At 46.2% G+C, this 72,089-nt stretch overlaps 1 protein-coding gene and 1 long non-coding RNA gene across 3 annotated transcripts; one reads left to right on the top strand and one right to left on the bottom strand.

Annotated features, from left to right (window-relative positions):
* Window positions 1–22,251: 22,251 nt before the first annotated feature.
* On the bottom strand, window positions 22,252–70,899 carry LOC139053365 (uncharacterized). 2 transcript variants are annotated; one of them, XR_011510437.1, is made up of 6 exons: window positions 70,051–70,899; window positions 67,751–67,868; window positions 64,838–64,950; window positions 57,643–58,038; window positions 31,106–31,140; window positions 22,252–22,466 (listed from the first exon to the last, which is right to left on the bottom strand). It is a non-coding gene; the product is annotated as an uncharacterized lncRNA (long non-coding RNA). The 2 variants fall into 2 exon arrangements; XR_011510436.1 differs by lacking the exon at window positions 22,252–22,466 and adding an exon at window positions 27,983–29,014.
* On the top strand, window positions 61,654–63,435 carry LOC139053367 (uncharacterized). Its single transcript, XM_070530379.1, has one exon. The coding sequence runs from the start codon at window positions 61,780–61,782 to the stop codon at window positions 63,352–63,354; it is 1,575 nt and encodes a 524-aa protein (XP_070386480.1). The 5' UTR covers window positions 61,654–61,779; the 3' UTR covers window positions 63,355–63,435.
* Window positions 70,900–72,089: the final 1,190 nt, after the last annotated feature.

Here is a 72,089-nt window from a genome sequence, read left to right as displayed (position 1 = left end):
AGAAAGTATGTTGTGCGCAGGGATGCGATTTCGACAACCGCACGGCTGGCCTTTTCCTGCATCGCTTTCCACGCTGAAAGCTCGAAACGCCCATCAAGTCGAATGGCGGGGCATTTGAATATGTAGCTCCAAAGGAAGAACAACAAAACAAATTTCGCGCCTTCGAAAACAAAATGACGTCACTTCAGCTTTTAACGGACATGGCGTCACGTTATTTTTTCTTCCGCCGGAAGTGTTCCCACCACATACAGATGGCGCTAAGCCCCATGAACCGGCGATGGACCGCCATGTTTTGAACGTATGGGCTCCTATGGAAGCTTCGCTACCAGGTATATTTACCTTGACAAGCCTTTCTTACTGTCAAAGTGGGCTCAAGCGATCTCCGTGATTCCATGAGTGGCGGTACTAATTTTCACTAGCGCAACGTGTCGACACGCTGACAAGCTACAGACTTGTCTGCGCCGGTCAACCGGCGTTGCCGCCGCAAGCCGTGCTGACGCTGCCACACGATGCGCCATTTCGCCAAAGTTGTTCTTTGTCAAGTACGACACCCGCCTCTCTGCTTTATTGAATAAGACATTCCCTTTTACCTTAAATGCTGCCATTTCATTCTCTCTTCTCAGCATAAACTTAATTGATTCATTTTAGGCTACATAAACGACATCATTCATAAACTCGATTAACATCAAAATGAGGGTTAGCTACATCTACATCACTGTTACTTTTGTCTTGAGATTCTGTAGTCATCAGCAGTAAGACTGATGGAAACGTGTTAATTCATGATGGGCAAGCCATTCATTAAAATGAGATTGAGCGGCGGGCTTATTACGGAGCCCTGGATCGGCTGACAAAAATGGAAGAGTCAATGGTTATCTGATGCAAATTGGTAACAATTCCTGAGAAAAGCTCGCAACTAAGAACTTCGCCATCCAGATCCAGACATTGAGTTTTTCCGCGACATTAGAATACGTAGTTGATAACGTCAGTGGGACAATTGCTTAATAAACTTTTCGCAAAAGTTGTACTTAACCCACGCGCATATAAATTTAAGCAGATATTTTCCATAGATGCGCGGCCATCGTTGCCAAGTCTAATTTTGGTTGCATTTGTAGTTGTGTCACGGTTGAATGCGGAATATCGCATCGCTGGTAAACATCAATCACATATAGTCTGAAGTGCTCCATTACATATTTTAAGGACATTATTCAGTTTAGCCTGCAAATGACTGATGACGTCAGCCTGATTTTTTACCAAGATGTGAAGTTCGTGTATCCTGCAGCTCGAGACGCTCAGCAACATAGCGCAAACATTCGCATGTTTAAGAATTGCCTTCTTTCTATACAAAAATTTAACTTCGCCATTGACATTTACCTTTTCACACTAATTTGCCATAGGTTTCCCTACATCTTTCATAAACTGGACCTTATCGGAGTCTACTTCGGTCAAGGCAGCGGGCTAAATTATGCACGTTTCGTAAAACAAAGAGTGCTTTGGAGCTCTTGCGTTTGTAATTTAATGCAAAGGCTACATATAACCCAGGCACTTTACAATTCGCATGCGCATCATTTCAATCTCGCCAAATAAATGACGTACCTTTTCATTTCGCCCAGAACACCGGCAAAACATTGTATGACACCTGGAAAATATGACAAAAAGCGTGTTCGCGAATTACTTGTAAAGCTTCTATTGAAGACAGAAACGGTATATTTTCGCGAAGCATGGAAGTAGAGATGCCCACCATTTGTGTAATGCTATGTTCACACTACGGTCGTAACGCGCGTAACAGCTCTTTTGGCGTATCGAACGTAACGGCTGTAAAAAACGTTACGGCAGTTAAGCCGGCACCTTTGTTCACATTTACTGCTGCTTAAATTACGGCTTTTACAGCAGGCCAATCAAATTTGGAGCTGCAGAATGGACGTCACCAGCGGTCCAATATGGCTCCTGCCAACATGCGAGCGCTGGCCGAGATCGAAGAAATTCACGCTCAAAACAAACTTATAGTCATGTATTCAATCGCCCAAAGACGACGAAGGCGACGCAGAAGGGTTTGGGTGCAGCAAGTATTTCTCGACAGGGCCACGGACGGCGATTTTCACAACCTTTTCGCCAAGCTCCGAGTTGGTGACGCTGCGATGTTTCATATCATGCGCATGTCGCCCCAGCAGTTCCGCTTCCTTGAAAACCTAATGAGACCACTCATCGAAGTTCGGAGCACGCATTTGCGGCCATCGATTTCCTCGGCGGATAAACCAGATGAACTGAAAACAGTCTCACAAGGCGCACTGCAAAAATTTTCACAAACACAGCCAATCGTGCGCACGGAATGGCGGAATGGCACTTCCCGCGCCCGGAGCTGTCTGCAGACGGGAGGACGGAAGTGTCGTCACCGGTTGTTGAAAGCCGAAAGCTTATCGGTCATTGGCTGTGTCGCAACGGTCGTAACATAACAGTCGTAAATGTTGCCGACCCTTCAACACTCTCACCCACGATTTTTGCGAGAATTGCGCACGTTGGTACCTTTACGTTCGCAGTCTGAACTAGACGCATACGCTTGTTGCACTTCCGCTTACGTATGTTACGAAAAATCGGCACCTTACGAACGTAGTCTGAACACAGCATAAAGCGGAGTTCCATCGCGACGTAGTAGCCGACGACGGCAATGCGTCACTTGCGAATACTTACGTTAACTTCTCCTTGGGGTAGTTTATTGATATTTCACAATGCGCACACACAAGGTCGCACAGCTGCACACCCCGAACACTACTTCAAGTATTCATTTTTTTGCAAAATATCCATGTGATGCACGCACTCAACTTCGCACAAATATTTGGAATACTGATCTCCCCAATTTACCGAAGTTCTTTGTTATTGATGATGTATGGTGTTTTTTTTTTGTCCCAACGGTCAGGGATGGCCAAAGAGTGCCAGAGGTGTGTAGAAGTCAATGATGCCATGAGTGATAAGTGTCAGATGTAACGAGGCTAGATAAAGGCCGAAAATATTCCCTGTAAGGTACGTAAACTATGAAAGTGTTTAAATGGTGTCAAGGACGTGTAATATGACAGATGACCACCACATATACAGCGAAACACGGACATATCAAACCCACATATATCCAATTATTGTCTGTATCGAACTCGTAAATTATCCCCTTGAAAATTCTGTGTTAAAGTATGGAAATTCGTGCGTTTATATCGAACAATATCTTTACCCGCCATTGGATATAAGAACACCGCGCGATCTCTGCACTCGCTGCACCCGCGAGCTCCGCAACTCCCCCGGAAGGCTCGGAAAATGTGAGAGCGAGAGGGAGGGAGGCTCGGACTGTACTCCCGCTGCGCACGCTCTCCGACTTGCGGAACCGTTTTTTTTTTCTCTCTCTCTCTCTCTGCCAATGTCTCCTCCTTCCCCCGCGTAACCATAGTGATCGGCTCGGAAGTGAGTGAGTGTCAACTTTATTATTAGAAGGGGTAAGGGATAAGGGAGGCTAAGCTACGTAGGCTTCCAGGTTGTGCTTCACGATGGAGTCTTCAGCTCGTGCCAGGACCCGTGTTTGGATGTCTCGGTCGGTGCTGGAGAGAAGAGCCTCCCATCGTTCGTCGGTGGGGGGTGACGAGACGAGGTCGGCGGGCGGGGGATCTTCCGGGCAGCCCCAGAGGATGTGGTTCAAGGAGGCAACGTCGCCGCACAGGCAGCAGCGTGGATCAATGACACCAGGGTGGATGTGCGAATACACTAGGGGGCACGGAAAGGTGCGGGTCTGGAGGAGACGCCAGGCGATCTCGGACCGCTTGGGAAGACTGCCATGTGGAGGTGGGTAGGCGTACCGTTCCAGGCGATAGTGCTGGGTAATGTCGTGGTAGGTGACCAGGGGCTCCGGCACCGAGGCGTCCAAGGCGGAGGGGCCCACCGCTCGGTCGACGAATCCTCGAGCGTGTTGGTGAGCCGACTCGTTGCCGGGGTGACCCGAGTGGGCGGGGACCCAGACCAGTTCAATGTGACACGGCACGTCCTCCAGTAGAAGTGGGCGAAGGAGCCGTAAGGTGGAAGGCGAGACGAGACCTCGGGCGAAATTGGAGATGGCGTGCTTGGAGTCGGAGAGTATGAAGCTGGCGTTGGTCGAGGTGGCGGCTAAAGCGATGGCTGCCTCCTCAGCCTCGACGACGTAGGGCGTTCGAACGGTGGCGGCCGTGATTGTCGGCCCCGAGGGTGCCGAGGGTACCGAGGAGGGCGAGACGGAGACGACTGCGAAGGCGTCCCCGGGCGAGGCGTATCTGGCCGCATCCACGTAGGCGATGGCCGGGTGGTTGGCGTACTTGGCGTGAAGCATGGCCGCACGGGCTTGGCGACGGGCGTCGTGGTGTCCCGGGAGCATATTCTTGGGTAGCGGCTTGATAGAAAAGGCTGCCCGAAGAGCATGCGGTAGTGAGACCAGGTCTGGTGGGTGAGAAGAGGTGTCATGACCGATGGAAGAGAGGATGTAGCGACCGGTCGGCGAACGATGAAGGCGTTGCACCTGAGCGGTGCGGTGAGCTTCGATCAGTTCGTCGAGCGTGTTGTGTACTCCCAGGCGGAGGAGACGTGCCGTGGACGCGTTGGGGGGAAGGCCGAGAGCAGTCTTGTATGCACGGCGGATGAGGACGTCGACCTTGTCGCGTTCCGATTTGAGAAGACGAGTATAAGGAAGGCCGTACGTGAGACGGGAAACGACGAAAGTGTCCACTAGGCGGAGGAGATCGTGTTCGCGCATGCCCATGCGCCGCGCTCTGACACGAGCAAGCATGCGCGCGGTTTGCTGAACCGAAAGCGAGAGCTGGTCGATGGTGTGAGCATTATGGCGGTTTGACTGTACTATCAGCCCGAGCACCCGGAGATGCGAGACGACGGGAACGGGAGTGGAATTGGCGTGAATCGTGATGGTGGGGTGAGGCGTCTTGTGGCGACGCCGGTCGGGGGGCCACATGAGGAGGAGGGCCAATTTGGCCGCCGAGCAAGCGAGACCGGCCGCGTGCACGTGACTTGTGACGACGTCAGTTGCGCGTTGCAACGTCTGCTCAATGTGCCCGTCGGAGCCAGACGTGACCCAAAGAGTTACGTCGTCCGCGTACAGGGTGTGTTTGAGATCGGGGATACGGTCGAGCTTGGCGGGAAGTGAGCGAAGGGCGAGATTAAAAAGGAAAGGCGACAAGACAGCGCCCTGAGGGGTACCACGAGATCCAAGCGCATACGTGGGAGACGAGAGATCTCCCACGATGATTTCGGCCGTGCGGGCCGTGAGGAAGGAGCGATTGTAGTGGTAGGTGCGAGAGCCGGGGTTGATGGTGGCGAGTTCGGTAAGAATAGCCGAATGGGAGACGTTGTCGAACGCCTTGTGAAGGTCGAGGCTAAGGAGAGCCTTAGTGTCCGAGAAGGTGGGCGGATCGAGAAGGTCGTGGTGGAGTTGCAAGAGGACGTCTTGTGTGGAGAGGTGGGGGCGGAAACCAATCATGGTGTGGGGAAGGAGGTGGTGAGCGTCGGTGTACGTTTGCAAGCGAGCTAGGACGACGTGCTCCATGAGCTTGCCGACGCACAATGTGAGTGAGATGGGCCGGAGGTTCTCGATTGTGAGTTTCTTGCCCGGCTTCGGGATGAAAGCCACGCGAGCGTGTTTCCACGACTGAGGGAGGTTGCAGGAGCGCCAGCACTCATTCAGGAACGAAGTGAGGGCAAGGACCGAAGGGGCATCAAGATTTCGGAGTAGTTTGTTGGGAATGCGATCTGGACCGGGGGCAGAGGTGGTGCGGAGCTTGTGTAGCGCCGCGTAGACTTCAGCTTCCGTGATATCGGCATCTAGTTCGGGGTTGGGGGCCCCGGAGTAGGACGGGAGAGGGGGAGAAGAGGTGCCAGGGGGTGTCAGCTGGAGGTATTTGGCGGCCAGGTCTGCTATCAGCGACGGTGTGTCGCCGGGGTAGGCCCGGACAATGCGTTGTAATTGTTGCCGAGCGACTGACTTGGCGGAAGCAGGGTCGAGGAGGTGGCGGAGGAGATGCCACGATTGCTTGCAGCCCAACTGACCGGAGATCCCTGAGCAAAGCTGCTCCCACTGTTGGCGGGCGAGTACAGTTGTGTGATGCTCGATCTCGCGATCGAGGTATGCGATGCGGCGGCGCAGGCGACGGTTGTGACGTTGCTTATGCCAACGGTTGGTGAGGCTCGTGCGAGCGGCTAAGAGGTGGGCGAGGCGGGAGTCATCGGCTCGGAAAAGATAGCCAGGAACGAAGGCGCCGGCGGCCTCCTCCTGCCTTTTTTTTTTTCTTGTTGCTTTTTCACGAGTTTTGCTCAGCCAACCACAGCTCGTGCCTTTCGTACGTCGCTGTCGCCCTTGGAGGGGGCCTTCGCGAGCGCTTTGTTGGCACAGGCTGCGCACGTGAATTCTTGTTTTGTTCGCGTTCTTGTGTTTCGTGTTCATTATTGTTTTGCATGCGTCTCACGACACGCGTGACTGAATCGTGGTGGGCTGACGCGGAAGCAATGGCTGCAGCAAGCACAAGCAGCGTCAAGAAGCGCAAGAACCTGGACTTTGCGATAAAGCTCAAAGCCATGTTGAGGCGGGCGAGAAAAGTGTGACGGTGGCAGACGACTTCGGGATTCCTCTGAGCAATCCAAGCACCTTGTTAAAAAACAAGGTGGACATTGTCGAAATCGGCGGAGCAACGAACGTCCGGAGCTTGTCGTGTGCGCGCTCTTGCCCACGCGGAAGTTGAAAAGGCCCTCTATGCGTGGTTTTTAGAGGTGCGGGCTAAGAACATTCCGGTGCATGGCCCAATGCTAATGGCTAAATGGTTTGCCGCTGCACTCGGTGACGACAACTTCGCCGACAACACAGGGTGGCTGGAGAGGTTTAAGAACCGCCACAAGATAGTTGGCAAAACCATTTCTGGGGAAAGCGGAGCCGTCATCAGCCAGGATATCCAGCAGTGGATTTCGAAGAAATGGCTGGAAATTTGCGCGATGTTTTCACCCGCGGAAATCTTCAACGCCGACGAGACCGGGTTGTTTTGGCAGATGCTGCCCATCAAGACGCTCAACGTCCGGGGCAGCACGTGTCACGGGGGCAAGATGAGCAAAGTCCGCGTGAGCGTTCTGCTCGCTGCAAGCATGGATGGCTCACAAAAGCTCCAGCCCTTTGTGATCGGCAAAGCAAGGGCACCGCGCTGCTTCAAAAACTGTAAGCAGCTCCCCGTTCGCTATGCCTTCAATAAGGCGTGGATGACGCGTCAGCTGTTTACAGAATGGCTGCAAGCGTGGGACGCTGAACTGGGCAAGTCGGGGCGTCACGCATGCCTTCTCGTCAATTGCTCGGCCCATCACACCACCTGCGAGCTCGAAAACATCGCGCTCAAGTTTCTGTCGGCGAACACGACAGCGAAGTGGCAGCTGCTCGACCACGGCATCATTAAGTCGTTCAAAGTCGGCTACAGGAGGCGACTCATTGATAGGCTTTTGGTGAACCTCCGCATGGGCACCGAGCTTAAGGCTGACCTGCTGGGGGCCATTCAAATGATGACGGGCACCTGGAGAGACGTGAAGCAGGATACCATGGCCAACTGCTTCCGGAAGGCAGGCCTCATGACGGCCAAACATCCCGAAACCTGCGAACACGGCGACAGCGACGAGTGCATGGACGACCCGTTTCACGAGTTGTCGTCCCTTTTCTTGGCTGCCGTTCCAGCCGAAGTGTCTGCTGACGATTTTGTGAACGTTGACAGCAATGTTCAGGCTGCTGCGAGCCTCGCCGACGAAAACATTGTAGCAGCAGTAGCTGGGACCCAGGTCGACAGCTCGAGTGGCGACGAAGATTGTCTGGACGAGGGGGCGGCTACACGCTCGTACTCCGCCGCTGAAGTGGCGGCCAGGTTCAGCTTGATTCGCCGTTGTTGCGGCGACATGGAAGGAACCGGGCTTTCGCACCTGAACAGCCTCGATAAGATCGAGGTTGGCGTCTTTAATTTCATTTGACGGCGAAGAAGCAGCCCAACATAAGCGATTTTTTTCAGGCAAATAAAGCATTACGTTGCGTCATGTGTGCGGAAATAGTTGTCATTTTTTAATGCGCCGATCGGTAGCTCATCGTCCGCCACAGGTAGCCTCTGGGCCTGTATTTTTTTATATCGAATTTTAATATATCGAATTATTTCGTGATCCCCTTCGAGTTCGATATATCCGTGATCGACTGTATTTTGCAATGAAATACCATGAAAAAAAATGTGTCGATTCACTAGCACTACTACCTCACTAAGGCCCTTGAGCACGAGGGATTGGAAGCACGTGCTCTACCAAAAGTAAGCTCACAGTTATATACCCTAGACAGAGGGTATACGGCTGGTGTATTGCACTGCATATTAGCCCGAGGGCTACGGATCCCTCGGGCTAATAAAATGAAGCAGAACATCACTTAAAAAGTTAAGCACTGCCTTGGTTTCAAACAAAGGTTCTAGACAAAAAAAAAGTGCTGGAAAAGTGAAAAAGAAGAAAAATGCCCCACTCGCTCTGCTTCTGCTTCCCGGCATTCCAGCAAGACACAGAGTGCTAAATCATACACATCCTATTGTCACTGTCACTAGAATGCAATGTCAACACTGCCATGCCGCAGTAAACTCCTGCCAGTTCTAGTGTAATCTAGTGTTACCAACTCCTAGTGTAATTACATTTCTCGGCAGCCAAGTTACCGGAAGTACCCACATACTCTCCGCCGCTCTTTCAATTGCAACACTTGTTGGCAGCACGCACAAACATGACTTGAATCTCATCAATTTCTGTCCATGCAAGCGTAGTTGTCGCAGCACGAAACGAAACCACCGATACGAGAACCAGTGGCATCCCATTTGCTTGAATATCCTTAAAAACTACCACATGTCCTTGCATAGTGCACGTTCCATATGAGCACAATGAGAGGCCGCCGTTAAAACACAAAAGCAGCCCTGCAGGCATACGAGTGAAACGACCCTCTACCAATGTGATTCGTCTGTGTCGCGCGGGAATCGTACCAGGGTCGCCGGAGCGTGAGACAGAGACGCTACCACTGAGCCACGAGTACGATGCTTCAAAGCGATACAAAAGCGCCTCTAGCTCGTTGCCTTAGAAACGAGCTGTTTCTAAGGCTCAGGCGTGCGTCGCTTGCTCAGGCGCACATTTCGTTGCCGCGCCGAACGCTGTGTTGCTTGACGCTCACCGCGTCCAATGCGGGGCGCGTAGTCGCTGCGCCGTAGCCCATTGTCTTACACCCCTTGGCGGGTCGACGGGAACGCTGTCGTGTTCCACTCTTGCAGGCGAAGCAGAGTAACGCATGAGTTGTTTCTTTGTCTAGCCGAACCAAATATAGCCAAGCAACAGCAGTTCACCAGGCTAAACAGTGGTTCAACAACTAAAATAAAGGCTAGTATGCTTCACATCCTGGGCTTAACCTTAGCTAAGCCACAGCCATTTTTTAGACCCACTCTTCTGCTTTGCCTCTCCAGGTCAGTGAGCGTGCATTGCAGTTGGTCCCCTGAGTTACTAAGCAAGGCGAATCGCAAGTTACTAAGGTATTCTCCATTAACTCTTATCCCCATTTCTTCCCAATCCAGGTTTCTGAATACCTCCTGTAAACACGCTGTGAATAGCATTGGAGAGATCGTATCTCCCTGCCTGACGCCTTTCTTTATTGGGATTTTGTTGCTTTCTTTATGGAGGACTACGGTGGCTGTGGAGCCGCTATAGATATCATTCAGTATTTTTACGTACGGCTTGTCTACACCCTGATTCCGTAATGCCTCCATGACTGCTGAGGTTTCGACAGAATCAAATGCTTTCTCGTAATCAATGAAAGCTATATATAAGGGTTGATTATATTCCGCACATTTCTCTATCACCTGATTGATAGTGTGAATATGATCTATTGTTGAGTAGCCTTTACGGAATCCTGCCTGGTCCTTTGCTTGACAGAAGTCTAAGGTGTTCCTGACTCTATTTGCGATTACCTTAGTAAATAGTTTGTAGGCAACGGACAGTAAGCTGATCGGTCTATAATTTTTCAAGTCTTTGGCATCCCTTTTCTTATGGATTAGGATAATGTTAGCGTTTTTCCAAGATTTCGGTACGCTCGACGTTATGAGGCATTGCGTATATAGGGTGGCCAATTTCTCTAGAACAATCTGCCCACCATCCTTCAACAAATCTGCTGTTACCTGATTTTCCCCAGCTGCCTTCCCCCATTGCATATCTCCCAAGGCTTTCTTTACTTCTTCCGGCGTTACCTGTGGGATTTCGAATTCCTCTAGACTATTTTCTCTTCCATTATCGTCGTGGGTGCCACTGGTACTGTATAAATCTCTATAGAACTCCTCAGCCACTTGAACTATCTCATCCATATTAGTAATGATATTGCCGGCTTTGTCTCTTAACGCATACATCTGATTCTCGCCAATTCCTAGTTTCTTCTTCACTGTTTTTAGGCTTCCTCCATTCCTGAGAGCTAATGGGGATGATCAGATAAAAATTAACCAGTGTCTACAGGCGTGTGCTGGTGTGACTTGTCGTGTGAAACTTTGGGAATGGAAATAAACTCAATGTCAACAATTACTCGTTTCAAAAAAGGAGAGATAATTGCCTTTGAATATCACATCGAAAATTATGCCTGGTTGAATGTAGATACTTTCAAGTACCTTGGTGTTACAATTACACATAACTTGAAATAGCACGCACACATCGATAATGTATGCTCCAAAGCAACACAGATGCTATACTTTATAAAAAAAGAACTGCCAAGCACAAGTAGGAACATAAAGCTTATTGCTTTTCAGACGTTTCTATGACCGATACTTGAATACGCAAGTGTTGTATCGAGTTCTCATCAAGAAATATTGAAAAATAACTTATAAAGAATACGTCTTGCGACCCATTTTATATGTTCAAAGTATATAAAGGATGACTCAGTTAAAGGGATGTTAAGATTGTGCAATTTAGAATCGCTAAACAAACACACAAGTTTAAATATAGTTTAAGTTTCTTTTTAATTGATGGAAGGCAATTTCAGAATTAACAAAAACGACTACTTGGGAAACAAAGTGCAGAGGAGTGCTTCGGCCTTCTTTCACTCGAATGAATGTGTTTCGGTATTCTTTTTTCCTGATGCAAGAGGCATGGAACAGCCTTCCAAAATATGTGGTCAATGCAAATGATGTTTCTGACTTCATGCATTTACTTCATGTGCATTTATGTCCCTGATTCTGATGATTAGCTTGAGGTTCAGCTATGGCCTTGCTGTTTGGTTGTATTACTTACTTTATAGATATACGTATATAAGTGTGTGCATATGTGTAAACATCTGCATGCACAATGTTCTCCCTCCCTGTAATGACCCTCAATATGGTTAACAGTATTTCTAAAAATAAAATAAAAAACAAGTTTTGTTGTAGTAGAAAATTCATTTCGTAATCCATGTTGATTTGATAAAACTGAGTGTTCTAAGAATTCATTTAATTCTTGAGCTGTTATGTGTTCAATAAGTTTACAACACGAAGATGTTAAGGAGATAGGGCGATAATTTTGTAGCCTTTCTTGAGTATTGGCACAACTCTGGCCGACATACAGTCATCTGGCAATACCTCTGATAACAGAGACACGAAAAATAATAAGTATTTAGCAACGCACTTGGCAAAGCGACGAAAAAATATGTTGCGTATATTGTTGGCACCGCAAGAAATTTGTCTTGGAGTCAAGCAAGTTAGCAAGGATACCAGGAAAAGAAATGAAGTTTACATTTTAAGCACTGTCCACAATTCTGGTGGGTAGAGAATCACAAGGGGCAGAAAATACACTGCGCAAATAGTCACTGAAGTATTTAACAACGGTAGACTGATCAGACGCCATCGAGCCATCAATAAAAACCTGTGATTTGGGGGGTTTTTTTGCTGATAATAACTTCTTTGGATCATTTTCTATTAAGTTTGGGAGTGGCGTATTGAAGTAGTATTGTTTGAAGGTGTGGACCGCATGTGCAAGGTTATTTAGAGTGTCGGATATAAGTTCAGGGTCACCATGCTTCTCGTTTCATTCTTTCGCTTTACGCTTTAGGTGAACGATGCTTCTCGTCATCCAGGGCATATACCGTATTTACACGATTGTAAGTCGACCCCTTTTTTTAAATTTGAAAGTCTGAAGTTGGGGGGTCGACTTACAATCGAAACCGAAACATGGCTCCGCCAAAAAAAAAGCGATACCAACGGGAGCTACAACGTAGTTAGAATTTTATGTTTGCTCTCTGGCCCTACCCGTATCTTTTCGCTATCCCGCGTGTTTGTTCGCTTTTCAGAACGGTTTTTCAACATTTTTGAGAGTTTTACGGTACCACATGCAACACTCATGGGGGGGGGGGGGTGTCGATAGTTGATGGAAGCGCCACTGTTCCCATTTGCGGCGGCACCCTCAGAACGGCGGCGCTTGCGGGGAGTATCGGTAGTTCATGGAAGAGCAGACACCGCTCGCTGGTTTCTCTTTCTCTGTTTGAAGGCATTGGTATTGACATGGTATTGGTTTGACGCGTTCTACTTGACTGCCGGCTACGTGCTACTTCTATGCTTCCCCAGTCATCATGAGTGCTCCAGGCCCACTAATCGTTCGGCACTCGTTCACAGCAGCGTTCAAGAGGGCTGCCATCCTTTACGCCGAAGAAACAAATCACTGCACAGCGGGCCGCAATTTCGATGTTTCTGAACGGGTGGTGCGAGAGTGGCGACTGCAGCGAAGCGAAATTTTAACCTGAGATGACAAGTGAGAAATTTCCGACGTGCCAAAGTCTGGACGCTTTCCGGAGCTGTAGGCTAAGCTTGCGGCGTACATCGCTGAAATGCGTGATCGGTCCCTGCCAGTGAAGTGCGGAGTGGTCATGAAACAAGCCCGGACCTTCGCCTTAATTTTAAGGTTCTGCTCCGCCGTGAGTACGAGTGGCTGGCGGCAGAAGACTGTGAAATTACGCCAACCGGACCTGTCAAAAGAGCCTCCCTGACGGCTGCGTGTGGTAGAGTGCATTTGGCGTGGGCGGCTGTTCTGCAAGATGTCCTGGTGCGGTCGTTTGCCAAATTTGAAATTTCGCTGGACCACGACGCGCTGTGGCACCGCAGCAACGATGATGATGGCAGCACTAGTGAAGACGAGTAGTCCAGTGACCATGTCAGCTACTAATAAATTTTCGTTATTGAATGCGCCCTCGGGTATGCTCTCTTATTATTTTTTTTCCGGTCACGCGATATGGGGGGCTCATGCGTAATTCTGCGTAACGACTTACATTCGAGTCGACTTACAATCGTGTAAATACGGTATTTACGCACCTTGTTACGTTTGACCGGTATAACAATGAGTTTGAACTTGTCCTACAAACGGCAAACATGGGTATCAACAAAATCTATCAGACAAGTTTCTAGGTGGTCGATAATGTCTGCATCACGGGCACGTGTACAGTCTTTCACACAATAAAAGTACAGGCTCAGTTTGCGAAAGTGGCACCAAAGGAATAGAAACTGAGACAAGGTAGTGATCTCGCAGGACTTGATCAATTATCATAATGGATGTGCCAAAATCATGAGAAATACAAAACCTAAAGCATATTTAGAGGCACCTTGATAATGCATTGGTTCACAAGGTAATTGTATCGAATTGTGTGTGAGCATTATGTTAAACACAATATTGACACGTGTACTTATCTTTATCGGGCGACCACGTTTCGCCGCTTAACAACTGTAATCGCACTGCGAGGGACGCGCCTGAATGTATCCGATGTTTCTGGAAAGTTATCGATGCTTCTACCCGGCTGTCTGTTGTCGCCGAACCTTGTGTTATCTGATTTCATCGCGTAACGCGAATGGTGTAGAACTTTGTGGAAGGCAGGCGGGTCCGAACGATTAGTCTGGAACATTCGACGACTGCTCTATAAAAGCTGACGCGCTTGACCCGCTGATCAGATTTTCGACGATCGCCGACTGTGTTCGCCGCTATCGTTGTGCTTTAAGTGTAGCCTGTTTTGTGGGCACAGGTTCGCCCAATAAAAGCTAGTTTTGTCTTTCCCAGTACTGCTACTGTTTTCTTTCTTCACCGTCACTACCACGTGACATCTGGTGGAGGTGCTAGTGCATTCATGTACCGAACGCCCCCGCAAAGCCGCGATCCAAGCCCGAAGCCCGAGGACAAAACCGACACCACCCAAGACCAGCGTGCTAGCCGCAGACTGCAAGGACTGCCCCCAGAGCACGGACTTCTACCTGAGGCGACAAAGAAGATCACGGTCAAGACAACCTCAATGGCTGCCCCAGCGTCCCCCGTTATCCTACAACAACCCCGGGACCCACCGACCTTCCATGGAGCAGCGACTGAAGACCCGGAATCCTGGCTGGAGACATACGAGCGAATCGCGACATTCAACAACTGGGACTCCGACGACAAGCTGCGGCATGTCTACTTCGCCTTAGAAGACACCGCCAGAACATGGTTTGAGAACAAGGAGTCGACCTTGACTACGTGGGACCTGTTCCGTAGCGGCTTTCTGCGCACCTTTACAAGTGTCGTGCGCAAGGAGAGGGCCGAAGCTATGCTGGACGCCCGAGTGCAGCTACCAAACGAGAACGTTGCCATTTTTACGGAAGAAATGAGCCGTCTGTTCCGCCACGCCGACCCGGATATGGCCGAGGAAAAGAAAGTTCGCCTGCTCATGCGTGGTATGAAGGAGGAACTTTTTGCCGGGATGGTACGAAGCCCACCGAAGACCGTCGACGAGTTTCTTCGCGAGGCCACCAGCATCGAGAAGACACTCGAGATGCGAAACCGGCAATTCGACCGCCGCACGAACGCGACAAACTACGCCGGACTTCAGTCACTGGCCACCGACGACCTACGCGAGACTATCCGCGCTGTCGTGCGGGAGGAGCTACAAAAGCTGTTCCCATCATCACAGCCTCAAGTGGCTTCGATTGCCGATGCCGTGCGTGAGGAACTCCAACAACAACTTGGAGTAGCCCCTGAATCGCCGCAGCCCGAACCGCAAGCAATGACCTACGCCGCCGTCGCATGCCGTCAAGGCCCCCCTCCGCGACCGCGCCAGGGCCCTGTCACGCCGCAGTTTCGTCGTCCGCCGCCGCCGCCAGCACGACCACCCGTCGCCCAGCGCACCTACCCGAGGAAGACAGACGTTTGGCGCGCTCCTGACCACCGCCCGCTCTGCTACCACTGCGGGGAAGCCGGCCATGTGTACCGCCGATGCCCATACCGGGAGATGGGACTGCGAGGTTTCGCCGTTAACGCGCCGCGGCCACAGATTGGCGAACGACCTCGCGATATCGCCTACTACCTCGCCGCCACTCAGTGGAGCCATCGACGAGCTTCCCGTTCGCCGTCACCAGGCCGCTACCTGTCGCCGCAGCGCCGACCATACACTGGCCCAGCCCGCGGCCGGTCCGTCAGCCCATATCCGGAAAACTAAAAGCAGCAACCGATGGAGGTGCGGTTGCTGTTCGTCGAACTGACGAAGACCCTCCGCCGCCGACGAAGACGACGAAGCAACCATCTCGACGACCTAATGACGACACGCCGCCGTCCCGACGAAGTCAGGAAGCCAAGACTACACCGACCAAAGACGACTTGACGACGCGACGTTCAAGCTTCAGTTCAACACGACGCAGCCGTGATCCGACGCCAAGACCCAACTGCAACGCCAGGCAAAGAACCACCGACCTCGACGTGCTTCTCGACGGACACGCGGTTACCGCCTTAGTGGACACAGGGGCTGATTACTCCGTCATGAGTGGACACATCGCCGCCCAGCTGAAGAAGGTTAAGACTGCATGGGAAGGCCCTCAAATTCGCACCGCAGGAGGACACCTCATCACGCCGACTGGAATCTGCACGGCAAGAATAACCATTCATGACCGAACTTACCCTGCCACTTTCGTTATCCTCCAACGGTGTTCACGAGACGTCATTCTCGGTATGGACTTCCTGAACCAACACGGCGCAATCATCGACCTGAAGTCACAGTCAATAACGCTGTCGGAAGATAAAGCGATACCGCCGGAGAGCCCTCGTAGTCAGCATGCCTTGAGTGTGCTCGAAGATCAAGTGAGCATCCCGCCTCACTCCAGCATTGTTATTTTGGTCGGCACCGAAACACCCGCTGACGTAGAAGGCGTCATCGAAGGCGACCAACGTCTTCTGCTCGACCGTGAAATTTGCGTCGCAAGAGGGATCGCTCGACTGCACGGAGGAAACACGAAAGTGTTGCTGACAAACTTTAGCAAGGAGTTCAAGCACATCAACAAGGGCACAACCATTGCATACATCGAGGAAATTGTGGAAACCAGCGATGCCTTTGTGCTCTCGGATTCTGTCGCATCTACCCCGACGACTGTGGTTCCCGAGCCAGACTTCGACATAAGTCCAAGTCTCCCCGTGATTAAGCAGCAACAGCTCAGAAGTCTGCTTCGACGATACAAAGGCTGCTTTTCGACGTCATCGAGGATTCGACAAACACCAGTCGCAAAGCATCGCATAATAACCGAAGAATGCGCTCGACTACTACGCCAGAGCCCTTACCGAGTTTCGACGCGGGAACGTGAAGCTATAAGAGAACAAGTCGACGAAATGCTGCGCGACAACATCATCCAGCCGTCGAAAAGCCCGTGGGCATCCCCTGTTGTCCTGGTAAAGAAAAAGGACGGAACCCTGCGTTTCTGTGTCGATTATCGTCGACTGAACAAGATCACGAAGAAGGATGTATACCCCCTCCCACGGATAGACGACACATTGGATCGGCTCTGCAACGCTAAATACTTCTCGTCGATGGACCTCAAGTCTGGCTATTGGCAAATAGAAGTCGACGAAAGAGATCGCGAAAAGACCGCCTTCATCACCCCAGACGGCCTCTACGAGTTCAAGGTTATGCCATTTGGACTGTGCTCGGCGCCTGCAACGTTCCAGCGCGTGATGGACACGGTTTTAGCAGGATTGAAGTGGCAGACCTGTCTCGTTTACTTGGATGACGTCGTTGTCTTCGCCGAAAATTTCAGCGATCACCTTAGGCGGCTTGCAACAGTACTCGAGGCCATCAAGTCATCAGGGCTCACTCTGAAGCCAGAAAAGTGCCGCTTCGCCTACGATGAGCTTCTGTTCCTAGGCCACGTCATCAGCAAGTCTGGAGTCCGCCCCGACCCGCAGAAGACAGCTGCCATCGCAAAGTTCCCGCAGCCCACCGACAAGAAGGCAGTGCGTAGATTTCTTGGCATGTGTGCCTACTACAGGCGATTTGTCAAGGACTTTTCACGCATCGCTGAGCCGCTGACACAGCTAACTAAATGTGACATTGAGTTCAAGTGGGAAACGCCGCAGGCCGACGCATTTGAAGAACTCAAACGACGCATGCAGTCGCCGCCCGTACTTGAGCACTTCGACGAGCACGCCGATACCGAAATTCACACTGACGCCAGTAGCCTAGGCCTCGGTGCCGTCCTAGTCCAGAGAAAAGATGGACATGAACACGTGATAGCTTACGCTAGCCGGTCGTTGTCAAAAGCGGAAGGCAATTATTCCACAACGGAAAAGGAATGCCTCGCCATCGTTTGGGCTACAGCGAAATTTCGCCCCTACCTATATGGCAGGCCTTTCAGAGTAGTCAGCGACCATCACGCGTTGTGTTGGCTAGCTAACTTAAAGGACCCTTCAGGACGGCTGGCACGGTGGAGCCTCAGACTACAAGAATACGACATTACTGTAACATACAAGTCCGGACGAAAGCACTCAGATGCCGATTGCCTATCACGCGCCCCCATTGACCCGCCGCCGCAAGATAACGAGGATGACGACGCCTTCCTTGGAATAATAAGCGCGCAAGACTTCGCTGATCAACAACGAGGGGACCCGGAGCTAAAAGCCCTTGTCGAGTATTTGGAAGGGCACACCGACGCTGTCCCTAGGGCATTTAAGCGTGGACTATCTTCGTTCACGCTTCAAAACAACCTACTCGTGAAGAAAAACTTTTCACCAGTCCGCGCCAACTACCTTCTTGTTGTTCCGTCGGCGCTGCGTCCAGAAGTACTGCACGCCTTACACGATGATCTGACTGCTGGGCACCTCGGATTCTCCCGGACGCTGTCGAGAATACAGGAAAGGTATTACTGGCCGCGTCTGACCGCCGACATCGCCCGTTACGTCAAGACATGCCGAGACTGTCAACGACGCAAGACACCACCGACAAGGCCAGCAGGGTTACTACAACCGATCGAACCTCCTCGTCGACCATTCGAGCAGATTGGGATGGATTTGTTGGGGCCGTTTCCGACGTCAACATCCGGGAATAAGTGGATCGTCGTGGCGACGGACTATCTCACCCGCTTCGCTGAAACAAAAGCTTTACCGAAAGGCAGCGCAGCCGAGGTGGCGAAATTTTTCGTCGAGAACATCCTGCTGCGACATGGCGCCCCAAAAGTCCTCATCACCGACAGAGGAACGGCTTTTACAGCAGAGCTCACCCAAGCCATTCTGCAATATAGCCAGACACGCCACAGGAGGACAACTGCCTACCATCCACAAACAAATGGTCTCACGGAGCACCTGAATAAAACCCTCGCCGACATGCTAGCGATGTACGTCGACGTTGAGCACAAGACGTGGGATGCGGTCCTGCCGTATGTAACCTTCGCTTACAACACGGCGGTGCAAGAAACAACACAGATCACGCCGTTTAAGCTGGTTTACGGCAGGAACCCGACGACGACGCTCGACGCCATGCTGCCCCACGTCATTGACGAAGAGAATGTTGACGTCGCTAGCTATCTCCAGCGCGCCGAAGATGCCCGACAGCTCGCCCGCCTGCGGATCAAGGACGAACAGAGGACCGACAGACGATACTACAACCTCCGACGACGCTTCGTCGAGTACCAGCCTGGCGACCGTGTTTGGGTCTGGACACCGATACGCCGACGAGGACTCAGTGAGAAACTACTCCGACGCTATTTCGGACCCTACAAGGTCATCCGACGTATTGGCCCTCTGGACTATGACGTCGTGCCAGACGGCATTTCGCATTCACAGCGGCGCCGCGCACGATCTGAAGTGGTGCACGTGGTGCGCCTTAAACCCTTTTACGGACGCTGACGAACTTCGTCATTTTTGTTCTTTTCTTTGCTACAAGTGCTTTTGTTTATTACCTTCGTTTGTTTGCAGCATCGGGTCGATGCTTTTTAAGAGGGGGGTAATGACACGTGTACTTATCTTTATCGGGCGACCACGTTTCGCCGCTTAACAACTGTAATCGCACTGCGAGGGACGCGCCTGAATGTATCCGATGTTTCTGGAAAGTTATCGATGCTTCTACCCGGCTGTCAGTTGTCGCCGAACCTTGTGTTATCTGATTTCATCGCGTAACGCGAATGGTGTAGAACTTTGTGGAAGGCACGCGGGTCCGAACGATTAGTCTGGAACATTTGACGACTGCTCTATAAAAGCTGACGCGCTTGACCCGCTGATCAGATTTTCGACGATCGCCGACTGTGTTCGCCGCTATCGTTGTGCTTTAAGTGTAGCCTGTTTTGTGGGCACAGGTTCGCCCAATAAAAGCTAGTTTTGTCTTTCCCAGTACTGCTACTGTTTTCTTTCTTCACCGTCACTACCACATGACAATATTTGCATGACTGGTATTGGTTGATAATGTCTCAAAACATTCCCAGTCTACTCCAGGCAGATTAAGATAGCCAATCAAAAGAACTTTATTGTCCTGGTATTTAGACACTTGCACTTTTAATTTTAGTAAGAATTCAAGAGTTCAGTCAGGCGGTCTATATAATGCACGTAAGACGAAAGAGTTGTCCCACAAGGTTATGTTAATGCAGATACATTAAAGTTCCAATACGTCCACCAGCAAGACAGCGTCAAATTTGTGTTGGATCAGAAAGGCCACACCACCTCCCCTTGATTGCCTGTCCTTATGAAAGGCCGTATAGGAAGGCAGAACAATATCACTACTCACTCGTTCATGTAACCACACCTCAGTCATTTATTTATTTATTTTATTTATTTATTATACCCTCAAGGTACAGTTGTACATTGCAGAGGGGAGGGGCAAAGTAAGTAAGTACAGAGGCAAATCACAAAAATAAAGAAGGAAGGCAAACAACATGGCAAAAACATCGTATACAAAATAAGAATGGTAAATAGAAACTTGTGAGCGTGGCAAAAATACATGGTGTAACAAAATAAAGAAAGGAAAGAACATACGGTATAAAAATACAAGCCAAAATGTAAAACAATGACATAAAAGCAGTTATTATACAGAACAAGCAAACGCAACAATAATTTATAACATGAAGCTTTGAAGTGTGCTTTTAAAGTTATTGGTGTCATTAATGCTTGTAAGTAATGCGGGTAAGTTATTCCAATCTTTGCTCGTTTGGGGAAGAAATGAATATGAAAAGCCGACGGTGTTGCAGTGCGGAATGTTTACCTTTTGGCAGTGGTCTATGCGAGATGAAATGGTTGGTGGTGGTTGGTGGTTACGGTAATGTGAGGATGGTACTGCAGCAATAAAATTTCAAGGCGCTCCGTTTTATTCCTAACGCTACGAGCTTTCAAATTAAGGAGTCGAAGTTGATCGTCGTGCGCATGGACATTACGTCAAGTTCTGGACAGTTCAGGGGTGGTTTTTGTAGCTGGTCATTTTCACCCACCTGTGTTGCACTTCGTCCCAAAAATACATATTCTAATCGATCTTTAATTTGTCAAGTGTCAGGTTGATTATTTGGCCTTGTTCTATCTCAGCATTTGTGCTGTTGCAGAGCAGAATGCGTTTTCTTAATGTTGATTTAGAATGATCATTCTTAATACAGATATTTAAGCCCTTCAGTTTGCCTGTGTTTTTCAGTATTTTTTTTCCTTACACTCTTGCAGGTGTAATTACAGGCCACTCTCCCACCTGCTTACTAAGTCAATGGATATGCACAACAGATTCGCATTTAACCTCAAGTTTGACATGGAAAATACCCTTCACAACCTTTTTCTTTCCTTTTCTGAATAGAGTGAGGTCTCAGGTATACCATGAACAATTAAATTAGAGCATCTGCTATGGTCTTCGAGGTCTGTTACCTTTTTAGTTTGATATGACATTGCATGTTCAAATGATTTCAAAGTGGCTTGCAATTTAACAGTATTTTCATGCTGCACTAATCTCTCAGACGCCATATTTTCCAAAATACGCCTAAAGTCATGCATCTGCGGTTTCAGTTCAACAGATTGAGTTTATATTTCTAATAGTTCCTTACGAATTTCTGTCTGACCTTCAGGTAAGTGCTCATACAGTTCCTTCTGGGTAAGTCCCGAGTTTTCCTCCACGTGGCCGAAAATGAGTAGTTTGCAAACGAGAAAGCAGTCATACTCTGTTACAAAACATTGCCGTGGGCAAGCCAGAACCACTAAGTAGCTTGGAAGAACTTCTTGTTGGGCGAGTTGGTGCATATTAGCAAACAGTTCTATATCTGCGCAAACAACCACAGAGAGGGCACACAAAGACAGGCGCAGACTTGCAACTAATCTTTGTTCAACAAAGACCACACATAAGTACATCTCAGAAATACACCACTTCATGTGCACGGAGAAACAGTAATCACTCAAAACTTTCTGTTCAAGGAACACGCATCCTATTACGTTCATCACTAAACCTCATCCCATTGTACAGATAAACTGAAGTGTTGGTGACACAATCAACGCCCTTCTTCGTAATCTGATACGCCTCGTGTATTTATCACTCAGCTATCTTGGCACCAGCACAATATCTTAACTTCAGGATCGGTTTACACTGGCATACCAAGCAATGAATAGGAAGGTGCCCACTCACTCTATTATTGACAATTCATGCCAACGCAAGCGTATGTTCACACACCTTCCTGTTTGGCTTACGTAGACTTCGCCGCATGATAGAGGAATCTGATAGACTACCCCAACACTGCAATGTACGTAGGAATTGGGGCGCTTTATTCCGTACCTTTGGGACCTATTCGTATTTCTTCCTATGCGCGAGCATAATCCAACAAGCTGGCCAGGAGCCGAAAATGCAAGTTGGCACCTGTCCTTGTATGCTCTCTGTGGTTGTTTGTTTGCACAGTTATAAAACTGTTTGCAGAACCATTAAGCTTTGACAATCACTACGTATTGAACTAAAGCGGAGACTAACCTGCAGTAAGCAGAGAAGCGTTCCGTCTAGCGACATGGCGGCTTTGGATCCGCCATGCCCACAGAAGATGAAATCATGCCGGTCTTTTATAGCGGCACCAAGTCATGACGTTAGACTGAGATACTTGAAAGGGTAGGCCAGTAGAATTGCGTCGCCAGATGACGAAAGCGTTGATCACGAACTGCCGTTGATCAACTGGTTCTTGCCATGTAGATTAAAACAGTAATGGACCCAAGACGCTGCCCTGGGGAACACCAGAGGAGACATCAGTTAAATCGGATTCATATCCGTCGACGACGGTGAACTGCTTACGAAATGACAGGAAATTACGCAACCATGAGATAGTTGAAGAATGTAAGTGCAACAACGATAGTTTAGCTATTAAGCGGGAGTGTGGAACATGATCAAATGCCTTGGAGTAGTCCAAAAAATGCAGTCAGTCTGGAAACCTTCATCCATGTTAGAAAAAAAGTTCACTGGTGAATTCTATTAACTGCATGTCACACGAATATCCCTTCCTAAATCCATGCTGGCTTGGGAAAAAAGTTATTCCATTCAAGGTAATGTGCGATGCCTGATGCGACGATGTGCTCAAGAAGTTTGCATGCGATACAGGTTAGATATTGGGCGATAGTTACTGACATGATTTCTATCACCAGCTTTAAAAATGGGAATAACTTTAGCGATTTTCCAATCATCAGGTATTTCCCCGGTAGACAATGATTGCTCGAATATGTTACAGAGGATAACGCTGGAATGATTTACGGTGTTCTTAAGTATTTTAGAATTTATGCCGTGAACGCCACAGCAAGTTGATAACTTGAGGTTATTGATTAAAGATGCAATACCAGTATCAGTTAGGTTTATAGGTTCCATGTACTGATAGAGGACATCGGTTAGCTGTGGGATACTGGAATGGTCTTCATGAGCAAAGACAGATCTAAAGAAAGTGTTAAAAACAAATGGACACTCTTGTTTACTTATGGGTGCCCCGATGTTGTCTTGAAGTAATATATTAGCATCCTTGTTTTTCGGTGATATGGTCTTCCAGAATTTTGACGGGTTATTCTTGATAACAGATTGAAGATGACGTGAATAGAATGTGTGTTTAGCTTTGCGTACAGCTTGACAGTATTTTTGATCAGCTGCTTTGTGGTTAAGCCGTGATTGTGAGGTTCTTAATTGTTTAGTTTTCCTAAATAAACATTTCTTTTTGTTCTTTAGCGTGCACAAAGACCAGTGAAACCAAGGCTTTCATATATTAACCCGGAAGGAAATTCACGGTATGTATGAGTGAACAAGGTCAGTTAATTTTTCTTTAAATAAAGTCCAGTTTTTGTTGACCGGTGTGCCAGGAAAAGTAGGAATATATGTGCGGCAAAAGTTTTCTAAACCGAGGTTGATGGCATCGTAGTCTCCTTTTTTATGATCTAAGATTTGTTTGGGCCATGTGATACGCTGATAAAAAGATGTAGTAATTGTAAATTCGAGAAGCAGATGGTCACTAAATTCTTCACAAAAAGGCACTGGGCTGATAAACTCGGGAGCACTCGTAAGGATCAAATCCAAGATGTTATCACCGCGGTTAGGTTGATTTATTATCTGGACAAATGGAAAATCTAGACTAAACTCTATGAATTCATTAGAGTCGGTAGTTTAATTACAAAAACAGCGCCGAATAAAACAACACACGAAGAAGGGAAACACGAGACAGCACGTAGGCGCTAACCAACTGCTTAACCAACTAGCCCACCAACACATGCTCAGAGTCGGTAGAACAAGATGCTAGGTTTTTTCAGTTTATGTCAGGATAGTTGAAGTCACCCAAAAGGAAGATATGAGCTGTTTGGAATTTCTGTTTAATTGCACTAAGGTTATCGGTAAAGTCTGAAGTGAACGAGGTCGTATGATCTGGTGCTTTGTAACATACCCTAAGCAGGCACTTGTGCGCCTGTGAAGGAATACAAACCCACAAGATTTCCAGTGGGGAGGAAACATTAACATAAAAATGTACGATCTGTTTTTTCATGGCGACTAGGACGCCACCACCCCTTCTATTGGTCCGATCATTCCGGTGAATGATGTAATCCTCAGCGTCAAATAAAACTTCGTGATCAGCAACATTTGAGTTAAGCCACGTTTCTGCTAATAATAAGATGTCAGTACCATCGCTTTCTAAGCGAGAGCATAGTTCAGTGCGCTTGGGGAGAATGCTACGAATATTAGTGAAAGATACTTTAAGCTCCCTCCGATGGTCGACTACAAGCATTTGAAGCTAACGTACTAATATCTTGTGGACGTGTTGCCGGGGCGCAGTTCAGCTATCTGGAAGACTGTATCACAGTATTTGAAGCAGAATCATACGTGTATACCCGTTTATCAATACTCAACTTTTCAACGTTAAGCCTGAATGGCATCTTTTTAGATTTAGCATAGTCAAGAAGATTTTTTCTCGCAATGCGTGTTTGAAGAAAAAAATCCTCAAGCACGGCAAAGCCAGTGTCCTTGAATTTATAGCCCTGTTCGAAAACACGTTGCCCGTCTTTAAAGGAGGTAAATTTAGCTATGATACGCCTACGTTTATCTTCATGATACTGGCCGAGGCGTTGGGCGCGTTCAATTTGTGAAGACTGCAGATTGATACAAGATGATTCGTCCAGAGTGCTATAACTTTTTCTTAGGCTGTACACCATGACTCTGAAGCATCTTCAGAAATACCGAAGAAAAGCAAATTTGATCGTCGCATTCGGTTTTCTGCGTCTTCACAGCGGGAGTGTGGTATCCTTAGTTTGTCCGGTAAATTACAAGCCGAAATAGATGAGCTGAATTCCAAAGTGCTATGGGCGTTTTTAATCTCTGCAGAGTCAACTTCAATTGCACGGATTCTTGCAGACAGCTGCCTCAACTCGACATCTACAGATGCCTGCCAGTTCTTTATTGCGAGCAGGTCATCCTTAATTTCATCTTGTCCGGATATAATCTGCTGAACTGTTGCTAAGACCTTCGCCAAAACGTCATCATGCTCAGGGCCTGGATTTGTTTCAATATCACCAGACATAATTCTGCCAAAACATGTACACCCAAAAATGAAACAGGAAGTGTGGCTCGGGTATTAATGCCAGTGTCTTGGTGTACTACTCGATTCAGCCGCTGGGCTCTGTGAAAGTATCCACTCTTGTTGCATTTCTTTCTCCATGTTCAACTGCCGGCCGCAATTGGTTGTAATGCTGCGGCATCCACAGCACGAAATCCAGCCATTGACAAACATAGGTCTACATAAGGTCTACACAAGTGAGTGTAGCGAATGCCTTGGAGGGTAGCGAGAGCGGGCGAACAATGTAGATGTCAAAGTGATAGAAACAGGCATCACAGAGACGAAAGGAGTGCATTGGCGACTTCGTGTGTTGCGTCCTCTTGGAGCGCTGACAGTGAAGGCATTCGCGTGCCCAGCGGCGCATATCAGAGTACACTCAGGTGGCATGCTGGGTGGCATGAACCTGGGGATGACTTGCATGGTGTAGGTTATCAAACACTTGATGAAAGAGTCGGAATGGAATGAATGGCAGTGTTCGACTCCTTGACATGTTGCAAGTGGTAGCGACTGAAGAAAATGGAAAGGGGACGTCTGGAAGCACTAATGACGTTGCAGAGGACCGGAGGTCCCGAAGCACGACGTCTAAGTGCTGCACCGTAGCAATTTCTTCGATGTCAAGTGTTGCCGTGGATATTGCGTCGATACAGAAGGCATCTGCAGCTGCGTTGACCAGGCTTTCAATGTATTGTATGTCCACGGTGAACTCGGACATGAAATTGAGGTGCCACCAAAGGTTGCGAGTCCAGCTCAATGTTAACAATGGCAACCGGAATCCAGCTTGGAGTTCTGGCTGGTTTGCCCATATCTTCAAGTGGGTACGACGGCCACCAAATGTTGTGGGTTCGAGTGTCTTAACTTCTCATGGGCAGTGCCGATTCTACCTCCAAGGAAGAATGGCAGAAAAAGCTAGTTACAGCATGGGATTCCTTTCAAGGATCCGCTGAGCGAGCTGGCACACGTGTCCACGCACACGCTGACATATGCTGTTAAGTACATTGTTAGTGCACACATCAACAATGACGTCAAATCTAGCTAACACCGAGACATTTAAACTGATCAACTATCTCTATTTGTTTGGAGTTAAATATGATGCTATTGCGTGGACAAACTGGTTTATATTTCAGCTGGAAAATTACTGCTCTTGTGTGTTTTTTTTTTCATTACCACGCATATGATTAGATTGCGACCATTTTCCCAGCGAAGTCATCGTCATATTGCACCCTTGTATGAGTTCATGAATGTTATGTCCAGATAAGAAAATGCTTGTACCATATATTATGAATCTGGCATTCGGGTTAATGTTTACAATGTCATTAACATAAATGTTGAAAAGTAGTGGCCCTAATATACTGCCTTGTGGGACACCAGAATTAATTGGTTTTATTTCTGAGTATGATTATGTATGTTGACAAGTTAATATTTTATTAGTTTTACAGCCTGGCTTCATATTCTGAAGTACCATAGCTTCTCTAGAAGTAACTCTTCATTAACAAGATCAAAATCTTTTGAAAAGTCAAGGAATATTCCCATCACAAAAGCTGTTTTCAAATTGTGACAGAATATATCCTTTTTTTTAACAGCACTAGTTCAGTAGATTTGTTTTTCTGGAATCCGAATTTACATTTGGTGAGCAAATTGTATTTATTTATAAATTTTGTAAATCTAGAATGCCGAATTTTCTCTACGAATCCCGAGAAATTTCCCACCCCCAAAAGATATCCCACCCCTAACTAAGGTCCCAGCTTAGGCATGATAAGGCACCAGTCAGGCATGATAAGGCACCAGTTGTTATCTTGGTAAGTGTTTGGAATGCACTCATAAAATCATTAGAGTGCAACACCATCTCAAATTCGTTTAAATTCTTGAAACCTTAAATTCTTAAAACCTCGTTAAACCGTACCTCCTTAAACAGTAGTTTCGTTTTAAATGTAGTAAAGTGAAATCCCTGACTCAGTGGCCATTTAACATAATGCATTTTGTATCTGCATAAACCGTACCAGCTTATTACGTATGTATCGGTTAACACGCAGTGTTTCCACTTTTATTTATTTATTTATTTATTTATTTATTTCCAGATACTGCTGTCTCAATACATGAGACATAGCAGGAGTGGATACACCAGAGATTAGATCAACACAACATACAATGAACTTGAAACGTAATTACAAAATATGGTTAGACAATTCTTCACAAACTCACAAACTTGATTGCACAACCACAGCAGTTTGTCCCCATTGGGCAGCCTGTCAGAACAAACCTCACAGATCAAAACAACGGCCTTCAATCGCATTGTCTGTTTGTGAGTGAAGCCACATCAACATCATTTCGGTGTCGTACAGGCAAAGACTCGGGCCATGCCGAAGCTCGGAAAAAAAGCACCAGGTGCTCAGCACAGAAGAAAAATTACGACATTCGACCCACTAAAGCATATTCTAGTACTGTCAAACCCCGTTACAACGAACACCACATTAACGAACATTTCAGATTAACGAACTTTTATGAAATCCCGTGCCGACTGCTTATAGTTTCAATGTAAAAATATTTCACTACTACAAACTTCAGAATAACGAACATTTCAGAATAACGATCGTTATTTAATTTCCGTGTCATCTTAACAACACCTCAGTACTACGAACTCATATCGCGAAATGCGATGATGATGATGAAGCAACATTCACTGGGCCCGAAATAAATCGGTGGTGCACGCAGGCACCAGACGGGGTGGTTCCCTAGTTACGGGACCCATATGTTTCCAGCAGCTCCTGGCCCCTGTCCGTCAGTGCGAGCTGAATCGGTAGGGCGGGGCTGGATAACAAGGTCTCCCATCGCTCAAGGGATTGGGGATTAGGGGTGTTGGTGGGAAGGGGAGGAGGGGGGGTCTTGAGTTTTGTGCACTCTGCCAAGACGTGCGGCAGGGTGCCCTTTTCTCTTCTGCAAAAAGGACAGAGCATATCGTATTCCGCAGGGTACATGCGGTTCATCAGTACGGGATGCGCAAGCGATCCCGCCTGCGCTCGACGCAGGATCGTCTGTTGTTGCCTGGTGAGTTTGGGGTGCGGTTCTGGCAGTCTGCACCTTTCTTCTCGGTACATCCGGGTAATGTCCCGAAAGCTGGTAACCGGGTGCGGTAGCTCTTCCGGCTCGTGCTCGGCCCGGATTGACATTTCTCGGGCATGGTAGTCGGCGATGGTGTTGCCTGCTACCTGCGAGTGAGCCGGGACCCACACGAGCTCTATGGCTCTTCCCGGAGGCTTGTGCTTGGCTAGAATGGCTCGGGTCGCGGAGGAGATTACCCCCCTGCGGAAGCTTCTGTAGGCTGTCTTTGAGTCGGTGACTACGGTGTCCACGCTCGACTGTGCGAGTGCAAGGGCTACGGCCGCTTCTTCGGCAACTGCGGGGTCTGTTGTCTTCAGGGACGCGCTGACGATCAGCTTCTCTTTTGAAGTAACCACCACGGCTGCACGGTCACTGCGAGGATTCTTAGATTTCAGTGTATCCGTCACGGCAGTCGGAGCTCTAAGCTAGCAGACGGTGCAGCGCGAAGAGCGGGCCGCCTTGCAACTTGCTTCCCGCAAAAACCTGAGATGGCGCGGAAGGAGAAAGATGCGGGCGGAGACTTTTTTTTCCTTCTCCGTTGTGGAGGCAACGATGCACCAGGTTTTGTGAGTGGAGAGGCGGGAAGCATGGGCTCGTAAAACCTGAGACGGTGCGGCAGAAGAAAAAAAAAAGTAGTAATTAACGCTGAAGTGGGCCTTTTTTTTTTTCCTGATGCGGAGGTGACAACTCTAAACCACGGCGAAGAAGCGAAAGCAGTTTTCTTTGAGCGAGAGAGTAGAGATTCTTCGCGAGATAGAAGACGGGAAGAAACAATCCGTCGTGGCTAAAGAACATGGAGTGGCGCGGTCGACGATCGCCACGATTCTCAAAGATAAGGAGAAAATCTTTAAGCACCAGCAAGAATCTTGCTGCACGTTACGGCAGCACCCGAAGACCGCGACGAGTCCGTGTCGGCCACAGATGCGTTGGACTGCTTGCGAAAACTCCGCATATTTATAGTCAAAAGCGGCACAGCGACCGAAGGCGTGCATAAGAATGCGGACGGTCTGGAATCGTTCGTGCTGCAGAGTCTGTGCTGCACCCGTCAGAATACGATTACGGACTGTTTCAAATAAATGTGCCTTGCCTGACGATCACGTGTGCATTGTGTGAGAAACGAGTTCAAGGAGGTACCGTTTCAAAGGTAGGACGCTTGCGTTACTGAAATGCTATTGTTATGGCTAATTTTTGGGCTTTCACTATAACGACCTTTCAGAATAACGAACATTTTCCCGCGGTCCCCTGAAGTTCGTTGTACCGAGATTTCACTGTACACTGTAAATACAGCTGCCCTGGCCATTCCGACAGCGGTGACAACAGCCAAGAGTGGAACCAGGGGCACCGGCCACTTACCAGGAGCATGGAAAAGTCCAGTGTAAAGAGCATGAAAATTATAAACTGTGCCCTCGCACGGCGTGCGAAATGTGAACGGCTGAACTCTCTTTATGAGAAGAATCCGCTCGCTGTTCGCAGCCAGCACTGGAGCACACATGCCAAAGGCGCTCTGGCACAGCGTACGGAGATTTCGGTCAATTTTCCGTGTTTGGCACAGGAATTGGCAATTGTATCAAAACGGCACCATTGGCGCAGGAGTCCCACCTCTGCGTTTTCAATGCCTTGCACTGCGAAGGCTACGGTACAGTGGGGCATGCCCACAATGATCCCCCTTCTAACTGTCACCTTTGCATAAAGCTCAAGTTTAAATTTTGATGTTAACGTTGACACCACGACTTTCAATTTTGGTGCCTATGACGCAGTAAACATAAGCAAAACGTGGTTGTCCTCGAGAAGCCACAGCGCTTTTAGCCAGTGGACTCGTAACTGAAGCCTGCGGTGGTCGCTGTATCTACGCTACGTAGCCGCCCACAACAACCAATAGCAGTCGCATGTGGGAATCTGCTTTATTATGAAATAAAGTGTAAGCCTGCCTCCTTAAGAGAGTAAGGAGGCAGGTTTCTGTTGAAAAGAGTGTTCGAGAGAAAGGCGACCTCGTGGTCTGCTTGCAAGCTCCACGCACCACATACGACAGTAAAACTTGGCTGATACGTTCACAGCAGCATATGCTACCAACGGAGTATGTTATTTCACCAAGCTCGACGCGTGGTTCAGAGCCCCTTTAATCTATGTGCTACTGCTGCTATGAAGCTTGATTGTGAGACACTATTAAACACTCACTCATGTCAGAATGTAATAATGTACCGACAAGGGTAACAGAAAAGACAGGTACCATATTGAACCATTTCATAACCAAGTATGATAGGTGTTGCATAAAGGCAGGTGTCATTTTTTTTGCAATAAGTGATCACTCGCCCATTTTAAGTGTCCCAGGTTAACATTTTAAAGAAGCAGGACTAATCTTACTTGTAGCGAGACATAAATCCTGCCACACTGTCGCAATTCTGGGACTGGTGCAATGTTGTAAATGAAAATGGCCCTGACGCAGCTTATGAGCAGTTTCTGCGCAAAGTTAAGTGGATTATGACAATTGTCTTCCTTAAGAAACCTCTAGTAAGTGCAGGAAACATACAAATCTGTCAACGAATTATGAACTGCTCAACAACATAAGAAAAAGTGACTAGATTTAGAGAGCATTTCTTCAAGTAAGATGCACCGACGGACTGAAAACTTGTACAGCATTTAGAAACCCCGTGAATGAGGATAGTGACATAGCAGAGAAAAATTATTATACTCACCTATCCAGCTCTTCTGCAGGAAGATCTGAAGAACTCTGGAAAAAATTAAAATCAGCAATTGGTCACATACCTCCACTTACTGAATTATAAAGGATGGGGCGTAGTTCAAAGGTCTCGAACTCTGATGCATTTAATGATAATTTTGTCTATTTCACCCGCTTGTCTATGAATAGCAACATACCGGCAATAAAATTTCCTAATGAGCAGACCATTTTCTTAGACTGTGTTAATGAAAGTGAAGTAGTTTCGTCTTTTATGAAACCAAATAACAGCAAGCCTATCGACGCGTCAGGCATACAATTAACACGAGTTACGTATATTATTCTTGAAACTTATTGTGCGCAACAAACAGGGACGAAGAATAGAAGAAACACAAGGACGAGCGCTTTCTAACAACTGGTTTTATTTTTGAAGATCCACCTGCTTATATACCCACAGATCTGCGCAATCTAGTCATCCATAGCACGCCTATAGCGCATATAATACACACAGATCTGCGCGAACAAGTGCTCTGGATGACTGGATCGCGCAGATCTGTGGGTATACAAGCAGGTGGATCTTCAAAAATAAAACCAGTTGTTAGAAAGCGCTCGTCCTTGTGTTTCTTCTATTCTTCGTCCCTGTTTGTTGCGCACAATAAGTTTCAAGATGAATTTGTTCCAACTAGGCCGACTAGCAGTCTTGCGTATATTATTGACATTAATTATCATGCGCTAGTTCATATCTTTAATACGTCTTGCAACAGGAAGCTTTCCACGTAAAATGCATTATGCAAGAGTCGCCGTAATATACAAGAAAGGTGACAGAAACGAACCTCCCAATTACCGTCCGATTTCTTTTTGGCAGTTGTTTCAAAAAGATTAGAGAAAATTTTACTTAAATGTTTCACATCCTTTACTGAACATAAAATTTAATTCATTTATTTATTTAAAGTACCTCACAGGCCCATTTAAGGGCATTGGGTAAGGGGGACAACAAAGTGTTTCAACAGGAGTAAACAACATAAATATCAATACAGGAATTCACAAGATAAGTAAAGCAACGTTCAATAAATGTTTGTCTACGCTAAGCTTTAGATAGCGTAAAAACAGTAATATCCTCATACACACAAAAAATACAAAAATTCAAGTGTGAAAAACAGGGAAGGAAAGCAGGTCAATAACATCCTTATACAATGTTCCTACAGGAAGCTTTGCAATTCTTCGCGAAAAGCGCCCCAATTTAAGCATGCTATGTTATCAGGAAGACTGTTCCATACAGTTATGACACATGGCAGTGCTGATGCGTTAAATGACAGTGTATTGCCAAATATGCGCATGAAGCTATGGCTATTGTTAAGGCAGCATGACGTGCGCGCTGGTACTTCAAGCGGCAACAGATGAGTTCATTAACATTCGTTAACAATTTCCTCTCGCTGCCCCAGGATGTGTGAAGATAAAATTGTCAGTAAGTTTGTTGTTTTTATGCATTTCGCTTTGAGATATCTTATGTGTAGAATGAAAGTAAGTTTAGAGTCAAGTATGATGCCTAAAATCTTCTGCTCTTTGTTCGCAGGTATTTGTTGCCCATGCATTTCCATATTGGGATCCGCAGCAAGAACTTTCTTCCTGGTGAAAAGAGTGCAAGAACTTGGGGGGTTCACTCTAAACTCATTTTCGTCTGGCCACTTAGAAACTCTGTTCAAGCACTGTTGTACTTGTCTCTAACACACTGTAAGGTTGCAGGATTTGAAACCTATCTGTATGTCTTCTACATAGATGGAATGTATGTATGCTTGTGTCGGTTGATTTGCCATTGTGGCGGCAGGTAGGTGACGTCCGCTGCGAAGTTCCGTGATTGTACCCCGCACCTTCCACCAAAATGTTGCAGGAGAAAGCAGGCCCACGAATGTAAAATAATGTATATTTACAAGTGAGGTTAATGGCGTTCAGGCAAGTGCCAGACTTCGTCTTCCTCTCGACCAATCCAACTTCTTCCTTCACTTCACCGTAACAATATTGTAGAGATAGGACAGCCTCCTGCAAAGCTCAAACTGGTTGCAGGTGATTGTTTAATTTAGACACAAATAGCTAATCATCATCATCAGCCTGGTTACGCCCACTGCAGGGCAAAGGCCTCTCCCATATTTCTCCAACAACCCCGGTCATGTACTAATTGTGGCCATGCCATCCCTGCAAACTTCTTAATTTCATCCACCCACCTAACTTTCTGCCGTCCCCTGCTACGCTTCCCTTCCCTTGGAATCCAGTCCGTAACCCTTAATGACCATCGGTTATCTTCCCTCCTCATTAAATGTCCTGCCCATGCCCATTTCTTTTTCTTTATTTCAACTAAGATGTCATTAACTCGCGTTTGTTCCCTCACCCAATCTGCTCTTTTCTTATCCCTTAACGTTACACCTATCATTCTTCTTTCCATAGCTCGTTGCGTCGTCCTCAATTTGAGCAGAACCCTTTTCGTAAGCCTCCAGGTTTCTGCCCCGTAGGTGAGTACTGGTAGTACACAGCTATTATATACTTTTCTCTTGAGGGATAATGGCAACCTGCTGTTCATTATCTCAGAATGCCTGCCAAATGCACCCCAGCCCATTCTTATTCTTCTGATTATTTCCGTCTCATGATCCGGATCCGCCGTCACTACCTGCCCTAAGTAGATGTATTCCCTTATGACTTCCAGTGCCTCGCTGCCTATTGTAAATTGCTGTTCTCTTCCGAGACTGTTAAGCATTACTTTAGTTTTCTGCAGATTAATTTTTAGACCCACTCTTCTGCTTTGCCTCTCCAGGTCAGTGAGCATGCATTGTAATTGGTCCCCTGAGTTACTAAGCAAGGCAATATCATCCGCGAATCGCAAGTTACTAAGGTATTCTCCATTAACTTTTATCCCCAATTCTTCCCAATCCAGGTCTCTGAATACCTCCTGTAAAGACGCTGTGAATAGCATTGGAGATATCGTATCTCCCTGCCTGACGCCTTTCTGTATTGGGATTTTATTGCTTGCTTTATGGAGGACTACGGTGGCTGTGGAGCCGCTATAGATATCTTTCAGTATTTTTACATACGGCTCGTCTACACCCCGATTCCGCAATGCCTCCATGACTGCCGAGGTTTCGACAGAATCAAACGCTTTCTCGTAATCAATGAAAGCTATATATAAGGGTTGGTTATATTCCTCACATTTCTCTATCACCTGATTGATAGTGTGAATATGATCTATTGTTGAGTAGCCTTTACGGAATCCTGCCTGGTCCTTTGCTTGACAGAAGTCTAAGGTGCTCCTGATTCTATTTGCGATTACCTTAGTAAATAGTTTGTAGGCAACGGACAGTAAGCTGATCGGTCTATAATTTTTCAAGTCTTTGGCGTCCCCTTTCTTATGGATTAGGATTATGTTAGCGTTCTTCCAAGATACTGGGCACGGTGGCACTGTCGACATGCGGTTCACAAATTGCCCGTTCGTCTACATTTTGCAGTTCGTCTTCGGCCTGCTACTCGACGCAGGCGATATGCGGCTCGGAACTACCGGGAGCACTGCGACTGCGCTGGACCGGCATGCAAGGAATGACTACGCACCGACGCTGCCGACATGGATCTTCGACTATCAGCTACATCACCTTACCGGCACATGCGCCTACCCATCTGCTGTAGAGCGCCACCAGGAGTCTGCACAATCTGCGGCTATATATGCGTTCCACAAGGGACCCCCTGTCACTGGGCACGGTGGCACTGTCGACATGCGGTTCACAAATTGCCCGTTCGTCTACATTTTGCAGGTGAGAAAACGGTTTGGGAAATGCCTCCGTTCAAGTGACCGTTTCTTGCTGGTGTTGCCGTGCCCATGGCAGTATATGGCTGTGTGTGAATCATGCATGACATACTTTAAGAAGCTATTGTTGATGGGCGGAGATATTGAAAGCAACCCCAGCCCTGGCCTCAAGCAAATCGCCAAACAACTTACCGAAATTGCTTCCGACATTAAAGATATCAAAGAAAAGCGACTAGCAGATATAGAGAGCAAGCTTGACCTCATTACGAAACTCGAAGCTGAAGTGACCACGTGTCATACTGAAATGGCTTCTATGAATAAGATAATTAAGAGTCTTGAAGAAAAAATAGACGACATCGAAAACCGTAGCAGAAGGTCAAACTTAATTGTTAATGGCCTACCAGAAATGGAAGAAGAAACAAGCGAAGCGCTAGAAGAGGCCGTAAATGAGGAAATAATCGCAAAAATCCTTGAACTCGAACCTGTGGCCATTGAGCGCATACATCGTTTAGGAAGACGAGGACCGAACAAGACGAGGCCAGTGATATTTAAATTACTAGACGCAAGAGATAAAAGTGTCATACTAAAAAACTGCTTTAAACTAAAGAAATCAGACCTCTCAATAGGGGAAGATTTTTCGCGAAAAGTTAGAGAGACCCGAAAGAAACTCTGGAACAGTGCACAGGCAAACCGCGAAAATAAAGACAAGGTGTCGTTAGCGTACAACAAACTATTCATTAACAACCGTATTTTCATCTGGGATGACGAAAAGAATGACAGGGTAGAGATAAAGAAGCATGACAAAATGGAGCAAAAAAAGAACGCGAACGTGGAAAAAGGAAAAAACGAAGTAAACCGCCCGGCAAGACGCCAATACCAGCGCAAGAAAAAATAACGTTGTTAAACGTCAACACTCGAAGTATCTTAAAGGGAAGCTGAAGCGGTTTTCAATTTCCATGAATTGCTGGGATTGGGAAGAACAGACCTAATTATTTACGGTTCCGAATTTTTTTTCTTCGTTTTGTTAATATAAGGGGCGGAAATCGCTTTCTAAATCACCCCCGCGGACACGCCCCCATCGCTTCCCGGAGCGCCGGGTGAGGAGGTTACCAGAGGAGAGAACCGGCGAGAGTGACGTCACTGGTGGGGACCGAGCTGCCGGACCAGCGTGCTGGCATGCGCTGGCATGCCTCTTTCCGTCCTGCGCTTTACTGAACGACGCTACGAGAGATTTGCCGCCGCCGCCGCTCACGTTTGTTTTGCGATTTTCGTAAACTGTTCTTTCCTTCTGTGCTGCGTGAGTGCCTACAGCCAAGGGCGCCCAACATGCCCTCGTTCTGTGCAGCAATCGGCTGCGCGAACACACGCGGGCGAGACGATGTGGTGTTTCACAGGTTCCCGAAGCACAAGAAGCTTGCAGCGCAGTGCGGTGAGGAGAGATAAGTTCGTGCCGACGAAATCAACTGTGCTGTGCTCGGACCATTTCCGCGATAGCCGGATAGCCTTACGACAAATGCGGAAACGCGTTGTTGCTAGCGTTGCTATACTCCGTTTCATACATCAGGTGCAACGCTGTGGAGGCTTGAGATACTTCTTGCAGTAGCTGCGTTCGCACTTAGAAAAAGTTCGGTGTTTCTTGACCCGATTTTTGAGAAAACTTTTCATATATAAGCTCAGTTCTGAATGAAAAAAAAAAAGAATTTACCCATAGAAACAATCCGTGTACTTATACGGCTGCTAGCACGTTCTTTTAAATCAATTTTCTTTTCGGCATTCTTTAATTGCAGCCCGTCGCGGCAGCTTCACGTGCATGCTCGCGCGAGCAAATGCCGCTGGCACGCTGCGAACCATAGACGGAAACGCGCGCAGTAATAAATTTTGGTAACCGGACTTCGTGCGTAGCTTCCACAGCGTTGCACCTGAGGTATAAATTGGAGTATAGGCTTGCCTAGTGACATTCGACGTACGGTTGCAGTTATCATGTTTAACACACGGCGGTGCTAAAACTGCCTAATATCTTTATGTCAACACTAGCATGGAGCGCGCATACCGATTCTTGATCGAGCCACAATCGCAAAGTCGTCGAACCATATTCTGAATATTGCACATATAATCCCCCTGACCATCTCGATCTGTATGTGTATGATAAGCAACTTCCATGACTGTACCTCTCAGCACTGCATGTGCGCGCTTTGAAACGCGGCACTTATGTTCGCGATCGTGTATCAACGCTCAGAAAACCACGGGACTTCAGACAAGCAGCGGCAAGGTGCTTGACATCGCGGAATTGTACCCGTGTTTACAATCTAATGAGAAGTTAGTGCTTCGGCATTCTTCCAGCAGCAAGTTCGCAGTGACACTTTAGCGCATTTTTTCTCCCGTCATTGGAACGTGCAGCTACATGAAAAAAAAAAAGCATACGTAACAGCTAAGATTTCCAGCGCGCGAGAAGGTGTACACATCGCTCTCGCTTTTGGCACACTCAACATCGTCGTTGCCGCCGTTGCCGCCATCGTTTTCCGTATCGGCTGTCGGTTCGAACATGTGCGGCGAAAATACAAGCTGTCCGAGACAGCGAGAACATTCCATAATGCTTACAACTCAGCTATGCAGCCAGAACAGAACAGCGTGCTACGCTCTCAAACGGCGGCGCCGACCGGCGACTGCCGCCACTGACGTCACAGCGGCTCCGACCAATCATGGGCAACAGCGGCGTTCGCGCGATACCCTGAGGCGCTGGTGCGCGTTTTCATGAAAAAACAGCCGCTTTCGCTTGTTTCCGCCCTTTTTGAACGAGATATTCGTGTTCAGGGGACTCAAAACTGTAGAATGCCGCAGAGAACTCATTTTTTTCGAAAAGTGTTTCAGCTTCCCTTTAAATAAGGTGCAGCCATTTGAAAACTTATTGCTCGATCGTGAGCCAGATATAGTGGCAGTCACCGAAACATGGTTATCATTGTCTGTCTCAAGTCATGAAGTCACTCCCCCAAACTACGTACTGGTTCGCAAAGATAGGCAATCACGTGGTGGAGGCGTGGCGCTAGCAATAAAGAAATCAATCCCACTGGTCATTCTTCCAGAGGTAGCTGATGCCGAGGCAATCTTTTGTAAGATTAACACTAAAGGCACAAGTATAGTTGTTGGTGGCCTATATCGAAGCCCCGTATGTGGACACGAATGCATAATTGCCATACAAGAATATTTGCAGCAACATGCTCGAAATTGTCGTGTTATTCTTATGGGTGATTTTAACCTTGCCGACCTTAACTGGTCTACCATGCAGTACACAACAAAGGCTTCAGAAGCCCTTCTCGATATGATGTTAAATTTCAACTTACGCCAAATTGTGGAATACCCCACAAGGGTGCAGAACGAGTCTCGGAGTATACTTGACCTGATCTTACTAAGTAGTAACTTTCTCTTAGAACAAGTGAAGTTAGAAGTAATAGAAGGAATATCCGATCACACTATTCCGATGTGTATCTTACCACTAGATTACAAACTATCAGTGCAAACCACAGCCCAAACTATAATCAATTTCGACAAAGCAGATGATGCCCACATACAAACCTATTTATCTCACGAATTCCAAGAGTTTTCAGCATTGGCCTCAGATCCTTTGTCTGATATAAATGTTGTCTGGATGCGTTTTAAAGACATAGTGTCCCACTGTGTAACCCATTTTATTCCTGTTAAGTCGAAAATACCCTTGAAAAATAACCCATGGATTACTCGGGAAGTAATACATGCAAAACGCCAACTCAAAAGGTTACGCAAAGCTAGCAAGGCAACAGGCAATACTCCATCTAAGACCCCTAGGCTAGCGCTTGCAGCAAAAAATTTCAAACAGAAATCCAAAGAAGCGAAACACCATTACTTCAACACCGTACTCCCCAGCTTTATAAAGAACCATCCACATAGATTCTGGAACCACTTTCGCCAAAAAAACACACTCGTAACTCAGCTCTCGTCAAGTGAAAAAGCGGATAAAGCCAACAGATATAACCAATTCTTTCGTTCGGTCTTCACAAACGATAATGGCGTCATGCCGGACTTAGTTCCACGGACTGTTTCCACTATCGACCCACTCGTTATCACAGACGCTGGTATTCTTAACCTTCTTCTTGCCCTAGACACTAAAAAAGCATGTGGTCCGGACAATATACCCAACCAATTTCTTAAAAGGTACGCACAGTGGTGCAGCAGATACCTCGGCCTTATTTTCCGTAAATCCCTATCGACATCAAAACTACCCAAAGATTGGAAAATAGCTAAAATTATTCCGATCTAGAAGTCAGAGATAAATCCGGTGAATCAAATTTCAGACCAATATCGTTAACGAGCACGGCATGCAAACTACTCGAACATATAATTCTAAAACATTTAACAATTTTTTTTGAAAACGAAGGCATCCTGTCCCCTAACCAGCATGGCTTTCGCAGGGGTTTATCGACCATAACTCAATTAACAGAAGTCATACACGATCTCGCGTTGGGTATTGACAATCATGGCCAAACGGACCTAATCCTACTTGATTTTTCTAAAGCGTTTGATTGTGTTTGTCACACCAAACTAATAAATAAACTAAAAAGCATTATCGGAGACACAGAAATTGTTGCTTGGGTTCGTGGGTTTTTGTTTAATAGGTGTCAGTTTGTTATTTTCGAACATACAACATCACATATAGTATCCGTTACGTCAGGAGTACCACAGGGCTCCGTGCTTGCGCCCTTGTTATTTCTCATGTATATTAATGATATAACCTCTAACATAGACTGTAAAATAAAGTTATTCGCAGATGACTGTATCATTTATAGAGAAATTAAAAATTATCAAGATCACTACTCCCTTAACAAATCACTTAGTAGTATTGCGGAATGGTGCTCAGACTGGCAGATGATAATCAATGTAAAAAAATCGGCATGTATGACCATAACGAGGAAAAAAGAATCTTCAGACTTTTGCTACACCATAAATGGCACAGTTTTGACTAAAGTACAAAAATATAAACATCTAGGCTTAACAATAACGTCAGACGTAAGGTGGGACAAGCATATTCACCACATTGCCTCATCTGCTATGCAAAAGTTATTTTTCCTTCGCAGATCACTTCAACTCGCACCCTTGTCAACCAAACTCCTAGCATACAAAACATTCGTTAGGCTGATCCTCGAATACGGCAACACTGTATGGTTCCCTCATACCCAAACTAACATGAAGAAAATAGAAACAATACAAAGGAAAGCCATTCGATTTATCCATAAGAAATTTAGACGTGAAGACTCTCCCTCTAATCTTCTAGCAATTTCTGGGCTCCTTACGCTCGAAGCACGAGCGAAACAGGCACGTTTGAAATTTCTTTATCAACTTTTGCATAATTCTTTCAAAATTGACATTTCAAATTACATTTCTTATTACAAATCTGCTGTTACCTGATCCTCCCCAGCTGCCTTCCCCCTTTGCATATCTCCCACGGCTTTCTTTACTTCTTCAGGCGTTACCTTTGGGATTTCGAATTCGTCTAGACTATTTTCTCTTCCATTATCGTCGTGGGTGTCACTGGTACTGTATAAATCTCTATAGAACTCCTCAGCCACTTGAACTATCTCATCCATATTAGTAATGATATTGCCGGCTTTGTCTCTTAACGCATACATCTGATTCTTGCCAATTCCTAGTTTCTTCTTCACTGCCTTCTCTAAAACCGCACTGATATGGATAAAGAATTATTTGACTGAAAAAAGTGTAAAAGGTGACGGTTTAACATTTTTTTCAAAAAGTTTGCAAGTACAAATTGTGAGGGCAATTAGGCAGTAACTTGTTTCTAATGTGGGGTCTTCACCTTGTTTTAAAATCAGGTCAAAGGATTCTTTACCATCTTACCGTATGCATGAGCAGTGTTTGTAATTAACCTTATGGTAAAATCCAGTATATTGTTGCGAAAATAGTATAGCACAGGCCCCTTTCTTTCCACAAATGTGGGTTCCTTGATGCGGGGGAAGTGTTTGTGTGGAAATAACCACAACAGTGCCTCGGGCATGTTCTCCCGCCCGGCCAATGCTGCCATACCTGACGGTCACTTCATGCACGTGTCGCACCCTCTTCTCACGCTCGGCTGTACGGGACGTGAAAAATTGATTACTTTTGGGCAAATTTATTTTTTATGCGGAGTATTTTCCCAACCATTCTTGGACTCTTAAACTCTGGCCCTTATTGGATCCTGTCGGCCAGCCCGATGGGTCGAAATAGGCCATTGGTGGAGAAGCCTGCACCTCCCGCCAACCCGCAGGTCCCTTGAATGCTGCGGAAACTAGTTTAAGGAATGGTCCGAGAAGTTTTGGAGAGAGCAAGGAGACAGCAGCACACAGGCGGGACTTCACCACCTGCCGGTCAGGCATGCCGTCGACGATCGGTGTGTGATCGTTTTGTTTTTGATATGAGTAGAGCATAAATCTAAATTCTAAGTTAATAAACCTAGTTATTCAAATGGGACTTCTCGTCTTCGTATCTGCGGATCTGGCCTTGCCCCTGCCTGAACTCATCCCCTCTCATTGTTGTCTCCCTGGTGAGCTGATGCGTCAGAAAAGTAACTGTGTCACTTCGCTACAACATTCCCTAGATGTCTAAGAAAGCTAAGGTAGTTCCTCTTCACAAAAAGGGTGCCAACGCTGGTCTCTAACTATCATCCTATATGTATTTTATCTTCAATTAGTGAAGTTGTAGAAGAGTTATTGCTTTACCGTATTAACAACTACCTTAAATTTAGCTTGCTGAAACCTAGTCATTTCAGTATAAGTTCAGGAAGTTCACCTAACTTGGCTTTGCTAACATCAACTGATTATATTATTATTCACTTGATCTCGGGTACATGTGGGCTCAGCCTTTTAAGACTACTAAAACCTCTGATACAATGAACCATAATGTTCATCATCAGCAGCAGCAGCCTATTTTGTGTCGACCCCAGGATGAAGGCCTCTCCCTGCGATCTCCAATTACACCTGTCCTGCACCAACCAATTCCAACTAGCGCCCGTGAATTTCCCAATTTCATCGCCCACCCCTCTTCTGCCGTCCTCGACTGTGCTTCCCCTCTCTTCGCACCCATCCTGTAACCCTAATGGTCCGCCGGTTATCTAACCTGCACATTAAGAGACCTCTTTCTGTCTCATAACGTTATGCCTAGAATTCTTCGTTACATTGCTCTTTGCGCAGTCGTTAACTTGTTTTCAAGCTTCATTGTCAGTCTGCAAATTTCCACCCGATATGTCAGCAGTAGATAAAATGCACTGATTGCACACCTTCCTTATCAATGATAATGGTAAGTTTCCAGTCAGGAAATGACAATGTCTGCCGCATGTGCTCCAACCCATTTTCATTGTGTGAATTACGTTCTCATGATCAGGGTTCCCTGTGATTAATTGTCCAAGGTAAATGCACTCGTTCACAGACTCCAGAGGCTGACTGACGATCCTGAACTCTTGTTCCCTTGTCCGGCTATTCATGAGTATCTTTGTTTTGCACATATTAATCTTCAACCCAATTCTTACTCTCTCTGTTCAGGTCCTCAATCATTTGTTCTAACTCAACTCCAGTGTTGCTGAACAAAATGTCATCTGCAAACCAAAGGTTGCCGAGATATTCACAGCCGATCCTTACTCCTGAATCGTCCCAAATTAATAGCTTGGATACCGTATTTACACGATTGTAAGTCGACCCCTTTTTTTAAAATTTGAAAGTCTGAAGTTGGGGGGTCGACTTACAATCGCAACCAAAACAAGCCGCCGCCAATAAAAACGATACCAACGGGAGCTACAATGTAGTTACAATTTTATGTTTCCTCTATGGCCCTACCCGTATCTTTTCGCTATCCCGCGTGTTTGTTCGCTTTTCGGATGGGTTTTTCAACATTTTTGAGAGTTTTACAGTGCATGCAACAATGATGGGTGAGGGGGTGTCGATAGTTGATGGAAGCGCCGCTGTTCCCATTTGCGCCGGCACCCTCAGAACGGCGGCGCTTGCAGGGAGCATCGGTAGTTCATGGAAGAGCAGACAGCGCTTGCGGGTTTCTTTTTTCTGTTTAAAGGCTAGACGCGTTCCACTTGACTGCCGGCTACGTGCTACTTCTATGCTTCCCCGGTAGTCATGAGCGCTCCAGGCCCACTAATCGTTCGGGACTCGTTCACAGCAGCGATCAAGAGGGCTGCCATCCTTTACGCCGAAGAAACAAATCACTGCGCAGCGGGCAGCAATTTCGATGTTTCTAAACGGGTGGTGCGAGAGTGGCGACTGCAGCGAAGCGAAATTTTCACCTGTGACGGCAAGTGAGAAATTTCCCACGTGCCGAAGTCTGGACGCTTTCCGGAGCTGTATGCTAAGCTCGCGGCGTACGTCGCTGAAATGCGTGATCGGTCCCTGCCAGTGAAGTGCGACGTGGTCATGAAACAAGCCCGCGGACCTTCGCCTTAATTTTAAGGTTCTGCTCCGCCGTGAGTACGAGTGGCTGGCGGCAGAAGACTGCGAAATTATGCCAACGGGACTTGTCAAAAGAGCCTCCCTGACGGCTGCGTGTGGTTGGGTGCATTTGGCGTGGGCTGCTGTTCGGCAAGATGTTTGCCAAATTTGAAATTTCGCTGGACCACGACGCGCTGTGGGACGGCAGCAACGATGACGATGGCAGCACTAGTGAAGACGAGTAGTCCAGTGACCATGTCGGCTACTAATAAATTTTCGTTATCGAATGCGCCCTCGGGTATGCACTCTTATTTTTTTTTTTCGGTCACGCGATATGGGGGGGTCGACTTACATTCGAGTCGACTTACAATCGTGTAAATACGGTACTTCTTCTAAGGACGCAGTGAACAGCATTGGAGAGATTGCGTCTCCTTGTCTGGCCTCTTCCTTTATAGGTATCTCCCTGCTTTTCTTGTGGAGAATAAAGGCACCTATAGAGTTTCCGATATATTTACGTAAGCGTTCAGTACTCCTTGATTACGTAATGCCTCTATGGCTGCTGTTATCTCTACTGAATCAAATGCCTTTTCGTAATTTATGAAAGCCATATAGAGAAGTTGATCATACTCTGCGGATTTCTCAATTACCTGATCGATGACATGGATGTTATCCATTGTAGAGTATCCCTTCCTGAAGCTAGCCTTTTCCCTTGGCTGGGAAAAGCTTAGTGTTGCCTTTATTTTATTGCGAGTTATCTTGGTGAATATTTTATATAAAACTGGGAGTAAGCTAATGGGCCTATGGTTTTTCAATTCTTTAAAGTCTCCCTTTTTGTGGATTAGTATGTTTGCATTCTTCCAGTTTTCTGGGACCCTTGAAGTTTGATCTCTATAGATACGAGTATCGCTTCTGCTGTGTAAACAGGAAGCTCCCCCATCGGTAACGATCTTCACAGCACAGCCGTACCTGAGTAAAGTGAATGGAGGGACACACACTAGATAAGAAAGGATTGGGAGACCTGCGTGATGCACTATAGTACTGTGCATGCACATTTCCCGAGCGTCACCACATTTTTGGATCTGATTTGATTGCAGATTACGCAGCTGAAACAAGACTTACTACAAAAGGTAAATTCGGCTAGAGATGAGTTTTACAGCTTGAATCTTGAAGAATTTATTTCTAGCGATCCTAAAAAATTCTGGCAGCATCTAAGCCAGAGAAGACAACAGATACAAAGCATTAACGTCAACGGAATTGAAATAGAAGATGCGCACTGCATTGCTGAATACTTCAATGTATATTTTCAAAGTGTGTTTACAGAACGTGATGAGTGTGAACTTTCCAGTGCAAGTAGCCCATCGGTAGATAATATTTTAATCAGTCGCGAAGGTGTCCTGGCATTGCTTCTAAATATAAACACTATTAAGAAGTCAGCTGGGCCGATAACATTCCTAATGCTTTCTTGAGGCAATATTCTGAGTAATTATCTGAATTCATTTCTAATCTTTTCCAGTTATCCTTAAAGTTAGGTGCAATACCATCAGTCTGGAGTAAAGCACATGTTGTGCCGGTACACAAGAAAGGAGACCGCCAATCTGTTTCAAATTACCATCCTATATCTATTACTAGCTCGTGTTGTAAGCTATTGGAACATATTTATTTATTTATTTATTTCAGAATACTGCAGGCCATTGCTTGACCCAAGCAGGAGTGAATTTACATTGTTACATAACCAAGAGCATAAAATGTATACTATGTTAGCAGCACACATATATCAAAAGAATAAACCAAAAGAATAAAATTGAACAATATTAGCAGCATACGGATACCAAAAGAATAAAATTATACAATATTAGCAGCACAAGGATACAAAACATACAAAACTTAAAAAGATAGTTTCGACAGCCTCAAAAAGACTATGGTTACTGCGGCAACGTCTGAAGCACTGTACAAGCAAGACGAAACTAGTTGGTTATACTTCACTGGTGCATCCTCTACTTGAATATGGTGATGTCGTTTGGGACCCGCACACTAAAACTGATACAGAAAAGCTGGAAAAAGTACAAAAAAAGCACTCAGGTTTATTTTTAATGCGTACGGAAGACAAGTATCACTATCTGATCTCCGTTCAAGGTCTGGCCTTCCAATACTGGAGGAACGCCGTAAGCTACACCGTCTGAAGATGCTTTACACGATAGTGAACGGCCAAACTAAAATGAATTTTGACGAATACTTACAGTTTAACACGTGTAGAAGTACCCGCGGAAAACACGAACTTACCCTTATTGTACCCCAGGCTAGAACTATCGCTTATCAATTTTCATTTTTTCCTAGAACGATAAGAGAATGGAACAGGCTTCCACAAGAGGCAACGAACAAACGTACTGTTGACTCTTTCTTATCGGCTATTTCTCAGTTGTGAGCGAAGTACACAATTCCTTTCGTACCGAATTTTTATTCAACTCATGTCATTAGTTTCAGAGATATTGTTCTGCGCAGTAGCGTACAAGTATGATCTGTGAAACACTGTGTGTGAGCTTGCTGTGTTCGAATTTTATTTTGACATTTTCTTTGCTTGTACAGTATCCCTTTGAATTTTCTATGTACCACTCCTGCTATGGCTGCTAAAAAGCAGCTGGCAGTATTTCCAAATAAATAAATAAATAAATAAATATCAGGTAAGTAGATGATGTAACGCATCAGAAAAATTTTGTGAGGAAAAAACAGATGCCGGTAACGAATTCCAATCTTGTACTGTTCTAGGGAAAAAACTGTACTTAAAGCTGTTAGTTTTGGCGAAGATGGGAGCAAGTGAATGCTCATGAACGCTCCGAGTCCTTCTCACTAGAGGACGCTTAATGCACTCTGGAAGCTGGAGCTTATTTTTTCCTGTTAAACTATTGTTCAAGAATATCAATCTATTAATCTTTCTGCGGGTTTCTAGTGTATGAATGCTATTTGAGATCATTAACTGCGAAGGAGAGTCTTCCCTTTTGTATTTTCCGTTTATAAACCTAACCGCTTTCCTATTGGCTTTTTCAAGGATCATTATATCTTTTTTTGTGTATGGGTCCCACACTACTGAAGCATATTCAAGTAAAGACCGCACACAAGTTTCGTAAGCCAATTTTTTTATGTGTGCAGGGGCAGTTTTTAGCTTTCTTCGTAAAACCTATAGCTTTCGAAGTGCAGATGTAGAAATTTTATTTATTTTTATTTTATTTAATAATACTGTCAGCCCATGAAGGGCCGTTACAGGAGTGGAAAATACAAACACATACAAGGATACAGTATGACAACAAAAGCAAGTAAATGAACAGCAGAAGACATTTCAGCAGGGACGCGAATCGGTTTGGATTTTATGCACCTACAAACTTCCCCAAAATAAGAAACAAAATGAGCAGATACACCTTTGACAAAGTTATGATATACATATTAGTTAGCGGCAAAAAGAATAACATGTACACATTGCAAAAACTCCTCAACGCATGAGGCCGACATGACAGAGTCGGGGAGCGCATTCCATTCCGTAATGCCTCTCGGGACAAAGCTGTACTTGAAACAGTCATTTCTGACCTGAGGGGGTGTGATGTACTGGCTATGACGATGTCTGGATGTTTCATTTGTCGAGATTTTGAAGTACTTGTGTTTGTCGACAAGCAAGTGACCATTAATGATAAGGTAAATTAGTTTCAGTCGCTCATACTTGGTACGTAAGTCTAGCGGAGGTAAGTCGGCAAGCTTAAAAAGTTCAGTGGGGGATTGGCAGTAGCGATACTTGTTAAAAATGAACCTTGATGCTAACCTCTGGATTCTGTCAATCTTTTGTTGGTTGGATTTAGTGTGGGGATCCCATACAGCTTTAGCATACTCCAAGATAGGACGTATTAAGGATTTATAGGCAAAAATTTTGACCTCAGGTGTCGACGCACTTATATTCCGTCTTAGGCTCCAGAGCACTTTGCTGGCCTTACCACATACAGCATGAATGTGTTGATTCCATCTGAGGTCAGAAGTTAACGTTACTCCTAGATACTTACCGTAAAAACCGGAATATAGGTCGAACTTTTTTTCAAAAAACCATCGCGAAAAGTCGACCCTCGACTTATATACCGGACATTGGCGGAAAAACTACGGAAGTTTTGCAACAATGGGCGCATGAAGTAAACAGCCGCCATCGCCATCAGCAGCAGCGCGGCGCGGCGTGGCGACGTGGTAGCATCGTCATTTTGCGTTTGCATTGTTTCATTTTGTTTAAAAATGAGCGGAAGCCGACGGCAATTTAACGTCGCCTTCAAAAAAAAGGCGATCGAGTACGCGGAAGCTAACGGCAACCTGGCGGCACAGCGCGAATTTGGAGTGTCGGAAAAAAGTATTCGCTACTGGCGGAAGCAGAAGCAGCTTTTGGTTGCTTGCAGCAACCAAAAGAAAACTTCATTTCGTGGGCGGACTGCAGCGTATCCAGAACTGGAAAACAAGGTTGCGGATTTCATCCGGGAGCTTCGTGCAAGATCGCTGCCTGTGACGGCTGAATCCATCCGTTTTAAAGCGGTAGAGATCACGCGCGCCTCTGGACTGACGAGGGCGCAATTCAAGGGCTCGCCATCCTGGGTGCGGCGTTTCATGAAGAGGAAGGGCTTTGCACTACGGCGCCGTACTTCTGTGTGCCAGAAAGTGCCCGCAGAATTCGAGGACAAACTAATCGAGTTTCAGCGATATGTAATTGCGCTTCGGCAGCAACGCGACTACATGATCGGACAGATAGGAAACGCCGACGAAACGCCAGTGTGGTTTGACATGCCCTCAAGCCGGACTGTTTCCGAGAAAGGAGCCAAGCAAATCAAGCTTCTGACAACGGGCAACGAGCACTCGCGGTTCACTGTGATGCTCGCATGTACAGCTGATGGGAAGAAGCTGCCCCCTTTCATCATTTTTAAAAGAAAAACATTGCCGAAAGAGGAATTCCCACGCGACGTCATCGTCCGGGTAAATGAAAACTGTTTTATGAACGAATCTGATGCAGGAGTGGGTCCGGCTCGTCTGGAAGCGGCGACCTGGTGCCCTCTTTGAGCGAGCGAACATGCTCGTTCTGGACTCATTTCGAGGCCACCTCACAGCCAACGTCAAGCGGGCCCTGTGCGACGGCAAGACGGACCTCGTGGTCATCCCTGGTGGACTGACATCTGTGCTGCAGCCACTAGACGTTGTGCTCAATAAGCCGTTTAAAGATAGAGTGCGCGAACTCTATAATGAATGGATGCAGGGCGATAACCCGACTACCCCCGCCGGCCGCCTGCGACGTCCACCGCTTGCGACTGTTTGTGGCTGGGTGTCGTCGGCGTGGAAATCTCTCCCCGAAGAGATGGTGCGCAAGTCTTTCAGAAAATGCTGCATAAGCAACGCGCTGGACGGCACAGAGGACGATGCTCTATGGGACGTGGGCAGCGAGAAGCACTCGACATCGGACTCTAGTTCGGACGACTCCGATTCGGAGTAGCGCTTGCGCACTTTGTGTCCTTCTGTGTACTGCACACCCAGCCAATTTTTAACAGCATCGCGCGACCATCGACCCGCGTGTGTGTCAGCACCTTATCATCACGGCACGGAGCGGCGAAATAGCGAAAGTAAGCGCATGTGTACACATGCGCTATCTCGTTTGTTTCGCCGCTTAGAGCCGTTAATAAGGTGCTGACAAGCACGCGGGTCGATGGTCGCGCGATGCTGTTAAAAACTTAGCCAGGTGCACATGCGAGCAGCATTTAAATAAATACTGTCACCATTGTGCAACCGGCTGAGTCGCATTTGTTTCAAGGTAAGGGTGTCTTTCAGTACTTTTGCCATTGAAAAATATTTGTTTCATTTTTAGGACTGGTTAGTTGGGGGGTCGACCTATATTCCGGTCCGACCTATAGTCCGGTTTTTACGGTATGTTTATCGACTCTGCTAATAGTTATACTATTTATATTGTAAGGGTAACGCAAAATTTTTTTCTTTCTCGTTATGGACATAACAACAGACTTAGCTGCGTTTAGTTCCATCTGCCAATCGTCACACCATTTTTATGCGAAGCATATTACGAGAGCTCAACCCAGCTCCTCAGGCGCGGCGGTGTCGCCTTGAATACCACGTGACACCGTGACGTCACGACAGAGGAGAAGTGACTTTGGCTCAACTCTTGCAAGATGGGCTGGGTGGGAATCGAACCAGGGTCTCCGGAGTGTGAGACGGAGACGCTACCACTGAGCCACGAGTACGATGCTTCAAAGCGGTACAAAAGCGCCTCTAGTGAATGCGGCGTTGCCTTAGAAACGAGCTGTTTCTAAGGCTCAGGCGTGCGTCGCTTGCTCAGGCACACATTTCGTTGCCGCGCCGAACGATGCGTTGCTCGACGCTCACCACGTGCAATGCGGGGCGTCCAAGGCGAAGCAGAGTAACGCATGAGTTGTTTCTTCGTCTAGCCGAACCGAATATAGCCAAGCAACAGCAGTTCACCAAGCTAAACAGTGGTTCAACAACTAAAATAAATGCTAGTATGCTTCGCATCCTGGGCTTAACCTTAGCTAAGCCACAGCCATTTTTTAATTATTTGCAGACTAGACTGTAAATTGGCCTGATCATTACTATCCCGAATTTTATTATACATCACACAATCATCAGCAAACAGTCTGACAGGGACACTAATATTACTGGGCAAGTCATTTATAAAGATCAGAAATAAAAGAGGACCTAGGACACTTCCTTGCGGACTCCGGACACAACACGGGAAGGGCGTGATGTGCACCCCCCGAATTCAACGTATTGTTCTCTAGAAGAAAGGTCAGATGAAAACCACTGAGTGATTGCGGGGCTCTGAAATACAGAATCAATTTTTATGATTAACTTCGGATGGGACACTTTGTCGAATACTTTCGCAATGTCGAGGAAGATTATGTCTGTTTGACCACGGGAGTTTAACGTTTCAGAGAGGTCATGTACGATTTCAATGAGCTGGGTGGTTGTTGAGAGCCGTTTTCGGAAACCGTGCTGTCCAGGAAAAAACAAGTTGTATTTGTCCAAGTAAGAAACTAATTGTTTATTAACAATGTGCTCAAGGAGCTTAGAACATGCGCTTATAATAGAAATTGGTCTGTAATTTGCCACTTCCACTGTACTGCCACTTTTGTGTATAGGTATGATTTTTGCGCATTTCCATGCTACCGGGAAGCAACCACTATCAACAGAGGACTGAAAAATTTTAGTTAGGTATTTAGAGTTCCATTCTGCATATCTACGTAAAGATTCATTTGGAATGCCGTCAGGACCAGGGCTCTTCTTAACATCAATATACAGGAGAAGATTTAAAACACCTTGTTCATTGATTTCAATGTCTGCAATGGGTGGTCTAGCAGCTGTGTAGGCTACATGAGGTGTATGACCATTATCTTTAGTAAAAATGGATGCAAAGTAAGCATTAAAATTATCAGCTTGCATTGCAGCAGTACTGCAGGATTCTGAGGATAACGGTTTTGTGGATGGGTTGACGTACCGCCGGAACTTCTGCGGCGCCTCTTTAAGGAACTTCGTAAGTGTCACATTATAAAACTTGTCTTTAGATTGTTTTATAAGGCATTTCACGTCATGGCTCATGTGTTGAATTGAGATTTTCTTATCGGGGGTTGGATTCCTCGAACAGTCCCCACGTTTTCGCCTTAATCTTCTCTTTAGATGTATAACTTCCCTTGTAATCCAAGGATTTTTCCTTTTAATTCTTTTATAGCACTTTGGTATGTAGTTTTTAATACAATCCATGACCGTTGCAAAGTAGTAGTCCCATAAATTATCTGTACTAGTATTTGACTCAAAGAGATGAACAAAATGGTCGAAAGAACGCTCTAAAAGGTCTAACACACCAACATCACTGGCAGAGGAAAACTTCAAAAATGTTTTGTGAAGAGCACATGGGTATGGTACAGGTCCTAAGTTTAGAAATGCTTGCACCATTTTATGGTCTGAAAGACCATCCTCGGTTTTACATATTTCTAGATATGGTATTAAGGAATTTGACAGAAAAATTACATCAAGTATTGATGACTTAGTCTCACAGATTCTTGTATAATCTGTCACTACCTGGGTTAGGCCTAAACTGAAAGCTAGCTCCAAAAGCTGGTCACAACTTGAAACCTCAGTCTGTCCCGGTGAAAGTGTCGGCCAATCAATGCCGGCCAAGTTAAAATCACCTAAAAGTATAATGTTATTGCCTTGATGCATGTTCGACTCCATAAATTTTCTTAAATGCAAAATAACATCTACGGGTGAGTTAGGAGCCCTGTAAATACAACCAATAAGGACTTGATGTGCACTCAACTTTGTTTTGATTCAGACCGTTTCCATCACTTTCTCGGTCTCGAGAATATCATATGGTACACCATTCTTTATCAAGAATGCTACGCCACCACCTCGACCTTCCCGATCTCTTCTGACAATTGAATACCCAGCGGGTGTGACCTCCGAATCATTTACATCCTTACGTAGCCATGTCTCTGTAATACCCATAACATCTGGTTCATGCTCCAAGACAATGCTCTCTAGGGATTCCAACTTATTTAGGATACTTCGGGCGTTGACATTAATAATACTAAACTTTGCCTCTTTTGTACGGGGATGTCAGGTAATATTAGTAATGTCAGGAAATATTAGTAATGTGAGCCGACCATTTTAACTTATTGTCGAGTGTTATGCCTAAATATTTATATTTGTCAACTTCCAAAATCATGTTGCCGCGAAGAAAGTAAGGAAGCAAAATGGGAGACTTTTTTCTAGTTCCGTAAGAGAACAGTTTTTTCACTATTAAGTTCCATAGCCCATTTCAGACACCATTCTTCAATGGCAAAAACAGCTTTTTGAACAGAGATGTGGTCATGTTCAGATGAAATTTGTTTAAACACAACACAGTCGTCTGCAAACTACTTAACAGAGACATCTTTAGGAACAACCGCAACTAAATCATTTACATATATTAAAAACAAAGGTCCCAGCACACTTCCCTGAGGAACTCCTGAATGAACATTAACAACACTAGAAGCGGTCTTATTAATTTCCACATCTTGCCGTCTGTCTGTAAGGTAGTCTTGAATCCATCGAATAATAAAAAATGGTATTGGCAGCGAGGAGTTACGGAGTCGCCATCTATCGGAAGCGCCTCGCTGGCGTAGTATGAGGGATCACGTGGCGCGTTCCTCATAGGTTTTGCTGTCAGTGCTCACTGAAAACACCACGCGCGAGCTCTCCCGGACATTTCTGTAAGTACTTTCGAAACGAGAGAAGTTTCTTACTGTCAAATAATAAGCTTGGGCAAACTGAAAGCACACAATCGTTTACAGACACTATCTCTTTACCGAATACGTACAGCGAACGTGACTGCGCGCGGTCGCCGCGATGGAGTCTCCCGAACCGGCTTCTTGCGTGAAAGGTAGGTAAACGCTGGGAGCAAACTATGTGAAATATCTTCTTATAGTGTTTGTATAACTAAATGGAGTGTAATAGAACGAAGCCTCAATGCAGCGATCGCGCAGATTCGCAGCGACCGACTGCGCGTCTGCATGCTTGTGCGCACACTGTGTCGCTTTCTCCGCGCGCGCGTTTTCACACCGTGCCATGAGCTTTAGGCCGCAGAATATGAGCATTTGACAGTATACAAGCAACCATTGTTGCGTGGGCGCTATCAGAGCTGTTAAAAAATAATTTCATTGTAGAGACTTCGACGCCTACGGGGACTGTGATGTGCCGTCGCAACGATTCAATCTTTTTTTTTTCTTCTAAATTCTTCGACCTTTCAATACTATTTCTCGAGTTGCGTCGCACTGTATGTTTATCGGTGTTCTCAGCGTGCAATTTCCCGCTGCTCCTTTTTTGTAATCCAGTGCATTAATTCATAACACAAACATAACCATATGCCATGCTTTTATAAATGTGCTTCTTACCGCTCCCTTTCCACTCCACTGAACTTGCCAGTATCTATAGCATCGACAAGTTCATCGACAAGCATCGACAGCGGACTCGGGCAAGCGTCTCAGTGCGCGTTTTCAGAACATCGCAGACCGGGCGCCGTAGCAGAAATCTTCCTCGCGTCTGTGCTTGCTGCATACCCGAGTTGTAGCCGATGACTGTTTGCCGGTTTTATGTTTCGCGAGCCAATCTTCACGCAGCTTCTTGTCCTGCGGCTACGTGTGAATAAGCCTGACACCGGCCTCCGTTACGTGCGTCCGGCCCTGCGGCACCGAGCAGTAGCCTACCATGTTGCGCGCCTTCAAAGGCAGCCACTACCTATTGTAGTGCTTTCAAGCGTTGTAAAGGAGACACTCGAAGCGGGAAAATTTCGCCACTAAACGACCGCAGCGTACGAGGGAATTTAAACTCGTTTTCAGCTCGCTTCGGCGCGCCCGAAGCAGCCGACGCGGCCGCTATATCCACGTGATCTCTCCTAGCACGTCACGCCGACGGTGGCGCCAGCTTTTCGAGTGGTGGAGCTCGAGGCCAATACACATACATTCCATCTTATAGAGAAGTTTGCCATGTGGCACCTTATCGAATACCTTGCTAAAATGAAAGAAAACCACGTCCGTTTGCCCAGGCATATCAAGCACCCGCGCAAATTCATGTACAGACAAAACAGTCTGAGTAACTGTGGATAACCCCTGCCGAAACCCGTGCTGATTATCCGACAAAAGATTATGATCGCTCAGGAACTTTCGCAGGTAACCGGCTACAATATGCTCCAACATCTTACAGCAACTGGATGTTATGGAAACAGGCCGATAATTTGAAACAGACAATCGATCACTTTTTTTATATACGGGAACCACCCGTGCTATTTTCCATTGTGAAGCAATTTTTCCGTTTGCTAATGAGAGTTTAAAGATGTCTGTGAGGCAGCCCGATATTTGTTCTGCGTAACACCTCAAAAATACATTCGGAAGACCATCGGGTCCAGCGGATTTTTTAGTGTCCAGTTTCAAGAGCATCGCCAGAACACCCTCACGAGTTACTTCAATGCCATCCTCTGGTGCAGCCACTGCTTTTATTTCATATTCATCTAATTCTGAAAACACCTCGTAGACATACTGATTAAAATTCTCAGCTATTTCGGCAGCATCAGTGATAATCTTGTCCCTAACTTTTATTTTAGTAAGTGCATCTTTGGGTTTGCTCAAATGCTGCCAAAATTTCTGCGGATCAGTCTTTAGAAACTCTGCTAATGTGTGTGTAAAATATTTAGTCCTGGCGCAGCTCACCTTTGATAATAGGTCACGTTTGATTTCTATAAAAAGTGGCGTTGACGTCCCCTGCTTCTTACGATATCTCTTAAGTCTACGCTTAATGTGTATAATTTCACGAGTAATCCATGGATGTTTCCGCTTTTTATGTATTTTTCTGTTTGGAACGTATTTTTTAATGCAATGCCTAAGCACATTAGCGAAACTTTGCCAAGAGCTTTCCACATCATCACATGTAATCCCAACATTTTCTTCAATATAGTCAATAATCGCCACATCGTCAGCTCTACTAAATTCCTTCACTGTAGCGACATCAAGCCCACGTGTTTTTGATTTGCCGACCTTCCAGGAAAAAGAAATTAACATATGGTCAGATATGCCGGGTTCAATTGTAACAGTTCCTTGTCTGAATCCTTCACTAATGAACAGCAAGTCAAGAATTGATGTTCCGCGAGTACATTCAGTAACTATTTGGTCAAGACCAAGAGCAAGCATAACATCAAGGATTCTATCGCTCGTATGCGATAATCCAAAAGATAGATTGTTCCAATTTAATAAAGGCATATTAAGGTCACCCGTTACAATAACATTCTTATTTCGCAACAACAACAAACGGTCATACAATTTACTCAGAAAGCTTTCATCAGTGTCTGGAGCACGATAAACTGCACACAAATAAAACGCCGTTACCTTCACTTTGATTTTCAAAAAAAGGCTTTCATGCTCAGCAATCTGGCTTTCTACGTCAACATCGACAAAGGATTTAGCAACCCCAGCAACACCACCCCCTCTAAATCCTCGGTCCCGCCGATATAACCGATAACCTGGTGGGACTATGTCATCGTCACTTATTTGGTCGTGTAGCCAGGTTTCAGTTATGACACACACGTGCGGATCCAAAGAGTGCAAACAATCTTCCAGTTTATCTTTTTTGTTCACAATGCTTCTTGCATTGAAAGAAACTAACCGCACATCGGACGTATCTGGCCGTTTGCTTTCAAATAAGGATCTGGTGTTGCGCTCTATCAATGTTCTAGAGTTTAGAGCAGCATCCCATTTATACAGTGGAATCTCGATGATACGATCACGGCTGATACGAATTTCTGGATGATACGAATTTTTCTGTGGTCCCGGCCGAGCCCCATTACTTCGCAATGTGTTAGAGAATGGTTGTTACGAATCAATTTTCGACCCGCGTCGGTTGATACGAAAATTACCGAAGACATTGGAAATTTGAAAGTGTGCTTGGCGAAAGCCAGACGCTGCTGCCGTCTGCGCTCCAATTCATTCGCTTTGGTGTTCGGCGATATCGCCTGTCGCTGCTGCCGCTTTCGTTCTGCTTCCCTGCCTTTGGTACCCGGCGATCTAATCAGTCGCTGTTGGCGTTTCTTTTCTGCCTTCCTTGCTTTCGCATCTGGTGACATGTTCATTCGTGGCATGCGCATTCGCTCCTTGTTCTTCTGGCGCTTGGTGTTGGGGGAATCCGGCGTCCGCTGGCGCTTCCCCGAACCGCATGGCGCGCAACACGGGCCTCTCACTCGACTGCAACGAAACGGCTGGCGAAGGAGCGGCGCTGCCACCGCCGACGCACGCGCGCCCGTTCTACCGCTACTGTGTGACGTCACGGTTGCTATGCGCCGCTGCGCCCCTGACCGGCGCGCCGGTTGCTAAGGAGGGGAGGAGGTTGCGCCGCTGCGCGGAGGAGAGACCACAGTTGGCACGATTCCAGCGCACGGATGGACGCGACCGCGAGCATGAGCCCCACCGATGGCAGTGAAAGAGAACAGTGCGCAGTTACGCGATTTGTCCCTCTCTCTTTTGGTGCGGAGGCGCGGATGCGGCGCCGGACAGCGCGGAGGCCGCGACTGGGCGCGAAAAGTTTGAAGCGGTGGCACTTGTGTTGCTTTTGTGCTTTTCTTCATTTTCCGCGTGCCATTGGACGGAGTGGCTGCTGTGCTTCGGGCCGCGTTCTTTGTGTTAGACGTGGGCGACGGCGAAGGACCCACCACCGGCGGCTGAAACGCTGCATGCGCGCTAAGTTCTGAGGCGTGCGCGAACGAAATCAGCGACGACACGTGCGCGCGTTTTTATGGATTTGAACAAAGCCTGCTAATTGACCTGACAAAGAATAAGAGGCAGAGGACATTAGAGAATTTTCTACAAGAAATAAATCCTTTTTACGTACGTGTGTCTGAGTGAGTTCACCACTGACTCTTTGATTTAGCTAGTTTTAATTGTTTCGATGATACGAATTTCGGCTGATACGAATATTTTTCGTGACCCCGTGAGATTCGTATCATCGAGATTCCACTGTAGTACCGCCCATCGATCTTCAACTTGTCATAACCCAAGGAAATCTTACTTCCAGCCTTTTTTTTCAAGTTTTGCACTTTGCCAAAGATGCTTTCATTTGCACAATGTTTCCGCGCAGTAGTCATTATCGATTCTACTGTTTTTTCCCTTTAGTTTAGATACATTGCTCCAGACCGCTTGCTTTTCTCTATAGTCCTGAAAGTACATTATGACAGGGCGATTAGAAGAACTTTTCCCCAGTCTGGATTCGAGCTACAGATGAACACTGCACTCCCAATTTAGCAGAAAAGAGATCATCGATAACTTTTCTGCGCAAGTCTGACTCTGATTCAATAAGATCTTCCTTTACGCCAAAAACATTTAAATTTGACCTGCGACTTCTATCTTCTAAATCATCGAGTCTGGCTTGATGCCGTGTAAGTGCATCCTGCACACCATTTAAAGCTATGCTTATGTTGTCAATCCCATCTGTTTTCATCTGTAGATCTTTTATGTTTGCCTCTATCTTATTCAAGCGATCACCAAAGTTCCCCAGTGCCCTTTCCGTTGCCTCTAAACGAGACCTAATGTCTTTCTGCCCCTCAATGAGTCTCTGAAACATTTCATCAACCGTTGGGCCTGGATTCATTTCTATATCTCCACAAACAAGCAGCATACATGAGCAATAGCAGCTATAGGCACAGCCTAGACATGTGCGTGGGCACGGTAGGAGAACAAGAAACCTATCGTCAGATCGTATGGTGCACACATAACTAACCTGTACCAGGAAAAGACGCAGCATTTTGAGCACCTTGCCCGCAGCGCTTTCGCCGTGCCCACTGAAGACGGACGGGTGTGGTGCCAAATTTATAGGGCCAAGGGCTGATGACGTCACGGTCGATGTCGTCCGATATCCATGTACCTGTGGCGTCCCCACGGAGACGGCGCTGCCAGATGTGCTATCTTTTGTGACGAATTCTTCTGTTGAAACTTGATGAAGCTCGGCGATAGTCTGCGAAGATGCATGCGCACTTGACAGCAGCAGCACCTGTGGCGTGCCCACGGTGACGGCGCTGCCAGATGTGCTATCTTTGGTGACGAATTCTTCTGTTCAAACTTGATGAAGCTCGGCGATAGTCTGCGAAGATGCATGCGCACTTGACAGCAGCAGGACCTGTACCAGGAAAAGAGGTAGCATTTTGAGCACCTTGTCCGCAGCGCTTTCGCCGTGCCCACTGGGCACGGCGAAAGTCGTTGGTTTTATACAAGAGTTTTTGAAAGATCATAGCATACTATCACCTTTTCAGCATGGTTTCAGGAAAGGACTCTCCACTGTAACTCAACTCGTAACAACCGTACATGAGCTATCCCGCATACTTGATTTATCTGGACAAATAGATGTGCTCTTTCTGGACTTCAGCAAAGTTTTTGATAAAGTTCCCCATGCAAAGCGATTACATAAATTAGATAAAATTGGACTCCCATTTCGTATCATACAGTTGATATGTGCTTATCTCAAAAACAGAGAACAGTTTGTTGATAGTAGGAATTGTACTTCCAGTGCCCGTCAGGTCAGCTCAGGAGTCCCTCAGGGCAGTGTACTAGGACCATTGTTATTTTTAATCTATGTTAATGACTTGATTGATGTTATTCCTGGTAATGTGTCCATACGGTTATACGCGGATGATTGTGTTATCTCCAAGGAAATTGTGTCCTATGATGATCATTTTGTGCTGCAAAGATGCCTTGTAGAAATCACTGACTGGTGTTCCAATTGGGGAATGGAGCTCAATGCGGAAAAAACTGTACTTTTACGCGTAACAAGAAAAAAATCTGCTAGCATTTTTCCGTACCAACTTGGAAATAGAACTGTCCTCGAAGTCGACAAATACAAATACCTTGGCGTTACCCTCAACAATAAGCTTACATGGTCAACTCATATCTCGGATGTTTGCTCAGCTGCGCTAAAAAAATTGTGGTTCATAAAAAGAAAGCTTAAAAATGCGCCTGTAAGGACTAAAATGTTAGCCTACAATGCAATAGTGAGATCAAAGTTAGAATATGCTTCCGAACTCTGGGACCCGCATACCATGAAAGACACAAAAGATCTTTGCGACAGAGGAAACGCAAAATGCCGGTGCCACGCCATAGAATAAAGAACCAACGCCGCGCTGCTGATGATGGCGATGGTGGCTGTTTACTTTATCCGCCCATTGTTGCAAGACTTCGCAGTTTTTCCGCCAATGTCCGGCATATAAGTCGAGGGTCGACTTTTCGCTATGGTTTTTTGAAAAAAAGTTCGACCTATATTCCGGTTTTTACGGTAGATTTTCGCAATGCCACCGGGTTATCTTCGGAAAGTTTCATGTCCCTTCTTGAATTTTATTTAAGTGCAACTTTTATCCTGTTCGAAAATAACCGTTTTATCCAGAAAAATGGTGTGTGTATTGGTTCATGTGTGGCGCCTGCTCTTTGTAATATTTTTTTATCTTTTGTCGACCGTGCTCTTAAGAGTGCCTTAAACAATGATTCGGTTCAAATTTTTAGATATGTTGACGATTTTCTTGTTGTGATAAAACAGACTAACAACGAATGCTCCGTGACAGTAGCTGATATTTTAACACTGTTCAATGACAATGGCAAAGGTTTCACTTTCACATATGAGCTATCTAGGGACGGTAAACTCCAGTTTTTAGATTTGCAGCTATCCTTACAACAGGCCACGCCTGTTGGATGTACTCGCCACGCGCACGTAAGGAACTTTTACCTTACGCATCTGCGCACTCAAAGACTGTGAAACGCGCCATTGCTTTGATGTGTTTAGAATCTTCCTTAATGAAATCTTGTCATCACTCTGCGAACATGAGTTTCATTGCACAGTTAAATAGGCTGCAGGCTGCTGGTTACCCAAGTGTGGTGGTGACGTCAGTCTCGGAGGTATTGCTTCAGAAACTGAAAGGGAAGCGGCACAAAAGTAACTGCATCACACAAAAGAAGAGGCCTGAAGTTGTGCCGTATTGCCACAGAGTGGCGCACAATCTAAAGAATGTCGCAACTAAATACCAAATTCTGGTAGTGTTTCCCGCTCCTCAGAAACTGTCAATGTTGTGCAGTTGTATTTCTAAAACAAGTAAAAAACCTGATTCTGAAAAGAACCACGTGAAGTTGTAGAATGCAGCGTCGGTGTCGTTTATAAGATTCCTTTGTCATGTGGCAAAGTGTATGTAGGGCAGTCAGGCCGCTGTGTTAACGAGTGCCTTAGAGAACATGAGCGATCCATACCAACAGGCACAGGTTCCCATTTGGCTCAGCATTGTAAAACATGCAAATGCAAACCCATGTTTTGTGATACCACGATTTTGAAAAAGAGCCGTGACACCACCGCCCGAGAGTTATAGGAAGCATTTTTCATTAAGTCATTGGAGTCACAGTGCACTAGTGTGCCTTCCTTAACCTTGTACAGCGCTGAATTTGGTTTTTTGGATTCTGTCGCATGAGTGCGCTCTTTGGATCGGATGTTGTTGGTGGCTCCACCGCATGGTGCTCACTGTGCATGTTCCTCTAGTTTGAGCGGTCTAGAAAGGAGTGACGCAATAAAATGATGTCAGTTGAGAGTAGTGCCTTGTGCTGTCGTCTTTCTTGTGTGTGTCGCTTTGCGCTAAACAAAGTATTCATGAAGTATAACCAGCTCATGCAAGTGAATACACAGATTTCACAGCTTTTTGCTACCGCACTGCGGAATATGCAAATGGAAAACACTGCATAGATGCCAGTGCAGAATTGTTTATAGGAAAGATTAATGCACCTTTAATACCACTACAGAAACTAAATGACAGTTTTTGTTAGCGTGTTAAGGGGGGACGCGGGTTTCAAAAGTCGAAAAATCGCGAAAAAAACGATTTTTCAAAAAGTATATATTTCGGCTATACGTGTTGTAAACTACCTTTCCTGTAATTATTAATGCCTAATTCACCGTGGAAATGCTTCTAATTCGATATACAACAGGCCACGGCAGCCCCCGAGCCGCGAGCGAACGGCGAAAATAACCAAACATCGCGCGCGCGCCATTTCCATGCCGCTGAACCGAGCGCCGCCATCTTGGTCTTGTTTTGCTTGTGAATGCTTGCCCTTTCCCGTGTTGCCTTCGCCGGCGGCGGCCGCGGCATGGTAGAAGCATGGCTTGCACGAGATTGGAGGCCTCGAAGCAGTGTTTGAGGTTCCCGCGTCTCGAATTCGAGCTGTGATTGGACGAAGCGCGCGCTCCTGGAGAACGCGGGAGAGAGCGTGGCTGCTATTGGCTGCTCGGCACGCTGACACGTGGTCTCTCCCCCGGCGCGTCGTCTGCCGCTGCTCGCTCCGTTGACGGCGTTCTCTGTGCGCTCGCTTTACTCTTCACCATTTTCGAGATCGCTGTCTTCGCTACCGTCGGGATTCTTGTGGCGTGTTTTGAACGGTTTTGTGCACCCTACGGATCGTCGCGCGTCCGTTCACGATGGTCCCTAAGCGGAAATTCAAAACGCAACATGCGTTCGGTGCGCGGTGTCGTTCTATGAATGCCGTCCGCATGGCGAAGTTGGCAAAGCGCGTTGCCGGCGATTGCGGAGACGCTTCCTGCAGTGCTGCCTCTGCTACACCGCTAGAAGAAGTCTGCGTTGCCACTTCCAGCGCCGTACCTTCCGAGTCAGCAATGCAAGGAGGCGGCGTTTCAAGTGTGCCTGCTGTCCTGACCGCATCAACCTCGGCGACCGCGGCACCCTCTCTCGCGTCTGTCGCCGTGAGCAAAGACGCATCGTCGACCGTGCGCGTGAAAACGCACTTTCTGACGCCGGAGGAGATAGAGGCGGCGGAGGCACAACGTAATGCTGTGAAAAACAAACTTGGTGCCACGCCCGCGACGCTACGAAAATTTCAAGCGATGTCGCCCGATCCCGCACCTGCCACTGCTACTACCGTAGATGAGGTATTTTGCCTTGTGCAAATGTGTGTGTTCGGCCACCTGCTCTCCAAAACCTTGTGCCAGCGCTGCCTTTCAACTGGACTGACAATTCAACAAGGTACCCAGTTCGGACTGGCTACAAAGCTTGAGTTGGTATGCCCACATTGTGGGATTATTGCTAATTCTTGGAGTTCACCACGCCAGAACGCAGGAAATGCTTTTGAGGTGAACATCCGAGCCATTATGGCTATGAAGCAAATTGGTAAGGGGCAGACAGCTGTAAATGACTTTTGGGCTGCTATGAATGTATCTCACAGAGGACTTCATCACAAGACGTACCAGGAACATCTGAAGAAGACATTCAGGGGCCCAGAGACTCAACGCATGGAGAGTTTCTATTCAGAATCAGCAGCTGCTGTGAAAAAGGTTTACCAGGGAATGGACCCAGGATTTACCAGAGACATTACTGTGGTCTATGATGGCACCTGGCACAAGCGTGGACACACATCCCACATTGGAGTTGGGGCAGTGATAGAGTATCACACTGGCCTCATCTTGGATGCAGTTGTCCTCTCAAACCAGTGCCTCGGGTGTCAAACAGGACCCAAACCAGAAGACTCCGAGTACTCAAGCTGGCGTGAGCAGCACATCTGCCAAAGAAACACTGATGCGAAGTCTGGAAGGATGGAGGTCGAGGCAGCCTTGATCCTTTTCGCCCGTTCACTGACAAAGCACAACCTCCGTTACACAACGATTGTGTCCGATGGAGACAGTGCCACCTACTCTGCCCTTGTGAAGGAGAATGTTTATGGGCTAGTCCCAGTTGTCAAAGAAAAATGCCTCAATCACGTGCAGAAAAGGATGGGGGCTGCACTGCGCAACCTAGTGCAAAAGAGTGATAAGGCATTGGGAGGGAAAGGAAGGCTGACAAAGGCTCTGATCGACAAGCTGACGGATTACTATGGCTGGGCTTTGAGAAACAACTCGAATGACGCGGCAGCAATGCAGCGTGCAGTGATGGCGTCCTACCATCACATCACATCCACCGATGCGGAGCCTCACCATGACCTATGCCCAGAGGGCGCTGGCTCATGGTGCCGCCACAAGGCTGCTGAGGCAAATGGCTTACCACAACCAAGGCACAGGTACAATCTGCCAGGCTATGTCGCTGAGGCTATGCTGCCTGTTTATCAGCGCCTCTCCGAGCCTTCCCTTCTTCAGCGGTGCCTTGGAGCGAAGACTCAAAATGCATCGGGATCATTTCATTCTGTTCTGTGGTCACTGATGCCCAAGGAGCAGCATGCATCCCTGATTGCAGTGGAGTCAGCACTGAATGATGCAGTGATGCGGTATAATGCTGGAAACCAAAGGGCCACCAAAGAAATTTCTCTGTCTGCGGGGCTCACACCTGGCCACCTAGCCATCCATCGAGCCGTGGAAAAAGATGCCCTGCGCATGGGAAAGGCTGAGAAGCGAGATCAAGCGAAGACTGAGAGGCGGCAGAGAAAGAAAGCCTGCAAAGACACCGCAAACTATTCTGCGGGGTCATTTTAGACCCAGAAATGTTGTGTCAAAACTTCAAGGGCCGTTTTCTCGAAATGAATTTTTTTCATGGTGTGGCTGCTTATGCAAGCAGTATCTCTGGAACCGCTAATCAGATTCCCACCAGGTTTTTTTTATTGTGTGCCTGAATAAATTTATGAGGGCAAGACAGGCCCACTTTTTCAAGTTATCGAGTCTGGAATTTATTATAAGCAATCAAAATTAGGCTAATGCAAGTCTAATTAGTAACACTAAATTCAATGTTGTGCTAAAACTTTTCAGCAAGGAAATTAATAAAAGGGCTCTGTCTTGCCCTCTGGTACCTATTCAGGAATCTTCATATTGAATTTGACAGTGCTAACACATTTTGCAAGTTCTCCAGGCATGTCATAAGGAACCTATGTGAACCATTCTGATATACTCCTGTAACTTGAGTACCAATGTACGTAGCTCCATGAAACTTTGTAGTTATTCATATGTCTATGCCATGAGTGTACCCTGAAAATTTCATTCAGTTATCTCAAGAAACAAAAATGTTGGTGTTCGAAGGTAGCCTCCTCCCTTAAAGCACTGAATATGAACAGCTTCTATTACATAACATTTCAGCTGCTGTCTGGCCCTGCCCCCGATACTGCACTGGTCAAACAAAGGTGCAACCACACTTTCTACAATGGCTTTTCGTACTATTGCATCAGCTTTTTAAGGCTAATTTTAGCCCCCCCCCCCCCCAAGTTATCTGGGAGCCGTTGCATCACAGTGACGACAGCTCAGACAAGGATCTGTTTGTACGACAAGGTTAATCTTCCTCTTTCGCTTACTTAAACCTCCCCTCACTTTACTAATTATGTGGCACAGCAACACAATTGTTATATGCCGCCTCTTTAAAAATGCCTAATTTATTGTACAGGCAGAAATAGCTTCGCTAACCGCAGCACTACTCAATTTTCACAAAAAATAATATCTTACTCCTGAAGTAGTGCAACAACTACAGCTACCAAACTGGTTGTTTGCTGGTGCAAAATATTAATTAGTTTACCGGCTAATGTAAAAACTACAATATTTTTATCGTCATATTAGCATTCATAGTAGCCATGCCATGTGTCGCATTCGCAGTTGTGCAAGCAACATGCATTGCCGATTTATCTGTTCTTGCCCTTTCGCTTCTCACTTGATATTACTGGGCAAGCAGTCAAACTGGATAGTTAGACACTGGCTGTCACCTCCTTACCTTCCTTATTAATTGTGCGTTAAATGAGGATTTTTTCTTGGTGAAAGAGTTCTAGTTTGAGGCCTAAACAAGCTCCATGGCAGTTTGCATTTAATGAGTGTAAACATCCTCTGAAAACATGTACATGAGGAACACTGCGGAAAAAGCACTTTAAAAAAGAACACGAGTGTATTTATCACCAAGGCCAACCTTTGTGTCTTCTTAAATATTTATCAAGTCAAACTCAAAACTGATACTGAGGTGCAAGGTGTCCACAACATATATTACCTTGTGAAAGCACAGAGGTGCCTGGATGTTGTGGGACCAGCTTGGACGTGGAGATCAGCACTGATCAGCAACACTGCAGTCTGCTTACAGCTTTTCTGCAGGCCCAGCCACACCTGCAATAAAACAAGTGAGCTTGGTGCCACAAGAGTACTGTATTTACTCGCATAATGATCGCACTTTCTTGTAAAAATAATGGTCGCAAAATCAGGTGTGTGATCATTAGGCCGGTTAAATTTCCCGCAAAAAGAATTTTTTTCATCCCGCATTTGCTGGGGGATGGCAACAGGGCAACAAATAGGTGGCTGCCACTGTATGTAGTGCGGGACACGGAAACAAAAGTGGCGGCCGGCGTAACAAGCTGAACACACCAAATGCGCCAAACGCGATTTTTTTTTTCTCTCGAGTACATTACTTGCATTGAAAGTTTCTTCCATATCAGTAATGAATAATATCGTTAATATCGGTAAGTTTGTGGCAATAACGTCGCCATGTCCACTATGAGGGGGCAGAAACAGATGGGCACGCTTAGCTGCCAGTGACATAGAAAGACACGGCGGGCATGCTGCGGAAACTACGGCATTTGTCTTCACTACTATCCTAATACAGCACATTTCTGCTAAGGGTGGGCAAATATCTTAGCTGTGTTACAAGTGTCGGCGTATGGATAGGGTACACTTCTAACGTATCAGTATAAACGTGGCTGCTATCGTTGCCGCTTGTGATTTCTTGCGTGCCCACGAGTGCAGATGAGAAGAATCGAAAGGCATCTTTTTTGTTGTTGTTGACCACAACCATTACAAAGCCTACACATAATAAAGGCAATTTTGGTTGTAGCTTTTTTGTCATGGAAGTGCGGAAAGTGATGAAAGGAATGAAAACGAGCATCTGCTTAAAAATGTTTAGTGCATGCAGACCGCTTGGTTTATCTTGAAGAGTTGTTCGCGTAGCATTCGACAAATGGTAAACGCGATCATCAATAGCTATAGCTATTGATGATCTCATCAATAGCCCCCACCTTGTGCCTCTATCATCAATAGAGGCACAAGGTGGGGGCGCGAGATTAGTGAGGCATATCACATAGACAGGGAGGGTGATAACTGTGTCAGCACCGCTTCACTTGCCTTGTCCAGAAAAGAAAAAATGTACTTACAGAACAGTCTGCCACATTTTCATTAGAATGAGTTTGTACTATTTTAACACTGTGTGCGCATGCACCAACGAAATGTATATATGTACCTTCTCTCGCTGTAAAAACCCAGTTGATGTTTAGCGCTCGTCCTGTCGTCCTCTGTCTTTGTCCCTGCTATATTGCGCTAGTCTTTTGAATAATGATGATACACCAACTAGCCCAGCTTTCTGCTTTGATTGCTTTGATCAATAGCTAGACTTGGCACATGACATATCGCTGCAGCAAGTTAGGGGTGCAATCATTACACAGGAAATAAAAAAAATCGAATTTGGACGACAAAATTCAGGGTTGCGATCATTACGTGAATGCGATCATTATGAGAGTAAATACGGTAAATATAGAAAGTGACACTGTGAATAAAGCAATACATATTAGGTATGAAATGCTGATATTCGCCTGTAGAAAGCTTTAAGTAACAAAGCCTGCAAGACAAGAAAAATGCAATGTATGGGCCATCTGTACAAGAACATTAATCAAAGGTCCCTTCATTTTTTAGTCCCTTCTCCTCCTCATGCATAGATGGCAGTCATGTTAAGTAAACTGGACCAGATTTCCACATAGTGTAAGCAAATGTGGTAACTTTGTGGGCCAATTATGATACCATAGCACGACATGCATCCCAACAGTTGCTTTAATGTGTTCCGTAATGCTAGCCATCTTGTAGGCCCTACAGTGTAAAAGCATCCATAACCCTAACAGCGTTACCCAGTAGGGATAACCAATAAGTGTCCACAGCAGCACAACTCAGCATATCTATCAGAAGGCTTTCGTTACACTTTTACAATTCTCCTCTTATGGCTTCATCCCAATTTCTGTCAATACAAGCTTGAAGCCTCTGCACAATCTGAATGCACCAGGGCACTATAAAAAATACCACATCTTCCTACCCAATTCCATGTTTAATATAAGACTGGAAAGTTCACCATCATGTGCAGAACAAACCAAATTGTTCTGGAATCAAGTAATCTTCCACTACCTGTGAAAAAAAAGCATGCAAGAAAGAGTACGTAGAGCACAAGGGTGTTGTTGGATAATAAATACCACTGCCGTGCAGTAGACACCACGTCGGCAAAACAGGCCAATGTATAAATGACTGGATCTGCAACCATGTTAACTGAATGCTCAGGTCATTTGGTGGTCACTGGGTAGTGCAAAGCTCACTTGCATTATTTTGTTTGAAAACTATGCAACTGTGGCAATGTGTTACGAGCATAAGGCTGGCAAGATTTGTGAGCCTTTCCTTATATGTGTGACAGAGAATCTGCAAGTTGGCTCGCCCTCCAGTAGATTATCAGATAGCAAGACTGCTTATTTATCATTGTAAAACAAGTGTCATAGTAGCCATGCTCCTTTTTGCAGTTGTGTGAGCAACATACATTGTCGATTTATCTGTTCTTGCCCTTTCACCTCTCACTTTATATTGCTGTGCAAGCAGTAAAATTGGATGGCTGTTAGACTGTTATGTCCTGTCACCTCCTCACCTTTCTTATCAATTGTGCATTAAATAAGGCTTTTTTCTTGGTGAAAGAGTGCTACTTTAAGGCATAAACAAGTTCCATGCAGTTTGCATTTAAGCATCCTCTGAAAACATGTAAATGAGGAACACTGCAAGAAGAACGCTTAAAAAAAAGAACACGAGTGTATTTATCCCCAAGGCCGACCCTTGTGTCTTAGCATATTTCTCAAAACTGATACTGAGGTGCAAGGTGTCTATATCATATTACCTTGTCAATGAAGCAAAGCACAGTGGTGCCTGGATGTTGTGGGACCAGCTTGGACGTGGAGATCAGCACTGATCAGCAACACAGTAATCTGCTTACTCTTTCTGCAGGCCCAGCCACACTTGCATTAAAACAAGTGAGCTTAGTCTCACGAAAGTATAATATAAAAAGTGACACTGTGAACAAAGTAATTCTTATTAGGTATAAATAGGAATGAAATGCTGATATTCGCCCATAGAAAGCTTTGAGTTAACAAAGCCTGCGAGATAAGAAAAGTGCAATGTATCAGCCATCTGTGCAAAAACATAAATCGAAGGTCCCTTTTTTTGCTTCTCTCCTCCTCCTCGAGCATAGATGGCAGACAGGTTAAGTAAACCGGACCAGACTGCCACGTAGCGTAAGCAAAGGTGGTCACTTCTTCGGGGAGCAGCCTATAGGCTGCTTCTTGAAAGAGTATTAGAAAATGCTAATAATGCATATATGCATTATTCACAAAAGGCCTTGTTTCTCTCAGAATGCCACAGCCAATCACATATGTCAAATTGACCATTTTAAAATGCATGAAAAGTACAGCATAGCTTTGAGGCTACCCCAAACTACTGAAATTCACATCAGCCAAGTTCAGCAGACAACACCAAAAAGCCTCTAAAAGTTGTGCATATTATTGCAAGTTGACAGAATAGTGAGGAAGAGAAGGTGAGGGAGATGGTGCCACTATAGCATAGTTCAAACTCTATCCCACATCGTGTGCAGAAGGGCAAAGAATGCGCAGCTTTCAGTTGTACTCTCACCTGTGACAACTGCACCAGGTTGACTGACATGCGTAACAAGCAGTTTGTGATACCACGTTATTGCATCCTGCAACTGATGTGACATCAGAGATCAGCTTCAAGCTTGACGCTAAGCTATACTAGGGACACATAATGAACTGGCTACATTAAAATCTAAAGCAAAAGTGCTGAACATTGTTTGCCAGCCTGTGCACTTCATATTTTACAAAAATTCTAGACAGAAATCCTGTGTTGGAAAGACGGCACGCACTTTCCTAAAGCTTTCTCTCAGCATCCACACTTTTCTATGCATACATTATTAACCATTATTTACCTTGACACGCTGTACACAAGCAGCACACTTGGAAAAGCAGTTTTTAGATCAGTGAGTTTTTCTCAGTGCTTTTGTTGCTGCAAACTTAGCCTGCTTCTGGAATGTATCTTAATAAACTTACCTAAAGCAAGTGTCCCTCTGCTATTTTTATTAGGGATTTTTCATTGCTAGCAATTAAGAAAGCAAAGCGCCAGGACTATTTTTTTCGTGCATTTTCGCAATTCTATGCCACCCCATTTCTCAACAGCTTTAGAACATCTTCACTAATAGAACTTCATTCTCATTACTTAATGGAACATTAGTAAAATTGTAGAATAGCACGAATTTCTAAATTGCATGAGAGACTCAGAAAATTTGACAGGTACCAAATGCATGAACAGAACCTAGAACACATAAATGGCTGTGACCGTTTAGTACGTAACTTGTCAAAGCAGGCAGATCAGATGCTTTGTCGTGCTGTTCAAGCTGCATAGTGCCGCAGCCTATGTGGTGCAGAGATGCCTCCGTCTCAGGAAATTGTGACATCCCTAAACAATAAATGTTCAGCTTATTGTAATCACTGCTGAAACTGCAAACTTGTGATTTGACAACATCGCGTCAAATTGTGGAAAGCTCTCGTACAGCCAGCTACAGAAGCTGCATCCGCTTAGAGAAATTAAATATTTCATTCTTACATCACAGGCGGTTATTCAACGTGTCAAAGGCACGAAAACAAACAGAACACTAAACACAAGAAATACAGTTTGCCTTGGCGACAATCTATAAGCATCAAAGTTTGCATACAAGCTAAAATCTTCTCACGATTCAGATCATTTGGATGCCGTCGCGCGTTAACGTTAGCTGTGAAAGCATTTGCGCAAAACATCAACGTACTTATAGAATTGTCTATACGATTTCTTGCTAAGAAATTACGTACAGAAGCAGTGACATTTCCTGCTTGAATTTTTGTGCCCGTTCAGACCAAGCGATGACCCGGCGCTAGCATACTTCATAACAAAAAGAAAAACAATAGATGAAGCTCTTAGCAACATTAATCTCGGGGTAATTTTCGTGAAACCTTTTGCTAAATGTGCACTCCGATATCGAACGAACATTTGGGAATCACTGTTATTGTTCTTGTAGCTGTACTAATCATCTTCTGCTGCGCATGACAAGGTACACTACATGAACCATAACAATGCGCCAGGCGCCGAACTTACCTTCCGAGGCGAGCGCTCCTTCGTGTCCGTTCACGCCGCATCGACTGCACCAACAGTTCGTCCAGCGAACTACAGCACGCGATAGCACAACTATCAACACATTCTTCCGTGCACTGTGACCCGATGCGGGAGCGACGAGAGCATACAACAGCTTCCCTTCTCATGAGCCGGGGACAAAGAAGCGTGAATTGACCGCACTACGATAATCAACAACGGCGCACCGCAAGAAACATACAGCGAGCTAATAGCGTTGCACAGGCCCCAGGGCTTAGTGATCGTTAATTCACACAAAAAAGGAGCACATGTTCTCTAAGCACCGCGTAAATATCATCAAACGATCAGCACCACATCGGCCGCCCGGCGCAACAACGTCTATAGACCCTCTTTCACCATGCAGCCCGCTGCCGTTCCCGCCACCGCGGCACTGCCATCGACCTCCGCGCCAAGCATCCGAGCGTCGTCTGCTATAGCCTGGCACAGTTATGGTTGTTAGTCGCGGCACTCGGCATTTACATGGTGCTCGCTGAATAAAGCAGCCGTTATTTCTTTCTGTTGTTGTTTAAGCTGAAGTATAATATTCTACAGACACCATACCTGAGGGTGCACGTCCGAAGAAAGGAGTGAGATGGAAAAGAAGGTGGGCCTACAAACCAAAGTGCACACGACGCTTGGTGACCCACACGTCGCCGGTACTGGCGTCTCCATGAGCGCAAAACTTGGACCGGACGCAAAAGACCTCGACCGCCAGCCACGTGCCCGAGGACAGTGACAAGGCACACGCAATGAGAAAATAAAATCGGCTACAGCAGAAGAAGCGCAAACACCCGCAAGTAACGTGCACATGTCAGCAGAGCAGCGCCGCTCACTTGGTGCAGAGCTCGACCGCAGCGCCCTCACAGTCCCCGGAACAAGTCGCGCCCTGCTCGAAAGGAAGAGTCGCGCAATTTAGAAACTACTTAATCTCGGTCCGAAATGAAGGGAAATGACGTCTTTACTGTTTACTTCGCCGTCTGTGGTTCCGGTAACTGTGAACGCATGGGTAGCGTGGGTAGTAGACAACGTTCTTAGACATACTTCAGTTTCGCAGCTCCGCTTGGGAGATGGCCGAAGTGGTGGTCACGCGAACTAGCGGCGCTGCGATCGCGTCTTTCGTCACTTTTTGTTTCGTTTCTGATAGAAGTTGCGTCATTTCTGGTAGTTTCTGTTTTATATTTTGAGAAGTAGTTATTTCACAGTTCTTAATTTTGAACCTCTTTGTGAAATATTGTGATATTTGAGCTATGTATTGTAAGTGCGTTTCTGGTAAGGAACTTGAAACTTGACTTCTGCTTTCACTTCTGGTTTCATATTTGTTGCGCTGCACCGTCAGTCGCTATCCTTCTCCGTTTTGTAGGTGTTGTGTGATGTGTCGCGATTTGCTCTCTTGAAAAGCTTCTTGAAGAAGCGTTTCCGCATCTCATGACAGCAAGAAGTTCCCTATGCCGTGCTGTTTTGCCCCCGGCTGCACGAGCGGCCTTGGACACGATGCCGCTGGTCACCATTTTTTCGCACAGCCGCAAGACGCTGGATAGTTTAAAAGTTGGGAGCGCATGCTACACCGAAAAGACAAACGCCTCACAAACAAATCAAAAGTGTGTGAACGCCACTTTGAGGACGACGACATTTTGAAATACTGCAAGCATGTTGTGGGTAACAAAGAAATAATGATTCCTCGCGGGAAATGGATGCTTGCTCCCGGCGCACTTCCTCGGCTCTTTCCTGGGCTGCCTGAGCACATCTCAAAGCCAAAAAATGTGAAGCGAAAGCGACGTCCACCAAAAGAACGAGTGCAAGTGCCGGCAACTACATCGGGCGAAGCTTGTAGTGACAGCGCTTCAACTTCAAACCTGCTATTGGGCTTGGAAGAAGGAACTTCAGAAATATGCGCTACACACTTTGCGCTCAACGATCTCACGTACGTGACACTGCCTTCTGCGCTCTGGAAGTTCGAAATTGTTGAGGACGACGCAACACAGAAGTGATGTGGAGTATTTTATATG

The sequence above is a fragment of the Dermacentor albipictus genome, unplaced genomic scaffold (assembly GCF_038994185.2).
Source record: "Dermacentor albipictus isolate Rhodes 1998 colony unplaced genomic scaffold, USDA_Dalb.pri_finalv2 scaffold_100, whole genome shotgun sequence".
NCBI lineage: Eukaryota > Metazoa > Arthropoda > Arachnida > Ixodida > Ixodidae > Dermacentor > Dermacentor albipictus.
This window is presented reverse-complemented; position numbering and strand designations above follow the sequence as displayed.

Bases quoted from the DNA above. Each gene is read 5' to 3' on its own strand.
- LOC139053367 (XM_070530379.1), top strand. From the start codon at position 61,780: ATGTCGCCCGATCCCGCACCTGCCACTGCTACTACCGTAGATGAGGTA.